General features: G+C 37.0%; 4 protein-coding genes across 4 annotated transcripts; 2 read left to right on the top strand and 2 right to left on the bottom strand.

The window, feature by feature from the left end:
- The first annotated feature begins 19,470 nt into the window (after positions 1-19,470).
- LOC143601567 (1,4-alpha-glucan-branching enzyme 2-2, chloroplastic/amyloplastic-like) lies at positions 19,471-29,893 on the top strand. The gene is made up of 21 exons (XM_077078951.1): positions 19,471-19,819; positions 20,508-20,662; positions 20,812-21,032; positions 21,624-21,722; positions 21,835-21,877; positions 22,355-22,414; positions 22,744-22,824; positions 22,997-23,197; positions 23,507-23,628; positions 23,779-23,898; positions 24,311-24,440; positions 24,516-24,630; positions 25,095-25,219; positions 25,892-25,995; positions 26,580-26,724; positions 27,400-27,547; positions 27,635-27,735; positions 27,900-27,977; positions 28,386-28,541; positions 29,305-29,379; positions 29,461-29,893. Exons 1-21 carry the CDS (start codon positions 19,720-19,722, stop codon positions 29,587-29,589), a joined length of 2,508 nt encoding a protein of 835 aa, XP_076935066.1. The 5' UTR covers positions 19,471-19,719; the 3' UTR covers positions 29,590-29,893.
- A 243-nt stretch (positions 29,894-30,136) lies between these two features.
- Positions 30,137-31,932, bottom strand: LOC143601565 (protein CHUP1, chloroplastic-like). The gene is made up of 2 exons (XM_077078949.1): positions 31,221-31,932; positions 30,137-30,629 (listed from the first exon to the last, which is right to left on the bottom strand). Exons 1-2 carry the CDS (start codon positions 31,917-31,919, stop codon positions 30,162-30,164), a joined length of 1,167 nt encoding a protein of 388 aa, XP_076935064.1. The 5' UTR covers positions 31,920-31,932; the 3' UTR covers positions 30,137-30,161.
- A 5,866-nt stretch (positions 31,933-37,798) lies between these two features.
- Positions 37,799-42,303, top strand: LOC143601566 (coatomer subunit delta-like). The gene is made up of 11 exons (XM_077078950.1): positions 37,799-37,868; positions 37,995-38,034; positions 38,557-38,780; positions 39,163-39,405; positions 39,478-39,664; positions 40,482-40,783; positions 40,875-41,067; positions 41,145-41,298; positions 41,388-41,450; positions 41,523-41,619; positions 42,032-42,303. Exons 1-11 carry the CDS (start codon positions 37,866-37,868, stop codon positions 42,119-42,121), a joined length of 1,596 nt encoding a protein of 531 aa, XP_076935065.1. The 5' UTR covers positions 37,799-37,865; the 3' UTR covers positions 42,122-42,303.
- A 6,818-nt stretch (positions 42,304-49,121) lies between these two features.
- LOC143601568 (putative homeobox-leucine zipper protein ATHB-51) lies at positions 49,122-50,311 on the bottom strand. The gene is made up of 3 exons (XM_077078952.1): positions 50,215-50,311; positions 49,737-50,077; positions 49,122-49,483 (listed from the first exon to the last, which is right to left on the bottom strand). The coding sequence occupies exons 1-3, from the start codon at positions 50,303-50,305 to the stop codon at positions 49,268-49,270; spliced, it is 648 nt and encodes a 215-aa protein (XP_076935067.1). The 5' UTR covers positions 50,306-50,311; the 3' UTR covers positions 49,122-49,267.
- Positions 50,312-72,089: the final 21,778 nt, after the last annotated feature.

Here is a 72,089-nt window from a genome sequence, read left to right as displayed (position 1 = left end):
AATGGATCAACCATAACTTGTCGAGCATTTCTCAAACTCACATCGTTCAACTACTACTCTCAAGTGATGGACCCAACATCAACTACTGGGTTTCGGTTTGCATCTCATCAACTTTGTTATACAATGTGATAATGCATGCTTGGGATAGTCCATCTGACAACAGCTTTGCTGACTTTTTCACTAAAGCTATCGATCAATTTCTCAAAATTTTACGATATTTAATTATCCGACTCCCTCTAAACAGGAGCTCCCTCTAAACGAGAGAATATTTTTTTTCTGACATTTTTGCCTTCATTGATATGACTTATATTGGAGTTGGCAACCGCTTCATGAGTGTGTAGCCACTATGTTGGTACATGTATGTCAGTAGTTCATAGTCTAGCATTTGTAATCGAGTCTGTAATGTAATTATGTTTTGTTTATGTTTGTTTTGTAATGCGCGAAGTTGTCAACAAGTTCGCTATGGCGAACTTGTTGAATCAGCGAAGTTATTGACAACTTCGCCTGTGGCGAAGTTGTCGTGTTTATATACTGTTTCAGACGAAACAGTTTGGGTTGTTCGTTTAGGGTTTTCGTTTCAGTTTTCAGTAACCGAGTTACGTGTCATAGTCTGTAACGGTGACCTCGGGTCACGTGTTTGTTATCAATACTATTGATCGCCTAGTGGAATCCAATCGACTACAAGCTGCCCTCCTGGTAGAACATGGACGAATAATAGATGCCTTCAAGGATTACTTGGCATCTCAGGGGGAAAAGACGTGTAGGGGCGATGAGTTGAGAACGAAAAGACGAGAAGATCATGACGATGATCCCAATGCACCTTCAGGTGCAGGTGATGAGCTGCCAAGAACCTCTCAGGATCTTGGAGCCTCCACAACTGAGGGGGAGTCTACAAATGCAGATGGTGATGATGTTGTAGTTGTGGATGACGACGCTGATGTTGAAGACGTTATTGATGCGTTGAAGGAGTTGGATGAGGAGGAGGACGATGAGTTGATGGATGATGATGACGTGTTGCCTATGGATGAGATTGAGAGGATTGGAGAACAGATTAATGTGGAAGATGTATTAGAAGAAGGTGAGATTGTAGATGAGTCAGTGGAACATGAGATTCCAGCTGTTGAGAGATCAGAATTGGGGGATGAGAGTGTGATAGAAGATACAGTATGGGAGGAGCAGCCGAACTGGAAAGAAGGCTGTGCTCAGTGGTTTGTTAAAACCAAGAAGCCTGCAGTGCCAACGATGTTCAGAAAGACTTATAATATAAAGGGCTATGCAGAGTCAAAGAAAGGAATCATATGCTGGTTGTACGACAAAGAGCTGAAACTATTTGTGATCAAACGGTACGACGGCATTCAGTACTTTAAGAGATTGTTGAGATCTCTGAATTCCTTACCAGAATGTGAGGTGAGAGATTTAGCGAGATTGGGGCTGATCAATAGAAGTAATGATGATATGGCAAGAATCATTGGGAAGATCGTCTGGAAAGAAGCCATTAAAGACAAAAAGTTTGAACTCCTAAAGCCTCAAAAAGGAAAGTTGATAGAAGACAAAGATCGTGGAATGAGGGCTGACGGCAAACCTTGGATGGTAATGAAGTATAAACCAGTCCGTCATTTGAAAGAAGTACCGATGAAAGTTATGCCCAAGAACGTCCTAAAAGATTTAAAATGGTGGTACGTGGATTGTGAGACAGCTGAGGCGGTAATGGAAGATGAGGATGAACAAGAAGTACTTCGGGTGTACGACCCGATGCATCTTGTTAATCTATCGAAGGATGATTTGAAAGTGCTCAACGAGAAGAAGATCTTCTACATTCCTGCTTGGAAGGATCAAGCTAGGAAATATCAAAGGGTAGTGTCGGTATGTGTGAGAGAAGGGGCGCACGCGTAGAGGTAAAGATTACAAGACTCAAGATTTGAAGATCAAGATATGAAGCTACTGCCAAGGGGAGTCTGTTGGTACATGTATGTCAGTAGTTCATAGTCTAGCATTTGTAATCGAGTCTGTAATGTAATTATGTTTTGTTTATGTTTGTTTTGTAATGCGCGAAGTTGTCAACAAGTTCGCTATGGCGAACTTGTTGAATCAGCGAAGTTATTGACAACTTCGCCTGTGGCGAAGTTGTCGTGTTTATATACTGTTTCAGACGAAACAGTTTGGGTTGTTCGTTTAGGGTTTTCGTTTCAGTTTTCAGTAACCGAGTTACGTGTCATAGTCTGTAACGGTGACCTCGGGTCACGTGTTTGTTATCAATATAACGTGGTTGGTTTATTGCTTGTGTGTTCGATCTCTACATACTCTACACTCGTATCTACCTACGCAGGGATTCCGCACCTGCGTTGTTAGAGACATCCCGTGTACGATCCGTCCAGGAACCTACAATTGGTATCAGAGCCAATCGGCTCGATTGTGAGGTTCGGGATTTCACGCGGGTGTAGAAAACGTCTCGTTTGACCTATTCGCGGGACGTGTTTTTGTTGGGATTGAGTTTTGCTAGTGCTTGACAGTCATTTTCAAGCCTTTGCATTGATCGGGAGCTGCTGGATTGACGAAAACAGATCTGAACAAACTTCCCTGTTCATCGGGCGAAGTTACCGTTCATCGGGCGAAGTTACCATTCTTCAGGCGAAGTTGCCGTCGCTGGGATTAGGGTTTTTGGCGAAGATATAAGGATTAGCGAAGTTAACTACAACTTCGCTCACTTCATAAGTTCGCCTTAGCGAAGTTATCCGCAACTTCGCTTCAAACCCAAGTTCGCTCAACTCATAAGTTCGCCAGAGCTAAGCGAAGTTATTCTTAACTTCGCCCAAATCAAGCGAATTTAAGATCTCAGCGAAGTTCTCTTTCAGCGAAGTTAACCTTCAAGCGAAGTTATTCTTAACTTCGCCAACTGAGCTGTTTTAATATTTTTTTTGTTTTTTCCAGGTTTTTCAGGTTTTTGCAAGGATGTCGTCGATCAACATCTCCGATTTGGTCAAGATGGAAGTAGAAGCGGGGTCTGCCACTAAGGCCCCGAGGCTTATGAAAGGAACTGACTTCGTGGCATGGAAGGATAGATTCATCCAATACATCAAATACCAGGATGCCAAAATGTGGGTGTGCATCCAGGATGGATATATCCCTCCTACTATGCAATACGAAGGCCGTGACGTAGTTAAGAAGTACAGCAAAATGGAGGACGAAGAAAAGAAAATGTACGAGGCCGAAAGCAAGGCACATGCTGCGATAACAATGGCACTTCCTCAAGAAGTTCTCCATACGTTCCGAAAATACACTTCTGCAAGAGAGCTTTGGGATGCTCTTGAAAATAGATTCGAGGGGAATGTGGGTATCCGTGCATCGAAGGTAAAACTTTTGAAGACCCAGTTCTCCGTCTTCAAATTTTTGAAGAACGAATCGCTGGATGATATTATCACCAGATACTATCATCTAATGACAGAGCTTAGCAATTATTCGATTGCTTACCGAGAAGAAGAGATCGTTGAAAAACTTCTCGATGCTCTTCCACCGAAGTGGGAAATGTACACCGTTCTTATGAGGGAAGACAAAGACTTTCCTAATTATGATCTTGAAACGGCAGTGAACAAGCTCAGAACTTATGAGCTTAATATGGTTCGAAAAGAAACACCTACAGATCAGATACAAGACCCTGGTATGTATGGTGCAAAGGTCAACTCAGGCTCAAGTTCAAGGCCTGAATCTGCTGCTTATTACTCTAAAGGGGAGTCAGGCTCTGACTCGTCTCATGAAGGAAAAGTTTCTGTAAACACGAATGGTGATGTATGTTTCGTTGCTGGAGGATCTAGTACTTCAAAGCCTCAGGCATCCACAAGTAGTTTTTCTGCAAATGCATCTAGCAATAGTTATTCCAAGATGCCTATGAGTGTAAAATCTGCTGAAGAGCAGTTTGCAGTCTATGCATCATTTATTGCTTCCTATGAAAACTACATCCAGGGGAAGATTGTGGACCCTGCTGTTCTGGATGAGGATTATGACCAGATCGATGCTGATGATCTGGAGGAGATGGATTTGCAATGGCAAATGGCCATGATAGTGAGGAGAGTCAAGCGTTTCATGAATAAGACGGGGAGAAAGTTTGTTGGTGGTCGGCCCGGGTTCGACAAGTCCAAAGTAAGGTGCTATAATTGTCAACAGTACGGGCACTTTGCCAAGGAATGCAGAAATGAGAGGGTTGAACGAGGACAAGGTCGACCTACACAACACTCAGGAGTTAACAGAGAGATAAATGCCATGTTGACCAGAGAGGCAGGAGAGTACAACTGGAATCAACGCTCAAGTGGTTCTGGTGAGCAAGCAAACATGGCTGAGTCTGAAGCTGAAGAATGTGAGAAGGTTGAAGAAATTGAGAAAGCAAATGAAGAAGAAACCGCTTTCATGGCAAATGACAAAGATAATCGCTCCGAGGTAAGTCCTAAAACTATTTGTACTAGTTGTGAGAATTTGTCTGAGCAACTTAAAACAATAACTGATCAGTATGTCCATTTAGATGCTGACTTCAAAACTATTAAAGAAGATCACCATTTTACGAAAGCAAGAGAAACGAGTTATAAAATTAAAATAAAAGCATGTGAAAAAGACGTTCAAAGCTTAAAAATTAAACTTGCTGAGAAAATTGAAATAATTGATCTTAGTTATGAAGTTTTGGAGGAAAAAACTAAAGTGATTGCTGATCGGGATAAACAGATTGCTGACCACCAGGTAAAGGTGGTGGAACTGAACCGCAAACTTGAGCAGTTCAGGAATTCCTCGGCCATCCTTGATCACCTCGTGAGTGATCCAGGTACCTCTGCAAAGAGGGGAGGAATCGGATATAATGAAGTTCCACCACCCTTTAACCACAACTATACTTATAATCCAAGTGTTCAGAAATCTGTTGATTTCGAGGTTTCTCAGACAACTCCTAACAAGATTACAAGTGTTGAATCAAGTGTTAACTGTGGCGAAACAAGTTCGCCTGTTTCTAGTGTGAATATTTCTGTTTCAAGTCCAGTCTCATCAGATTCGGATAAGTTGTCCGAATCTGGTCAGACAAAAGAAAAGGTAGGTTTACCCACCGATGGAGATAAAAATGAAGTTTCTAAAAAGAGTTCTCCACTCAATCCGTACGTCCCACCTTATGTGAGACGAACGGCTGGTAACGCTGCCTCTACATCCAAACCAACATTTGACAAGAAAATGGAGAGTCGATGTTGCTTTAGATGTAACAAGTTAGGACATCTAGTTGCAGATTGCCCTTTGAAACCGAGATTTAGAGATGTAAAGACAAATAAAAATGAGAATAAGCGTCATTTTGTTCCTGCTAAAAATGAAAACTTTAAAAAATGCCAAAATATAACGAATTCAAGTTTTCATAAAGACCAACCTCATTTTTACAACCAAACCTCAAGATATAACACTTTCAATTCTCAAAGGTTTGGAAGGCATTACACCCAATCTGCAAGGAGATACCCTAACAGGACTTACAGAAATTATCGAGTCTCTAACTTGAGAAAGCCAGGGTACGGGACGTATCGATCCAAGACCAATTGGTCTTGGGTCCCAAGATTCTAACTCTTTGTTTTATTGTGCAGGAACAGTTGAACAGGGCTGCAAACAATCTTTGGATTGTAGATAGCGGCTGTTCCAGGCACATGACAGGCAACAAACACTTGTTGCAAGACTTAAAACCTGTTCAGGGAGCTAGAGTTAGTTTTGCTGGTGAAAGCGGAGGAAGGATTACCGGTAGAGGAACTGTGTCGAATGGGAGAATGACACTTGAAAACGTAAATTTTGTGGAGGAATTAAAGCACAATCTGCTGAGTGTGTCGCAGATCTGTGATAAAGAATACACTGTCCATTTCACTAAGAATGAAGCGATTGTATTGAAGCCTGGTTTTCATATACCAGAAGAATGGATAGTAATGAAAGCTCCACGTGAAACGAATACATACGTGATGGATATGAGGTCTACTGAAATGGCCACCGGAGAATCCTGTTTAATGACAAAGGCAAGCGAATCTGAATCAGAATTATGGCACAGGAGAATGGGACATATTCATCTTCGTAAGATGAACTTCATTGTCAAAAATGGGCTTGTGATGGGCGTTCCCTTAAAGAGTTTTAACTTTGAAGATAAATGCATAGCGTGCAAGAAGGGAAAACAACACAAGAAAAGCCATCTCACCAAGACGATCAACTCAATTGCTGGTACTCTAGAACTACTTCATATGGATCTCTTTGGTCCGGTGAATGTACAAAGTCTAGGTGGTACTTCTTACTGCTTGGTGATAACTGATGACTACTCACGATACTCGTGGGTATATTTTCTGAAAACGAAAGACGAGACGACTCAGATGGTGAAGAATCTAATTACAAAAGTCGAGAAAGTCATGAGTAAATCAGTTAAATTCATCAGAAGCGACAATGGGACAGAGTTCAAGAACTTTGAGATGGAAATCTTTTGTCTTCAGAAGGGTATTGAGCATCAATACAGCGCTCCGTATACTCCACAACAGAACGGAGTAGCTGAAAGGAAGAACCGAACGTTGATTGAAGGAGCCAGAACTATGCTGGCAGACTCAAAGCTTCCTGTGATGTTCTGGGCTGAAGCAGTTGCTACAGCCTGCTATGTTCTGAATCGGGTGTTAACCGTTAAGAGACTTGGAAAAACTTGTTACGAGCTTATGCACGGAAGGAAGCCCAACTTGTGCGGTCTTGAACCTTTTGGGTCTCCTTGTTCGATTTTGAAGACTAACTCGAAATTTGGTGAAGTAGCCGATGAGGGAATCCTAGTCGGTTATGTTGTTGGGACTCCCAACAGACGGGTCTTCAATACGACAACTTGCAAGGTGGAGGTGGTTTGTAACACTGACATTACTAGTTACCAACCGCCAAAACCAAGCAATGGACCTGCTGAGCTGTTTGACTATGTTAAACTTTTTAAGTCGTTTAACGTACCTACTTTGGAAATTTCTGAAGAAGACGAAAGAGCAGTGACGAAGATGATTTTTGATGAGGAAGAGGAGGTAGTGCAACATCAGATGACAGAAAAATCTCAGCCTTCCACATCAAATCCTATCGATACTCCTGCGGCCTCAACTGAAGATGAGTTTATTAATCCTTTTCACTCTCAGCCTGAAACTACCATAGATGAGATCTCTTCAAACTTGGAAGACAATTTGCATGTCGGTGCTGTTCCGACCACGAGAATTCACAAAGATCACCCATTGGAGAATGTTATAGGTGATGTGTCCTCTGGTGTACAAACCAGAAGTAGCTTGAATGAGCACACCTGTGTTTATACAAGCATAAAAGAAACGGGTATAATGAATGAATGTTTGTACTCCTGCTTTATAAGCCAAATTGAACCAAAGAATTATCAAATGGCTTTAAAGGACAGCTCGTGGGTCGAAGCCATGCAAGAAGAATTGGCTCAGTTCGAGAAAATGGAAGTTTGGACCTTGGTTGAAAAACCAAGAAATGTGCATGCTATAGGCACGAAATGGGTGTTCAAGTGTAAGAGGGATGAAAAGGGGATTATCGTAAGAAATAAGGCGAGGCTGGTTGTTAAAGGTTTTAATCAACAAGAGGGTATTGACTACAATGAGGTTTTCGCTCCTGTTGCCCGGTTAGAAGCGATTCGATTGTTTTTGGCGTTTGCTGCATCTAAAAAGATGAAGGTGTTTCAGTTGGATGTGAAGAGCGCGTTTCTTAACGGGAAAGTTGATGAGGTTGTGTTTGTTGAGCAACCTCCGGGTTTTCCTGACCCAGACTTTCCGGATCACGTATACAGGTTGAGCAAGGCGTTATATGGGTTACATCAGGCACCTCGTGCCTGGTATTCAACGTTATCGGACTACTTGCTGGAAAATGGTTTTGAAAGGGGATTGATTGACAGTACGCTGTTTGTGAAGAGAGAAGGATGTGACTTCTTACTGGTTCAAGTCTACGTGGATGATATCATTTTTGCTGCATCAAGAGTATCCATGTGTCAGGATTTTGAGGCTGTCATGAAGAAACGATTCGAGATGAGTGCTATGGGTGAACTAACCTTCTTTCTAGGATTGCAGGTTGATCAGAAGAAGGATGGGATGTTCATTCATCAAACAAAGTATGTTCATGATGTGCTGAAGAGATTCAAGATGGAGGACAGTTCTCCATATGACACCCCAATCTGCGTCAATCACAAGTTGGGCGCTGAATCAGATGGTGACGCAGATGTGGACCCTACTCTGTATCGGGCGATAATAGGTTCATTAATGTATTTAATTGCTTCTAGGCCCGATATAATGTTTTCTGTTTGTCTTTGTGCTCGTTTTCAGGCAAACCCAAAGGAATCTCACATGAAAGGTGTGAAGAGGATTTTGCGGTATCTTAAGGGCAAGCCGAAACTAGGGTTGTGGTACCCAAAGGGAGGAGACGTTGAACTGGTGGCGTATACAGATTCTGATTATGGTGGCTGTAATCAGAGTCGGAAGTCAACAACAGGAGGCTGTCAGTTTCTTGGAGGAAGATTAGTTTCCTGGCAGTGCAAGAAACAGACATCAGTTGCAATTTCAACATGCGAAGCTGAATACATGGCAGCATCCAACTGCTGCTCTCAGGTTTTGTGGATTCAGCAACAATTGCGCGACTATGGTCTGAATTTCTTACTTACTCCTATTTTAATTGATAACACTGCCGCCATCTCAGTAATTAACAATCCCGTGAAGCACAGTAAAACTAAGCATATTGACATTCGTCATCACTTCATACGGGATTGTGCTGAGAAGAAACTGATCAAGATCGAAAAAGTTGATACACTTGAAAATTTTGCTGACTTGTTTACAAAAGCGTTTGATAAATCCAGATTTCAAAACCTAATTGAGCTAAACGGGATGATCAATCCCGAGTAACCATGTCTTTGATTTAAAAAAAAAAAAAAAAAAAAAAAAAAAAAAAAAAACATGGGTCATTTCTGCTTAAAATTAGTCGATTACCTCAGTTTGATGGACATATCCTAGGATATGTTTTGGTCCTCGTTTCAACGTAGAGAATGAGGATAGCCATTAACTGGAAGACTGAAAGTAACCGGGGCAGCTATGACGTGTGTTCTTTCAGTTGCTGAAAATTAGTCGGTCATACTTAGTAAGAAGGACACATACCAGTATGTGGTCGGTCCAGTTGATCCATTGGATCTTCAGGATAGCCGTTTACCTGACGACTTTGACGTGATTGGGGCGATTGAATTTAAAGTTTTTTTTTAAGGGAAATGAAATTAATTTTCAAGTCTGTTACTTCGTATGAAGTTCTATGCTGTGTTTAACAGAAAATTGATCCAACCTTGGAAAATGATATATATACTGATCGTGTGTGCTTAACTAGTGAAGTTATTAGGCTTAAAAGGCTTTAGAACAGTCATTGTATGTCGTGGTAATTTTTATGGTGCGTAAAAGTGTATGTGATACTAACTTAAACTACTCGAATTTACGTGGAAACTCCTTAAGAGTTTTGAATGTCTTCACACATATCTTTCCGAATGATAAGCAGAAAAGCGACTACCCAGTCATACACGAGCCCGTGAGTGATCTGATTCCCGTGAAGAAAGCATTTCAAGACACTACAGTGATCCAGATTCGGGACTTGCAGTAGTTTAATACTCCGAAGTCAATAAGAATGATTGCTTATTAAAAAAAAAAAAAAAAAAAAAAAATGTGTGTATATCTTTAGTACTTATGAGACATAGTAACAATCAAGACTTCTCATGTCTGGAGTAAGAAAAGAACGGGAAGCAGTCAACGAGTATATACAAGTTAATCAGACATTATGGGTCGAAGTCAATTCGGGGTGACTTGGGTATAGCCAAATACGCTTTGAGAATAGATAGAAGACATCATTATCTCTGAGATGTTGCCATCTTAAACTTTTGAGCTTAACTGAACCTTAATCCGTATCACAGAAACGATGAAAACCATTTACGTTATTTACATGCTTACAACCTGTGTCTCTATGTCATAATACAGCCAAACACGGATCTAAGTGACAGTCACATCGTTAGTATGATTCCTGTTAGGATCTTTTCTAAAACGTAGTGGTCCCTGACTAGACTGAAATTTGATCCCTTATTTCGTTAAAATTTTTCTAAGATTTTTTTTGTTTTGTTTTTTGTAGTTATATCATTTTATTGTTGGTTACTAGATCTTGATCATATTTGTTTAACTCTTTTTGGTAATTTCTAAGGTTAAATTCAGGATTATTCAAACTTAAAGGGCTGATTTTGAAAATTACGGGCGAAGTTGTTGAATTCGGCGAAGTTGTGCTTAACTTCGCCTTGGCGAAGTTAAGCGTAACTTCGCCTGAACCAACTCTGCCCTATATAAGGGATTGTAAACAGTTACTGTATCACTTTTTTCGAATTACCGGCGAACTTGTTCTCAAAACCAATACATCCGGATCTTGTTATTCACTTTCGATTTCGATCTTGTGTTCCTTGTTTCTACTATACTAGTGGTATGTGTAGTCAATAACATCCTATCTTTCTCGTTATAGTTTTACCCGGTTCGAGACCTCGGGTCGTCGAACCTTAGAAACCAAGTTTTCCGACCTCACGTTACGTGTTCATGGACGACCTTTTCGTCCTAACACCATTGAAATATGTTGGACTTCATTGTTAGATCGTTAAATCGGTCCGAAACATCGGATAAACCTTGTTTGAATCTGAACAGTCGCCGTTTCAGATTCAGGCGAAGTTAAGGTTTACGCGAAGTTATTCTCAACTTCGCCAGTAGCTTAAGTTCGCCTTCAGCGAAGTTATCCACAACTTCGCTTAAGCTTAATTTCGCCTATGGCGAAGTTATCCATAACTTCGCCTTGAACACAACTTCGCCTATTTCAAATTTTTTATAAGTTTATAGACGAACTTACAGATGAAGCGAAGTTGTTCCCAACTTCGCCTCAACTTTAAATTCGCCTGTACATCACAACTTCGCATATGGTTCACAGCGAACTTGTGAGATGATTATATGGTCTCTAACTTGATTTGTTTTGTGCAGACATGGCTGCTGTTGGAGGTACTGGAGGTGATGATGGTGATGAGCAACGACAATTCTTCCCAGCCCATAACCAATACATCACTTTGGATCCAGACGCACGAGGCGTTGAAGACTATAGGGAGATTATCACATTTCTCCAACGATCACGAGTTTTTCACGCGATCACTAATACACTACCCATATCTCTGCCCAACATTCAAGATTTCTGGCAGACGGTGTATTATGATTGCAGACCTGAGCCTCCAGTGATGCGAGCAACTGTCAATGGTCAAGACATACAGTTTTCCTCGGAAGACATACGGTTGGCTCTGCAGTTCGGTGATGAAACGAGAGACGACCCAACGGAATTCGTAGCTCCTTTCCGTGACGGAGCTTACTTAAGGATGGGTTATTCGGGTCCGCTGGGGGACTCGCAGAGGAGGAAAGGCTTTCTGCTGGATCAATGGCGCTTTTTGATGCATGTGTTGATAGTATGCATGTCCGGCAGAAAGGCAGGAACAGATGGGATGGGTGCGACGATGCAATCGGCTATGATTGCGCTGACTTACAACCGCAGATATTCGTTTAGTCAGCTAATCTTTTACGAGATTGATCGTCAGAGACGGGCGACGGCGCGCGAGCGTTTTATTATGTATCCTCGGTTCCTACAAATGATTATCAATCATGTCGCTCCGTCTGTACCGCAAAGACGCCCTATCAGATACGTTGAGTGCGTAACAAAACGTATCTTTGCTCAGTGCAGAACGTCGAGCACTCGAAGCAACCCTGAGCGGCGTCCCAGGCATACTCCACTTTTCGGGTATCTCATTAACCCGGAGTATGTTCCTGCAGGAGGGGACGAGTTCAGGGATCCGCAACCACATCAGGCGGCAGCACCTCATGCTGTATCAGCTGCGCCTGTTGTATCTTCTGCTGCTGTGCCAGCTACTATATCTCAGGCTGTGTCCAATGCTGAAAACGTTGATCTAGATGCTGCTTTTAGTGGACATGGTTTGTTTGATATGGATGTCTCGGGTCCTCAGTTTATGGATGTTACCAGAGCAGCTACTTCGGTAGCTGACTCTGATCTAGACGAGACGTTTGCTGAGGCAAGAAGACTTATGGTGTCTCGTGAACGGACTACGGGAAAGAGGCCGAGAACTGTGGGGGAGGATGAGGATGAAGTGGATGAAGAGGAGGCAGTACAGATTGTGCTAAGACGCTCAAGAAGAGAACAGAGAGGGATAGGTTCGGGAGCTGGAGAATCTTCAAGACTAGTACGTTTTGCTCCACCTGCCTTATCTGGTATGTCTCTTATTCCTACTACTGCACAGGTTTCAGCGATCGAGACGTCGGCACCAACAATTGTGTCCCTACCACCTCAACCGCTTAATCCACCGGTGGTAGTTGCACGGTTTGTGGAGTCGACAATCACCTCTACTGCAGGGTTACCAAGTGTACCACCTGCGGTCACTTCTGCTGATGTTCCACCAACTCCATTGCCTACTTCAGATACCGAGAGGATTCTTTCGCTAGAGCGGATTGTTGCTGAACAGTCAAATACTATTGATCGCCTAGTGGAATCCAATCGACTACAAGCTGCCCTCCTGGTAGAACATAGACGAATAATAGATGCCTTCAAGGATTACTTGGCATCTCAGGGGGAGAAGACGTGTAGGGGCGATGAGTTGAGAACGAAAAGACGAGAAGATCATGACGATGATCCCAATGCACCTTCAGGTGCAGGTGATGAGCTGCCAAGAACCTCTCAGGCTCTTGGAGCCTCCACAACTGAGGGGGAGTCTACAAATGCAGATGGTGATGATGTTGTAGTTGTGGATGACGACGCTGATGTTGAAGACGTTATTGATGCGTTGAAGGAGTTGGATGAGGAGGAGGACGATGAGTTGATGGATGATGATGACGTGTTGCCTATGGATGAGATTGAGAGGATTGGAGAACAGATTAATGTGGAAGATGTATTAGAAGAAGGTGAGATTGTAGATGAGTCAGTGGAACATGAGATTCCAGCTGTTGAGAGATCAGAATTGGGGGATGAGAGTGTGATAGAAGATACAGTATGGGAGGAGCAGCCGAACTGGAAAGAAGGCTGTGCTCAGTGGTTTGTTAAAACCAAGAAGCCTGCAGTGCCAACGATGTTCAGAAAGACTTATAATATAAAGGGCTATGCAGAGTCAAAGAAAGGAATCATATGCTGGTTGTACGACAAAGAGCTGAAACTATTTGTGATCAAACGGTACGACGGCATTCAGTACTTTAAGAGATTGTTGAGATCTCTGAATTCCTTACCAGAATGTGAGGTGAGAGATTTAGCGAGATTGGGGCTGATCAATAGAAGTAATGATGATATGGCAAGAATCATTGGGAAGATCGTCTGGAAAGAAGCCATTAAAGATAAAAAGTTTGAACTCCTAAAGCCTCAAAAAGGAAAGTTGATAGAAGACAAAGATCGTGGAATGAGGGCTGACGGCAAACCTTGGATGGTAATGAAGTATAAACCAGTCCGTCATTTGAAAGAAGTACCGATGAAAGTTATGCCCAAGAACGTCCTAAAAGATTTAAAATGGTGGTACGTGGATTGTGAGACAGCTGAGGCGGTAATGGAAGATGAGGATGAACAAGAAGTACTTCGGGTGTACGACCCGATGCATCTTGTTAATCTATCGAAGGATGATTTGAAAGTGCTCAACGAGAAGAAGATCTTCTACATTCCTGCTTGGAAGGATCAAGCTAGGAAATATCAAAGGGTAGTGTCGGTATGTGTGAGAGAAGGGGCGCACGCGTAGAGGTAAAGATTACAAGACTCAAGATTTGAAGATCAAGATATGAAGCTACTGCCAAGGGGGAGTCTGTTGGTACATGTATGTCAGTAGTTCATAGTCTAGCATTTGTAATCGAGTCTGTAATGTAATTATGTTTTGTTTATGTTTGTTTTGTAATGCGCGAAGTTGTCAACAAGTTCGCTATGGCGAACTTGTTGAATCAGCGAAGTTATTGACAACTTCGCCTGTGGCGAAGTTGTCGTGTTTATATACTGTTTCAGACGAAACAGTTTGGGTTGTTCGTTTAGGGTTTTCGTTTCAGTTTTCAGTAACCGAGTTACGTGTCATAGTCTGTAACGGTGACCTCGGGTCACGTGTTTGTTATCAATATAACGTGGTTGGTTTATTGCTTGTGTGTTCGATCTCTACATACTCTACACTCGTATCTACCTACGCAGGGATTCCGCACCTGCGTTGTTAGAGACATCCCGTGTACGATCCGTCCAGGAACCTACACACTAGCATAGGCAGAGATTTAAGTTTATATCACTATGATACTTACTCATTTGTCAAGCCTATCTACACATCAAGCAATGATCTTGTTGGCCTTTGATATACTCTTTTCATGTGCTAGGATCATTAGAGATAATTTCTTATCATTTTCCAAAGGTCGAATCAGTTTCTCAAAATTTTATGATATTTAATTATTAGACTCCCTCTAAACAGGAGCTCCCTCTAAACGAGAGAATATATTTTTTTGAAACTTTTTCTGTTTTTCTTCAAGACGATATAAAATCATTTTGACGTGTCAAATGACTCATTTTAGTTTTTTTTAAGTAACTAAAAATCTTTTTGGTGAGTTATACTTAACTCATTTTCTCCCTCTAAAATTGTAACATATTTAAAAAGTATTTACAAGTTTATATACAAAAAGATCCACTTGTATGTCCTCTTTAGATGGATCTAACAACTTTACTCGGATCAATCTGTGTTGTTACTTAGCGGAAATCACTAACAATACTCGGATCTCGAATCTTAGTTTGTTTATACAAAAGAAAGAAAGATAGAAAGTGGAGGTGTTTGGTGGAGAGAGAGAGTTTCTCCTTATTTCCAAAGGAGTGTTTATTTCAAAGAGAGTTTGGAGGAGTTGAGAGTTGTTGGAGAAATGAGGTAAAGTGACCTTTTATATGGTCCCCATTTCTCCAAGTTTACGTAACATATATACAAAATAAACGTACTGAGGTACGTATTACATCGACTATTAGCAAATAGAAAAACATACATAATCCTAATACTAATATAGAATATTATCCCTACATTAATGAACGAACACGGACATGCCCTTGTTCGTGTTCGTTCAATTTGTTTACATGCTTTCATTATTCACATTAATGAATACATCAGTCTTAATCTCTAGGCTCTACCACTTTTATTTGTGTTCGTGAACCGTTCGTGATCACATTAATTTCCTTAATGAACGAACACGAACATAAAATCTCGTTCGGTAAGTATTCGTGAATCATTCATGAACACATTATTTCCTTAACGAACGAACACGAACAAACGAACGAACAAGAACAAGGCCTTGTTCGTGTTCGTTCGGTTCGTTTACTACCCTACCTAGGGTACATCTGAGACACTAAACCTGATCAACTGTGAGTCACCAACCTCACTTTGCATTTCGTTATACACACGTTGAATCTTATTAACTGTTACACGAACTCTAGCCTCCAAACCGATCGAGGCTATTCTCGATCATAATCGGGTATACGTGAATTCGGTTTCAACCATGTCGAAAATCCTGAAACCGAAAACCCAATTCAGTTTTCAATGGTTTTGGTTCAGTTTGTATTTAAAAATTAAAACCAAAGTATCTTATCTATATTATATATAAAGGAAGAGTGATGGGCAATGAAGTAATTTCATAATTCCATGGCAAGGACTAAAATGACAATTCATAATTGGGTAGGAAAAGTAATTTGGCAATATCTCGATTCATCTTTAAAGCGTTCGATACAAGTTGATTAAGCTTCACATTTTGTAAAATTACTCTTCCATCCTTAGAAGATACAAAATGTTTATGATCTTTTAGCTAATCATAATTATAATTTAATAACTACATTAAGTACATATAATAATGCACAATTAGTTATTAAATACATTATTATATTAAGTTCATATGATAATGCTTTTTTAATGATAATAATTATTAATATAGATGGTAAAAATACTCAAATATATCTATGTAATTTATATTATTTATATCTATAGTTCCGACATTTCATAACAGGGAAATAAAAGTAATTTTTCAACGTATCCATCAATTCTTAAAGCGTTTAGTACAACATTCTGAAGCTTTACTTTTTGTGAGATTACTCTTCAATCCTTTAGAAAACAAAAGGTTGTCAACTACATTCTTTATAATGTTATTATTATATAATAATTATGGTTTAAATATGTTATTATTATGGGACTATCCACATTCTTAACTCTCATGTTTCAATATGCTTGTATTAACTCTATTAGCCTATATAGTGGTTTCTTGTGCTTGTATTAGATATGCATACACACCAATAAATAACAACCTCTATTTTCTCTACTTATCAAGCTCTCTATACACTATTTCTCTTGGTTCAAAGGATGTAATAAGGAAATGTTGAGGCGATTTGGGCTAAGGAAGAAGATGTTATATAATGTCTGAACATTGTGAAAGCTCGGACTAAACTAAGCACACTTTCGGTAATAAATACAAGATGTATGAAAAGCTTCAGTTAGCTTAATGGACCACGTAAACAAGCCATAAATGGTTTTTGGTTTTATTTCTTCAGTGTCGTTTTCTTTGTAAATGCAGACGTTGTTGACTTTAATTTCTTGTGAAAAATGGACTATTATGTCTTGGTTGTAATCAGCCAAGCCGTGTGTGTGTGTTGTATGTGAAAAAATAGTTTTTAACATTAATTAATGTTTATGACTAGATACTCTTGGTAGCAAGGAAGATGGTTTATATGTTTATTGATGAAAAACCAAAGAAAAAAAGTAAGGCAAACTTGTCAAGTTGTATACTAGGTTCCATTAATTGATCGTTCATTATTTGCGGTTTCAGTATTAACACATAATGTAGTGGATCATCAATTGTATTAGCTTTCGGTCATCCCTAATCCCACCTCATAAATTGGTCAACTTAGACTTCTTCCACACACATTACCTGTTAAATATTTGGTGATAGCACATTTACCCACCGATGACTCAAAATGAGGTTGACCCATCTGACTTATGTGACCCGATAAGATGCCAATCCGTGACCCGTAAACAAACCGATTACATTTATCCCAACATTATAACATTAAGAAATTTGGAAAACAAGTTATTTGACACTTTTTGTCAAAAAATAAAATAAAAAATAACCAAATAATGCTTCAACTAATGTTTTGCAATTTGGTTTGTCAAAAAGTCAATAAACCTGGACTTTGTCACTACCAAAAGAAACACCATTTTTTTCTGTTACACTTACAGTAAATTTGTTTCTCCTTTAAACAGATCATTGTAGGTCAATCATATGTACATAGATGTAATGCAACTATTCAATTTGGTTCAAAAGATGAACCGTTTTTCCCGACCCCCATAAACGGCTTGCATAAATTCTTCCAAAAAATTGTGGGAAATATTCTAGATACCAATAATGTTACATAAATGTCACTATTAATGGAGCAGATGATTTCAATTTTTAGTTTTATTTTTTTAGTTTAAGTAATTTAAAAAAAATTATATTACAAATATGTGACACGAATACTTTGGCATAAATGTATAATAATCAATTACTTATTAATTAACAAAATGATCTAGGCCAACGTTACAGTTTTGGACCAACTTTCTTTTTTGTGGCCTAATATTTTTTGAATCGAAAAACCAATCTCGAATGGTTTTCAAAAATTCAAAAACTGAAGTATCAATTTTTTGTTCGATTTTAGCAAAAAAAACGAATAATACTGAATCATGCACACCCTTAATTCTTGGTATATAGTTTGTATAGTCTTAACTAATCAATTCATAATATGCATATGTTATAGGTATTTGAAACATTTGAGCTTTGAAGTTAAATACGTGCGAAAAATGCTGCACAAAATGTAGATGACAAGGTAACATGCTCAAAGCTTATAATATCAATCATCAAAACAAATGAACAATGTTGCACAAAATGCTATGAATATGCAATATGTTTTAGGTAGACTTGCTTCACTTTTAACTTCTAATAATATGACTATAAGTTATTCGCATGCAGATTATTAAACGAGCTAACGAGCAACCACAAGATTCACCTTTAAACGAGCTAACGAACAGCCACTAGTTTATGATCATATGGATCAAACAAAGGATATGATACAAAAGGTGCCATATTTTTAGTATTTAAAAAAATGGATAATAGGATAACACATAATTCACACTTATTTTCCATTTGCTCTTAATGGAGGGTTTACGATTTTTAATTCTCAACTTCGGATGTATTTAAATTCATGCCTTAAAGTCATAATTAAATAACTCATCATTTTATACCCGAATTCCAAACTCATGTTTTAGAGCTTTCGATCGGAATTATGATACGGGTTAATTGTTGTAAAACTTATTTAGAAAGGGTCCTTCAAAACGACGAAACAATGCTTCAATTCAGGAGTTTAAACTTCCAATTAACGAAAATCAAGTCGTCTGGATAACCTTTTCGAGATCAGTTTTACATCAATCGACTCGTATCCTTCTTCCGATCAAAATCCCTAAAACATTACTTTAAAATTCGGGAAAACGTATAACGTCGTTAAATCATTTTTAACAGAGGACCACTGTGGGCCAACTTTTTAAAAATTGGGACCGCCAGTAGTGATAAAATGAATAACGATTATTATCGGTCAATACCAGTCAAGTCAATAGGGATTATTAAAATCCAATAAACCTAAAATAAACCATGAAAAGTTTGAATGGTATATAACATTGATGAAGAGAGCACAAATTAAAACAATGAAACTTTGGTGAGGCTAATGTAAACATCTAGAAAATTTTGTGACAAAAATAAATAAATAAATAAAGCAAATGTTACCTTGGTTCTAGAACTCAAGTACCAGGTAATTTATAACACCATTGATCCAATATATATGTATATGCCAGTATACATGTGCACAATAAAATCACGTATGCCCACCACTTTACCCTTTTTACAATTCGTTGACGGCAACTTAGTGGTCTTAATTTGATTATTTCTTTATCGGACGATTAAATTTCAACTCTAACTACTCACCAATTAAAACACATTTAATCCTTATGTTGATTAAAATTCACAAAACCGATACAAACCTACTTTATTAACAAATATTTCACAAAACACGATGTATCCGATGCTTATGGATATGTTAATATTTTAGTGTGCAACACCGCCCAAAAAAAATCCACCAAATCATATGCACAAGTGGCAGCTCGCTCGCACTGGTAACTCATTACACACAACACCAAACACTACAAACCAATACGAGAAGATAACTTACGTGAACCCGTAGCAACGCGCGGACACTTTTGCTAGTATTCAAAAAAATCCAAGAAATGATAGAAGAATATCCTATGAAATATTTGATTAAACCGTGTCCCTCCTTTAAAATAATAACAAACTTTATAAGTAAAGGCACAAGTCTTTTTGTGATAATGGCCTCTCATTTCTGATCTTGTAGATGGTCAAATAGTCAATCAATCACTCACACTTCTCCATGTGAAGAAGTTAACTAATAAACCCAAATCTCCATGCATTCACGGCCGAAGGACATCCACTGTCACATGCTCATCATATTTCTCGCTTCCTAAAACTCTGATCACATTATTCATAGATCTGAGAAATTGAACATCCACTGTTATTCATTATTATTAATAATATAAAGAAAGAAAGAAATATGGTTTATACACTTCGATTGCATCCTCTTCCATCACTTCCTCACCGTGCTTCTGGTTCTACTAATCTCTCTGTTTTCTTCAATAAATGTTCCATTACCAGTAAGTTTATATCATTTAAGCTAACACCCATCATTCCAATTTCAATTATTTTTATGTGTTTTGCTGACTTGGGTGTTAAATGTTTGATTTTTGTTGGTGGGTTTGGTTTGTTTTTGCTCATGTGAGGTGGGTATTTAGAGCTTTGTGTGATACACCATAGACATACTATACGGCCCATATGATATGGCGAAAAGTGATCAACTGGGCGGTTTTGATACGCTTAGGTGAGAAAAGGTCATACGGGTCGTATGATGGCCGAATCATATGATCCGTATGCTTTTCTTGGCTGACAAAAATATAACCGACTAACGAATACGTCCTATATGACATCATACGACATACGACCTTAATGATAGTGCAAAAAAGGTCATACGGGTCGTATGAGGGCCAAATCATGTGGCCCTCTATGATAGGGCCAAAAATGTCATATAGCATGTAAGATGTGACAGGCAAGCTGGTGTACACTTTCGAAGGCGGTGTATTGATAGCAGGACTGCATTTGATGAATTATTCTTCATATGAAACATTAAGAGAAAAGTGAAATATTTTTGTTATTTGTTTGAGGCCTTTAATGGATCAATGGAATAAAGCTACTTATTCTCTTTCCCTTTTTATGGTGTTTTTATTTTTAGTTTCGTTATTGATGTCACTAAAACATTATTAATCTAAATTTGGTCCTTCTTTGTAGGGAAGTTTTTAGGTGGAAGGTTAGCATATGAACCCATATCCCCTTCGTTTATAGTTGCTGCAACAGGAAAAGCGGTTATTTCTGACAGTCAAAGAGACGGCTCTTCTTCAACTGATCAACTGGAAGCTGTTGATGCAGATACCGAAGATCCTAAAGTATGCTTATCATTTGCATTTGCATTTTGTCTTTAGCCATTAACTTATAGATTTTGTAACTATTTTGAATATGTTAGAAATATTCCTTTTAAATATTATTGTTATTTCTAGAAATAATTAATTTGATGGTTGGTGATATTTTGGTTCAGATATCAGAAAGTGAAGACGATGAGACAAGTGAAATGACTTCTGCGGTTTTGGTAGAGGATATTGCTGTTACAGAGGAAGAGGCTTTACCTGACCTTGTTATTAGCAAAGAAAGTGAGGCCGTCCGACAAATATTAATTCCTCCTCCTGGAGCCGGAGCTGGACAGAGAATATATGAGATCGACCCACTTTTGGGAAATCATCGTCAGCATCTTGAGTATCGGTTAGATATGTTTTTCTACTTTAGAATAACAGAAGGGTGCCAACGCTTGTAATTCTTTGATATGAATCCAGATAGAGGTGTAAACGAGCTAAGCGGAGCCAAGCCTGAGTTCGTCTAGGCTCTAGTTCGGCTTGTATATTATTTTTTAATAAATTTATATGCTTTTGTAATTATTTTTTATATATATATATATACGAGCCGATCTCGAGTTTCTCATGAGCGGCTTGGCTCGTTTACACCCCTAGATCCGGACTGTCTGGCTGAGTGGCTGACTGACCTGAAACACTTTTTGTCCATGCCTTTTAATCTCTCTGTAAATAAAGTGTGTCAACTATGATACCAAAAAATGAATGAATTGGTTTAGGCTGTTATATCGTCAGTGCATTAAAAAAAACACGTTGGATGGCTTTCGACGGTTTCTCTAAACCCTTTATTTTTGTTTAATTGTCTGACCCATTATTTATAACTAACTGGTTTGAAAATGACGCCACTAGTTGTATGAGTAATGGATCTCATGAAGAATCAGTTTCTTAAATTTCCTAAACTTATGTTAATTATTATTCCTAATCTACTTATTCTAACTAACTTCAGATATTCACATTACAAGAAGATGCGTGAGTCAATTGACAAGTATGAAGGTGGTTTAGAGGCCTTTTCTCGGGGTTATGAGAAGTTTGGTTTCACTCGCAGGTATCTCAAAATTATTATTATTTTTTTTTTAAATTTCTTCAGTTGATGATAGCATGTTATTATTTGGTAGTGAGTCTATTGTATTTATATTCATTGTACTCTTTTTTGTCAGTGAGACAGGTATAACCTACAGGGAATGGGCACCTGGAGCTAAGGTTTGTTGCATTGTTACAATAATATTGAATGAAGTGATCTAGTAGTTAGTATGCATTGCAAATACACTTTGGGTGACTTTGACCCGGTTGACCCATTTTCTTTTTACCTATTTTTTTATTGTGCACATTTGAACTGTTATAAACTAAACATTCAAATCAATCCACTCATTAATATAATGGTTGAATTTTCACCTCTAATCCTATATATACTTTTGTTACTAGAATCATTTTCTAATCAGGATATTATATAAACACGGGCCATTCATTTTCCAATCAGGATATCATTCGATCTTAACATTTTTTTTATTTATATGATATGGAGAAATACAACTTTTAAGTTTCTTAAAATCCTATTCATATCATAAATATAAAAGTGTGTAAATTTTTAGATATATGTTTATAACGACACCTTTCTTTGACCACCTAATCATCTATGTCTTCTTTTCTTGAATATAATAATAAAATTTTGAATTCTAGTCAGCTTCGCTTATTGGAGATTTTAACAACTGGAATCCAAATGCTGATGTTATGACCCAGGTATGTTTTATTACCAAGCTGAATGTCTAATCATTGTAGCTACATATGATTTTTTTTTTGTTTAAATTGATTACAATCTAGTGAATAGGGATTTGACTTTTGAAGGTCAAACTAGGTGTTCTTAACTTTAATATTGAAAAAGTTGAACATTTTTAGTTGAAAAATATAATATGGCTAATATCAAATACGCTTTGAAATATTTTGGACATCAAAATGTCAAATTTTGTTTTGAGAAGTACAAAGTTTGAATCTGTAAAATTGAAAGTTGACTTTAGTAATGGTCAAAGGGATTATAATTTGTAACTTAGTGTCTTTTCTAATATGAACAGAATGAATTTGGTGTCTGGGAGATCTTTTTGCCAAACAATGCTGATAATTCTCCACCTATTCCTCATGGTTCTAGAGTGAAGGTACAACTTCCTTAATATTCTCTATGACTGTAAGTTGTAACTATTTATGCCATATTGAATCTTCCTGATATACTTAGTTGTAAAAAGGAAGATGGGACCCACAAAACGTAGAGTTATATTTCTATTTTTTGTATGAATGGTTATGACACCGTGTATGTATGTTACATTGTAGATTCGCATGGATACTCCATCTGGATTGAAAGACTCGATTCCCGCTTGGATAAAGTTTTCTGTACAAGCTCCTGGTGAGATTCCTTATAATGGAATCTACTATGATCCACCCAAAGAGGAAAAATATGTGTTTCAACATCCTCGGCCAAAGAAACCGAAATCTCTTAGGATTTATGAAGCACATGTAGGAATGAGTAGCACGGTGCGTATATCTGCTCTTTCTCTCTCTACACACACATGTGTGTGTGTGTGTCATGGACTCATGGTATAGATTTTTAAGTTCATGTGCCCTTACAAGAAAAAGTTTAAATAATGTATTAATTATATAGTATAATTGAATTACTCTAGGGTTGAGAAACAAAAGTAGTTTGTTAATAGTATGTATAGGCATAAATCGTTGGGTTTTTAAAAAGTTGAATAAAAAAATAATTTTGTAAAATTGTGGTTGTATTAATTTTTTTGAGAAGTTGTAATCATAAATTGTGATTTTTTCTAATGTGGTCATGTATAGGAACCAATGATCAACACTTATGCCAAGTTCAGAGACGAAGTTCTCCCCCGCATCAAAAAGCTAGGTTACAATGCAGTCCAGATCATGGCCATTCAAGAGCACTCATATTATGCTAGCTTTGGGTAATTTTTGAATAATCATTTGTCATCGTGTCCCTTTTATCATTAAATGCTGTGTCACTTCTCGTTATGAATCATTGTTGCATTCTTTTTTGCAACTGTTGTTGCTATCTTCTTTTAAACAAAGTTTGTGTACTTTGTGTTATGCCTCAGGTACCATGTGACAAATTTCTTTGCACCTAGCAGTCGGTGTGGGACTCCTGATGATCTTAAATCTATGATAGATAAAGCCCATGAATTGGGATTGGTTGTTCTCATGGATATTGTACACAGGTAACCGTTACTTAATTGCCAAGTAGCTATTGGTGTGTACCTCAGTACAATAACAGTTTTTATGTTTTATTTTTGCACATCACAAATTTTAATGCATGCTTTGGTTTCCATGTCGATCCGTCTGTGATTGTACAACTTTATGTTATGATATTTTCATTTGAGATAAGGTAATTAATGTAAAAAAAGAAATGGCTCATTTAAGAGGTTGTTAACATTTAAATTCTGCATACACAGTGATCCCATTTGTACCTTTCGACCCATTCCATTTTGACCTCGTTCTGTAAGTTTACCTGTTGACCATTTAGAGCTAAAACATAACCAAGATCAACCAATTTCTAGGCAAATCGGTTAAAATTGCCTCCTCTAGTTGATACGTATTGTATTTATCTTCCATGTAATGGATTGAATGCAGTCATTCATCAAACAACACTTTAGATGGTCTAAATATGTTTGATGGGACGGATAGTCATTACTTCCACTCTGGAGAACGAGGTTATCATTGGATGTGGGATTCTCGTCTTTTCAACTATGGACATTGGGAGGTACCAAAATTTTCAAAACTCAATTCAACTCAAATAATGTGATGGTTAGAACTTAATGTATTAGTGTTGTTTCAGGTGCTAAGATATCTTCTTTCAAATGCAAGATGGTGGTTGGATGAATATAAGTTTGATGGATTTAGATTTGACGGTGTGACTTCAATGATGTACACACATCATGGTTTACAGGCAAGTTACTTGTATTGTATCTAATTATCAAGAGTTAATTACACGGATGGCGCCAGTGGTTTGGCCATATTGCAACTTTAGTCCCCACCTTTCTAAATTACACTTATAGACCCCCATTGTTCACTTAAACATAACATTACTGGTCTTTGTAGTGGATGCCTGTTAATTTTTACACCTAGAGGACAATTGCATTGATGGTCCCTGTGGTTTGGCCATATTGCACTTTTAGTCCTCACCTTTCTAAAGTCACACCTATAGTCCCTACTGTTCACTCAAAACGTAATAGTGATGATCCTTGGAGTGGATGTCTGTTAACTTTTACACCTAGAGGCTGCAAGATCCTGTTTTTGCTAATTGTTTTGATTTAACCCATTTAAGATAAAGCACAACCCAACCTTCATACTAAAGATATACATGTAATGTGATTTTTGAGCTAGTGTCTAATAACCATGTTTTTTGTTTAGGTAGCATTCACCGGAAACTACAACGAGTATTTCGGGTTGGCAACCGACGTTGATGCTGTGGTTTATTTAATGCTGGTTAATGACCTTATTCACGGGCTCTTTCCGGAAGCCATCTCTATTGGTGAAGATGTATTGTCTTGTTTCTCCTCCAATTAAATGATTTTACTTTTGAAACATAGTAAACCTATGTACAATGCATACATATTTTTTGACCGACACATTAGCATACATGAGGTGGCAAAAAGGACGTGTCTGTAAGGTTAGGTAACATGTCAAAACAAGTTAGGCAGGGTTGACCTGAAATATATCACGTCCAAAGTTTTCAAATCTTTGTAAATTTTGTTTAAATAATCTTTCTTTTTACCATTTAAATAATCTGATTTAAATAATGTAAGCATTAAAAATGCACTTTGGGAGACTTTCTACCCGTTAGATTCTTTTGAGCTATTTCTGTTAGCTAATATTTTTATTCTATCGGTTTTGAAATCTTGGAGATAAACTTATAAAACTAACCCTCATTCATAACTAAATATGTCAAATTTGCCCCTCTACTTTATATACATAGTGTAAATTTGAAAGTGGCTGTTGAGATATTTTCTATAAACCATGTATGCAAAGTTGACTTCAAGCGACGGTCAAACATTCTCCAAACAACCATATCAAGGCCTCATTTGGCCATTAAAGTGATTTTTTTTCATTGTCATTAAAGTGAATGTTTATTTTTTCATTGTCATTAAAATGAATGTTATTTTTTTCTACTCATATTTCTAGTGCTAATTTCACATTTTTCACGGTGTGCAGGTGAGTGGAATGCCAACATTCTGCATTCCTGTACAGGACGGTGGTGTCGGGTTTGACTACCGTTTGCATATGGCAATTGCTGATAAGTGGATTGAGCTTCTCAAGTATGCAAACTCCAACTTTCTATATATTTTATTATTAATGAAGTGGGCTCTTATTTATACATGCTGATATGGGTCGGTCAAAAAAGATGTTTTCTGTACACCATAAAAACTTTTGGTTCGGATTCACCATAAATGCTTTATGTTCATATTTTAAGAACTTTGTATATATAATCGTTGTATCAAATCTGTTTGCGTGTTTTTTAACTTTCCAACAAAGATCAGTTAATAATTAAAGTTTTGGTTTACTTTTGACCCTTGGAACCTGTTTGACCGGTTGTCCATTTTTTCTTAACCTTTATCCACTTGACCCATTGAAGATAAAAATAAATAAACCGATTCGACCCATTTAAAAGTAAATTTGTGGAATTAATGCAACTGTTGATATTCTTTTTGCAAACTTTACATATGCATACCGCAAATGAAACAACATAGATGTATAAAATAGTAAACTGGAGACTGTTATCTAGGATAATGTTATTGAGAATGTGGAAATATACTGATGGTTTCCAAACCTTGGGTTAGAACAGTCATTTGTGTATAAAAAATTGCATGTTGAAGGTTATGTTACTGTTTGTTTGGGTTAGGCTGAGGGACGAAGATTGGTTAATGGGTGATATCGTGCACACGCTTACGAATCGAAGATGGTCTGAGAAGTGTGTTTCTTATGCTGAAAGCCATGATCAAGCTTTGGTTGGTGATAAAACTATTGCATTTTGGCTAATGGACAAGGTTAGAACTATTATTTTTTGCAGGATTGTTACCTTGTTTATGTATAAATATTCAAAAAACTTGGTAATTCTGACTAGGAAAACTGTACAGTGCTCTGATGTAGTGCTGTACTAGCCGAGCCTGAGCTTGTCCTGGCTGGAGTTCGGCTTGTTTAACTTACAAGAGCTCAAGCTTGGCTCATTTATTTTTTGTTGATTAATTTATATACATTTAACATTTATAATTTTACACACACACACTGACACACATATAAATTAGTTACAATATATTTATATAGCATAATAATATTTAGTTAATTTTCTAATAACTTTATGTACGATAAAAATTTTTATAAAATATATATTTAATATATCGAATAACCTATAGGTTCGTTTAGGCTTGTGAGCCAGCTCGAGCTTGATAAATGAAGCTCGGGCTTGGGCTCATTTATCAAACAAGCTTAATTTTAGGTTTGACCTCGTTTAAGGTCGGCTCAATTCGAGTTTTTAGCGAGCCAGTCCCGAGGTGCTCACAAGCAGCTTGAGTCGTTTACACCCCTAAAACTTATGTGGCGGACTGGCTTAATTACAAATTTGTGAATTATGCAACTTTGATGCTTTAGTGCATTGCTATAAATTCATAAATATCTATAATTAGTTTCATTTTGGAATAACAGCTGTTTGTGTACTTACACAGGATATGTATGAGTTTATGGCATTGGATAGACCATCGACTCCGCGTATAGACCGCGGTATAGCATTGCATAAAATGATACGACTTATTACAATGGGATTAGGTGGAGAAGGATATTTGAATTTCATGGGCAATGAGTTTGGACATCCTGGTATAGCATATAATTTGTAGTTTCATAAAACTTTTGTGTTTTATGCGGCCTTATAACAATATATGCGTTTCTTTCCCTTTTGGTCAGAGTGGATAGATTTTCCAAGAGCCGATCAACGTCTCCCTGATGGGAGATTTATACCCGGGAATGGCAATAGCTTCGATAAGTGTAGGCGTAGGTTTGATCTGGTAAGTTCTTTTTTGTATTCATAACATTAATTTGCAGGAAAATGATTTTGTTATCAAACATGTGATTGTTTCAATATTGTTCATATAGATTGATGCAGGAAAATGATATTTTGATAAATTACCATTATAACCTTCACTTAAATAATCATTATTCGTATGCACAGGGAGATGCAGATTATTTAAGGTATCGTGGATTACAAGAATTTGATCGGGCGATGCATCATTTGGAGGAATCGCATAATGTATGTGAATTTTTGTGCAAGTTTTCATCTTTGTTTTGCAATGTGGATTATAGTGGGTAGCAATTTTGGCCCGTTTGCTTATAAATGGAATTTGGGTTCTACTTTATATCAAATGGGTCAATAAAAAATGGGTCAATTGGGTTTAAAGTCACTATTAAAATTATATTTCAAAATCATTTTATTCAAGGATGTCGATTATTCTTGTAACTATATTGTTTTGTAAACATCTAATAATTTTCTGATTATTTATGATATTTATTTAAACCAATGCAAAAAAGTGCTAGCAGGTCAACCCAACCTGAACCGGCTCGTTTTGATACATTTTAGAAAATAACCCGTACGAGTCTCCCTGCCCATATTGGCAGCTCTAGTGGACTATAATGTAAACTAGATCAACTGTGTGTGCAGTTTATGACATCAAGGCATCAATATATATCGCGGAAACACGAAGAAGAGAGAGTAATAATATTTGAAAGAGAGGACTTGGTTTTCGTTTTCAATTTCCATTGGTATAACAGTTATTCAGACTACCGTGTCAGTTGTTTACTCCCTGGAATGTATAAGGTACGTTTTGTTGCACATTCAGTACAAAAACTAAGAGTCACAGAAACTACACAAGCACTTGTAAACAGTGCATGTCAAATGTAGTTGGAGAGCTGCCTTAATCCTTATGTTATGTAGTTAAAGTTATAGGTACAAGTGTTTATGCAGTTCTCGCAGTTTTGTACTTAAAATTGGTTTTGTAATGAACGGCTGTTGGGACGCGTTCAATACATAACCAATTTTAAGTGGAGAACTGCGACGCTTAACACTTGTATGTGGTGCTGACCAGATATGGTTTGAGAGAGAAAGAGAGGCTGTTATGCTATCATATAACCGCTTAAAATATGTATATTACAAAACACTAAATTTTTGTGAGAATAAAAAGAATAAACTTAAATCATTAGTTTTTTTTTTCTTTAGCAGTTCATATAATTTTTTAGTACTTTTACTTCGTACATACAAATGTCAATGCTATGTACAGAAAAAAACCATTAAACTAATTTGTTAATGTGTGTTTTTTCGTTATTAAACGTTTATCGACAGTCTACACATGTGTAGGTTTTATAATTGGATGGATTTTTTTTACACTTTTTAATATTAGAAGAGATGAATAAACATTTTATTTCAACCATCTTTTTAAATTAAAAAAAAATTAATGATTTATATTGTTCTTGTTCTTGTAAATAAACTGTGTTCTGCCTAGAACATTCACCTATATATATTAGTGTGTGTGGCTAAGTATTAACTATTTGAACTTGACAAAACCTAACATTAAATCTTTCAGATTGCTCTAGACTCCGATGATCCATTATTTGGAGGCTTTGGTAGACTCGATCATGAGGCTGAATATTTCACCTTTGTAAGTGATTTCATTTATATTTCAACTAAGCAAAAGAAAATAACACATTTTCTTGCCCTTAATTCCCTAAACATTTTGCAGGAAGGAAATCATGATAACAGGCCTCGATCGTTCATGGTGTACGCACCTGCAAGAACCGCAGTGGTTTACAAGCTCGTAAAGGATAGCACACCCGCCACTGTTGTCACGCCCGTCACTGTTGTCAAGTAAGTCTACTTAGACCCGTTATGCAGAAGTGCCATGGTTGTCTATGGAGAAAGTGGCAAACGAGCATGAAAGAGATGAGTGAGAGAGTGACGTGTTGATTCAGTCGTACTGACTAGGCTCGGGTTGAAGGAGTTTTGATATAATTAAGTCGTTATTAGTTTTAATAAAGTATGGTAACTGCGGTGTTCGGCTAGTTATTAGTTAAGATCTTTGTTGCAGTGTGCAGGTTTGTGAAACAAATGTTTTTACACAGATTGTAGTTTATACATTAAGTAAACTTTATAGTAAATACATAAATGTTTTTTTCTTTTAAATTATGTTTTATTTATATTAGTTAAGGTGTTTGTGCTTATTTAAATATTTTCCTATAAAATTATAATGTCAAAACAAAGGCTTGTAAAGAAAATGTTTTTCAACATTGTAAACTTTGTAATTAACTTTTAAAGTCTTTACTTTTACTTCAACGCTATTGGGCCAGCCCAAAGAGATGTGTTAGTTATTAGAACAACGTCAACATGTGGTATTGTGGTACATCATACATATTAATATTATTGCTATAGATTTTGACTTGCCATTTAAACACTCGAACATGATTTCCTTCCAGCCTCATGTCGCTCTTCAGTCTCGTCAACGACCGACTGGCTTCCAAAACACTTGGTCTCATGACGCTTCTCGTTTCCCTCGACCCATTTCTTGAACTTCCTAACCAACCATCTCCGTTTCTTGTGTTGTTGACTGGGTCCAAAAAATGGCTCATCATGGGGTGCCACGTTCTCATTGTCCGATTCATGAGCTTTGCACTCTTCTAGTGCTACATTTTGCCTTAACTCCAGTCCTGGCTCGTGATTATTGTTAACTATTTCTTCATGATGTTCTGTTTGTTGCTCGAGCTCCTTCCTCCTTGCAAGCTCATGCCGTAGGCATGCATGACACCAACGCAAATATATCAGCTCTTTTAGTTCGTTTGCACGGTCCTTTTTTATGTTTTCTAGCTCGTTTACTACTCGGTTGTAGTTCTCCAAGAGTATCTGTTCTGCTTCTGCCTAAAAAACCAAGACAAAATTGTGTGATTCAAGGTTTGTTTTATGTGCATCATACCTAGGTAAAAGAATATATATAAGAAAATAGGTTAAAGAATATATCTAAAACATACTGTCCAAATCAGTCATCAGTTAAGGATTTTCAAATCGTAACAAATGATTTGAGTTACAGTTTTTGGGTATGTAAATTTTATATTTTACTTGAGCCTTTAATGTTTTTAAGTTGTACTATACATGATTGGCCTTTGCTTAACCATAGGGACATGGTCTTTTAAGTTTCAAATTTTGGAGAATTATCACCTCTTTTTTTCATTATATTATATAAGTAGCTTTTTATTATTAATATCCCGTTAGGTCAAACCGTGAAACAAACCAAAGCCAAACCCTTATAATGGTTTCGCTTGGTTTAGTTTTCGTTTTCAAAGCTTTGATTTGGTTTACAACGGTCAAAAACCATTGCTCACAGTTGCTCGTGGTTTACCATAAAAACAATTACAACAGAACCGTAAACACCCCTTATTTCAGATCATTATTGAAAATAATCGATTTTGATTCGTGACCTAACCCACCCGTGTTTCCAACTCTACAATTTACCTTCGATACGACTTCATTTTCCGTTGTCTCTAGCTTGTTCAAAGCCTCGTTCTTCTCGTTCTCCAACCGATCGATCTCTGCTCTCATTACCTCAACTTCTCGCTCGAACCCCTCGATCACAACATCTTTTTGTTTCAACTCGGATTCATTACTCAACATTTCTTCTTCTTGTGCTTCAATCTTTAACTTCTGTTTCACAATCAACCTCAAACTTTCTTTATTTTTCCTCAAAACATTCTTCTCCCTTCTTTTAACAACTTTGTTCTCCGACCGCAAAGATTTAAGTTCTTCCAAAGCGTGTAAATACTCGACCACCATCTCATCAAACTTCTTGTTCTGATCCTCCATAGTTGACACCTCCCTTTCCAAGAACTCGGCTCGTTCTTTCTCCATATGCAAACCGTTTTGAACCTCTATTAGCGTGTGTTCTTGATCCTTCAACTCAATAAATTTAAAAAACCGAACCTCTATCTCCCTTTCAAGCTCTTGAAGCTCTTCAATCTTACACTTAAGGGTGAAAATATGTTCTTTAAGATGATCAACATTTTCGCTGTTGGTTTCTTGAATTTGATCATGCAAAGATGAAATCTTTTTTCCTTTAAATCTTGAAAACAAAGAACAAGTAACCGAAAATGCTAGAGGGATTCCAGCCATGATCAATATTGACTTGATCAACTCTTGTGATCTTGTGATCTCCATAAGTTAGTCGAACTTGTTCCGTTTCGGGTGTGTCTTGAAGAATGGTTGGAGATGATGAAGAAAATGATAAAAACGTTTAGTTGATTTGCAGGTTTGTGATGCATATTCCTTGCTTTTATGTTATGCTTTAAGCTATCTATGTTATTATTGACATGTAGCTTCTTGGTTGCTTTTGGGGCACACTTAGTGGCCACAAATGAAACTTTATTGCATTCTTCTTTGTGATCAATATTGTTTTCGAATCTGGTACCTTTTTGTATTCAATGTATAAAGTGGAATTCGGCAATTTCACACACGAGTGATATTTGATTTTTTTAACACATATATTTTTTTTGTTTAACTTTCCTTTTTAAAAGGAAAATATTCATCCATTTAAAAAATAAAACATAATATTTTGCTGAATTAATTATGGTGAACACGTTTAATGGACTTATAATGTTATTTCGAATATTAAGATTTTTTTCTTTTTTTGCTGAATCGTAACACCTTTGATTTTTATCATTATAAAGTCGAATTATAAAAAACACCACACCTTTTATGGAAACCTTTCTCTTCCCTTCTTTTGGATGAATAATTCTATAATGGGCAAGTCTTCCATGTAATCTTTTTCTTGAAGATTTAACTTGTATAAAAATAAATCAAGACAAAATCAAATGGAAATGTATAGTAATGTGGGTTGGATAAACACAAAAGCAACCAACCTAACTCATGCTAGTTCTCACAAGAAGTGATAATTAATGTCAAACCATGTGATGTTTAACATGTTAAGAAGTGAAAAACTCAACAAACAAAGTGAAAAAGGTGGACAAAGATATCTCAAAACAATCAAAACATAAATTGCAAAGTGTTAGGGATCGACCGGATGTCCATGGTCGATGGAACAAACCGAGGGGATCATTCGTGGTCTTTCCAGGTCCCAACACACGTGACTTGCGTTTTGCCCTGTAAAAGGATTTGTTGTGAACATTTCTCTTCACCCCTTTTGTTTACATATCTAAAGAATAACTCTCTTAGTTCTAACATCTTTTAAGCATTAGTTGAAGAAGAGATCAAGATCAAAGAAGAGCAAGAAGAAGAAGACATCTTACGACAACATTCATTTAATCTTGTATTATTAAGAGGACATCAGAGTTGATCTAATGATTTGTTAGTGAGTTGTTCATCATATGGTGATGATTTTAGACGGGAACATTATCTTGATATCGTGTTATTTTTTGATAAGGGTTAGGAACACTATATTCATATGGTGTTGTTTAGTTGTTGAGAGTTTGAGCACTCTCTTGAAGACAAAACTTGCATAGTTGTGAATGTTGAAGACTTATAAAGACATAGTATCTTGGCATAGTGTGTGAAGAATGTGATCAATGCATTCGCTTTATTAGAAACTTTATATTGGGGATTTCTACCATTTAGAGAAATGACTAGTGGAGAAAGTCTTGATTGAAGAATCGGTCAATGGGCGTACAGTGGATTAATTAGCATCCACTTCTCTATAAATTGTTTTTGTTATCTATATCCATTTAACTATTTACTTGTTGCTTATCTTGAGTAATTAAAAAGTTTAACAAATAAATTGCATATTTAATTAAGCTAAAATTAAGAAAACCTATTCACCATGTCTCCCTCTAGTTTTCTACAATTTTGAATCCATAAACGAACCCAATGCTATATATAAGGTTTGAATATATAAAACTAGACCATGTAAATGTCTAAGGTATCGTTTAGTATGTAGTAATCACAGGGGTAATGAAATGATTCATTGTTTGAGAATGAAAAAAGTGGTGTTTGGTTGCTTAATAGAATGAAATCATCCATTACATATGGAATTCCATTCCATCAAAACAATTCATTCCCACCCCTTCTTTTTTTTTTCATTTCATTCCTCCTTCACACCACTTTCTCAACAATAACACCACCTAACAACAACCACTACCATAGCCACCACCACCACCTGACTGCCACTGCCGCCGTCGTCGTCTCCACCATCACTTTCGCCACCGCTGCCACCACCACTACCTTACCGCCAGCGCTACCACCGTCGTCGCCACCATCGTCACCGTAACCTCCACAACCATTGTCATCGTAACCACTGCCACCATTGTCATTGTCGCCGCCTGACCATCACCGCCGCCACTGCCTGATCACCACCACCTGACCTCCACCACCATCGCCGCCACCCTACCATCGTCGTGACTACCGATGCTACCATCGCTTGACCACCACCGTCTCCACACCCACCGCCCTTGACGCGTGACCGCCACTACCACCACCATCGCTACCACCATTTTGTCGCCGGAGCAACTATCACCACCACCGTCGTCATTTCAGTTTTTTTTTTTGGTAAAAAAGTTTACTGTCAGATAAGAGTGTTTTTATCATTTCTATAATTTATTGGATAACATACAACATTAATTAATAATTTATTTTATTCTCATTGGTTAACCAAACATGACAAATGAATGGTACTGATCAATTTCATTCCCCCTTCATTCCATTCATTCTCTCATTCTATTCTCCCTTCGTTTCATTACCTTTAACCAAATATAATGTGTCAGACTAAGGAACATATGGTGTAACTGTAAGTCAAGATTCATAAATGGTGATACCAAATAAAACTCTTTCAAGATTTAAATACCATGTGTATATGGTTTAACTTTATAAAACTGAGATGTTTTCAATTTAGAAAGTTTTGAACAATGTTAATAACAAATGAAAAAGGTGTTTTATCTCTGTTAATGAAAATATGTTTTATTGGATCAGCTTTTAAGTTGTTTTCTATTATGAAAATAAATATTTTCCGGTGCAAATAAATTTAAGAGCTACAAATTGTTGGTCATTCAACTAGGGCCCAAAACTAGGCTGTGACAACCCCCCGCCCCCTAATGCGCCACAAGTTTTTCTCTACCGTCATATTCAGTCTTCTTCTTAACATTCTTTGTTGTAATTAGTAAAGTTGCATAAATGTTTTAGGATTTTTATTTTTAAATAAGAAAGTTTGTTTTAAGTCATGCAAGCTAACACGAAGTGTGATTTGTTGAAGGTTAGATCCTTCCCATGCTAGATGTAGAAGACCTTTACTCATGAGCTAGGCAGTAACAACGTGAAAATTTCGAGTCCAAAGTATCAACTTTTCAAAGTCTAGGGACTAAAATTACCAAAATTCAAACTTGAGGGTTAAAAATGAAAATTCTGTTTTCCTGACCCATCGCGCTAGGCGATGAGTCAGAAGAGACTCCCATCGCGTACCGCGATGGGGTGTCTGACAATGTGTGACACGTGTGCCACGTGGCACACGGTGACACTATGTGCTGCCACGTGTCACCACGTGACAACACTGCCGCCACGTGAAGCGGCGCCTGCCACGTGTCAACACGTGGCAGGTCTACGCTGTGCGTCAGCAGACCTATATCGCGGTACGCGATAGGTTTGCTCAGGGACCCATCGCGTACCGCGATGGGGACCAAAATTTTGTCTATAAATAGCAAGGTGCGGGTTTCATTCTTGGCATCCCACAACTCAGCTCTCTTACTTCTCTCTAGCTTCTCACTAAAACCCGACAATCATATTAACGATTTATCTCGATAAACGTGTCCCGATCCTTCGTTTGTGAACCTACGTTTCCTCAAAGTGTGTGTGCCACCCTCCACCCACATACCAAGACGGTGTTTGTTGAAATGGCGATGAATCTCGATAAGTGTGTCATCGAGTGTTGAAGATTTGGCGTTATCGTTTGACGACCAAAGAGATCAAGCGGTGTTGGAGTGTTGCTCAAGTCCCTAGAGCTTCGATACGCCACTAAGGTTAGGCGTAATAATGAACTCAGTATAATTCAATATTATATTCAAGGCTTAAGCCTTAAGTCGAGGTTATACTCGATACCTCGATAAAAGAAAAGAAAACATAACAAAGAAATGAATAAAAGTATGAATATTGAATATTGTGATTACATATATATATGTGTAAGTATATATGTATATATACTCTTTGTTATGAAAATATTATTTAATGAATAAAGAGTATTCTTAAATAATAAAATAAAATGATTACGTTTCTTAGAGAAGAAGAAACGTCGGGTTTTTATTATAAACTAAAGGTTTATAATTTACTTTTAAACTAAAGGTTTTTAAGTAAAAGAAAATGAACTAAAGGTTCATCGAGGATTGAGATAAGACTAAAGGCCTTAAGCCGGATCGTGTATCCGACTAACAAATATTTATACTCGTACTATAGGTGCGAGATAAAGAAAGGGAAATACCACTGGACGGTGAGTGAAGCCGATCCTAAAGAGACAAGGTGAATACGCTCCAAACTTTTAAACTTGTTTTCAAATGAGTCAAACTTGTTATATGAAATTGTTTACAAGGAATTATGTGTTCCTAAAACCGTTATAGATAAGAGTATGAACCTAGCCCTCAGGCTGTGGTATACATATGTCTGGATCCTTACATAGGTGTATGAGCATGATCGCACCACCCTTGGTCGTAGGATGCTCTCCTGCAGGGAGTACGACCGTTGTGTATATTTACGTGTACTTAATTAAGTCGAACGCTGCGGTGTTTGCTGAGGTGACCTAGAGTAGAGGCTCGATTTATAATGTGTTATTTGACTTTGTTATTTCTAAGCCACGTTGGGCCGAGGCAGACGTAGTCTCGAGGGGTAATAAAGTAAAAGAAGTTATTTTTGCGTCAGCGTGTTCACCAGCATTCGTTGCTGAAGTATTTTCTTACATTTTGCAGGTGAACAAGATTAGCACTTGGAATGTCGAAGTGTTATTAATATATCCGATGGCTCGGATTTCTTTTGTAACTTAATATATAAACATGGTGGTTTGTAATTATAAAGACATAAATATTTTGTAACAACTTAAACGGGTGTTTTATAATCCCGTCTTTTGAATGTATATACAAATATTACACTTTTGATCCTTAAAGTTTATTAAGTCTTCCGCAAACAAACGCAACTCTGATTTATTTACAATTACGATACCAACTTACGGGTCACGCTCCTAGGCCTAAGATGGGAGTGTGACATAGGCATTAAATGATATTTTGAATAATGCTCCAATACTTGACCAAATAGTTAGTATTATTCTTCTTGTTCTTCAATACATAACCAAATAGTTAGTATTTAGATATGAGACTCCTAATCATAATCGTTGTAACTCAAGAAATGTCCTTTACCCTAGCACCACCTATATATACAACAATTGAGCTAAATGCTAACGAACTCTGAGCATAGTGACATCTTCTATTGGTAGGTTGTTGAGGATGAAAATGAAACATGATTACTCCATCCAATCCATGTGGTTAAGTTTTTTTTTTTTCGGAACAACCAACTGACACCGAGTACTCCGTACACGGCTTCTATTGGCTAAAGATAGCCCGAGCTGGCCACGACTCTGGATGGACGGAGCCCCTAGCGGTTCACCTATTGAGGGATTCCCCGGATAAAACCCGACCTCCACGCCCGTCAAATGACACGACAGTGATGAGCCGGTAAAACAGGGTGAGATCAGGACTCGAACCCTAATTTCTGATATCTCCCATATAGATTAATAATAGTAAGGTTTGAACCCCATACCTATTATTACTAATAAAGTGAGTGCGCCACATCCAATTTACATCCATCTGGTCAAGTTAAGTTAACTTAACTTAATTGGTGAAAGTTAAAACTAAAGGTTACGAGTTAAGATTTCAGCCTTTATTATAACTGAACACATACAGGCAACATTCACCGGATCTCCGTTCACTTGTTTCCTTCGCCTGAGAAATCAATCAATTGGCTCGGTGCGTTTAACTAATTACAATCCCACTCAATCTTACTATACTACTACATTACATTACATTCATCTGATTAAATTATTCTGTTTCATTTTCTTCTCTAGGTTTACTCACACATTCGCATTTGTTTGGATCCAGTAGCTGTTGAATCCGAATACTCGTCATAATGGTAATCAGTCTCATTACATGCTTCAATTTCGTAATCCTTAACTTTGAATCTGATATTACATTGCAATTTTCCCATTCATTATGATCTATTGATTTCTAATTCGTTTTTTTTTTTAATTTTATTTAGGTTGTTCTAGCAGCTTCTATTACCAGTAAATCTGGAAAAGGTCATATCTCATTCTGTTGTTTATGTTTTGGATCCTTCAATTAAACCAGATGTGATTCAATTCTGTTTTTGTATTTTTTGTTTTAGAATATGTACTGCCAAGCAAAGCATTTCACAAGCATACTGCACAACTCTAGTTATGCAGTAGGTTGACTTGTTAGTATTTGTTTGATTTGATAACTGATTACATGTTGTCCAAATCAGAAAATGTACAATCATCTTGTCTTGGTTGATTACTGTTATTTATGGCAATTGATACACATGCCTCATGGTTTCTTCAGGATCTGGTTAGTATGATGTGCATGCTAAAACAGATGAAGTATTCACAGTGTTTAAGATCTATAGTAACCAATACTTTGGTTAACCTTTTTGTAGTTTATTTAGTAAGCCTTTTTTAAGATCTATATTAAGAAAATTATAATGTGTGATAGAGTGCCTTGAAACTCACTCTAGCAGAAGGCTTGAGTTCACTCAGTTACCAATTCAAGTTTTGTTAACTAACCTTTATGTAATCCTTGTGCAGCACTTGTTTCAAGGCAGTTTGTTGAAATGTCCCGAATAAGAATTGAGGGGCTTCTGGCAGCTTTTCCTAAGTTGATTGGAAATGGGAAGCAACATACCTATGTTGAGACAGAAAACGTGCGCTATGTGTACCAACCAATGGAGGGTGTGTATCTGCTGCTTGTGACTAATAAGCAAAGCAATATCCTTGACGATCTTGATACCCTGAGGCTTCTTTCTAAAGTCGTATCCTTTTAACATAAAACTGGTCATCTTCTTGTTTATATACTAAGATCTTACTTTTTGTATGGTGTTTATTCAAGATAAATCTGGTAGTGTTCAAGATTGATTTTTACTTTTTCCACATTATGCTATTACTTTTGGGAAATTTGTAATTTTCTCTCATCACTTTTGTCTCATTTTTTCACAAAGAGTACACATAGTATTTTGAAACTTGTATGATTCACAAAGAGTCCAACATAAAGTGGACTTGATGTATTGCTTCTAAATGATGTATCTACACAATGTTGATAAACATATTTGAAGCTCCACTCATTCTTTTTGTACACTTTCAAGTTGCTCCATTATTGATGAAAACAAAACTATTGATTTCCTTAACTATACATAGGTCCCTGAGTATTCTGCTTCTTTAGATGAAGAAGGCATTTGCAAGAATGCATTTGAGCTGATTTTTGCATTTGATGAAGTGATTTCTCTTGGGCATAAGGAGAATGTGACTGTTGCACAAGTTAGGCAATACTGTGAGATGGAGAGTCATGAGGAAAGATTGCACAAATTGGTATTGCAAAGCAAGATCAATGAAACCAATAATGTTATGAAGCGTAAAGCTAACGAGATTGATAAAAGCAAGGTAAAGTTATTAAATTTGCTTTGCCCTTTTTGTTAAATTTCTGTTGCAACAAGTTTGTGTGAATTTATGCAGATTGAGAAGGGTAGATTGGAAAAAGGCGGTTATTCTGCTCTTCAATCAATGGGTTCAATGGGTTCAATTGGAAGAATGGATAACTCTTTTGGCAATGATACGGGCATATCAAGTGGCAATACCTTTGGAAGTGGTTCTGGATTTGGAATAACCTCTGATGTGGACTCTTTCTCAACGAAGACTAAAGGTCAGTTGACCACTTGACTTGTCACGGATTTCTCATTTATACTTGAAAATTGTTTAAGACTGAGATAGTGCTGTAAACGAGCTGATCCGAGCCGAACCAAATCAGGATGGGCTCGGTCTTGGACTCTGGGCTCGCTTATCTTACTGAGCTGCAATGTTGACCTTCGGCTCGGCTTGTCAAAAGCTTGAGCCCGTTCGTGGTTTGTTTATTTTTGAAATTTTGTATTTTAATACATGTATTGGTAAATATATAAGCTAAAAGTTATATTTCTGACATACACATAAAGGCAAAATTTATAAACTACCGAATTCATAATTTACATATATAGATTAAAGTTTGGATTATAATTTATATATATTAAAAGTTGGGCTTTACTTTTAAACAAACCAGACGGAAATTTTTAATGTTAACAGAATTTTCAGTATATTTTTTTTCACTAAAAAATGCTATACGGCTTTTACAAAGAAATATAGGGGAGTGTTCAAATCAGAACCAAGAAATATGTTGAGAACTGCTAGTCCACCCACTATATTGTTAATTCATTAATGCAACGTACACGTGCTTTATGCGGCTCTTGCAGTCCTCAACATAAAACTTGTTCTAAAATAATGCATCCATACACACATGCGAATTTAATTTAAACAAGCGAGCCAAGAGCCGAGCTGACCTTGGCTCGGGCTCTGCTCGTTTACAGAACAAGTTGAGCCCTCGACTCGTTTACAAACAAGCCGATTTCGATCGAGTTTTTTTTGGACGAATTTTTTGAACAACCGTAGACTAAAAGATGGTATTTAATCAATCACTAGTGGTGTTTCAGGTCGTCCAACTGCTGCAGTTACTGCTCCAACTAAAGGCATGGGTATGAAATTAGGCAAATCACAAAGGGCAAACCAGTTCTTGGAATCACTGAAAGCTGAAGGTGAAGTCATTGTTGAGGATGTAAGACCAACCAGAGGTGCTGCTGCTACTGCTCCACCACCTACTGACCCCATAACTTTAACTGTTGAAGAGAAGCTTAATGTGGCCCTAAAAAGAGACGGTGGTCTCTCAAACTTTGATGTGCAAGGAACTTTGTCTCTTCAAATACTTAACCAAGATGACGGTTTTATCCAAGTTCAGGTTCTCATTCTGCAGATTATTATAGTTTTATGGTGTTAGGTTATTGTGGGCTTTGTAAAGATAAGTTTGTTTGTTATGATGTGATGTACAGATTGAGAGTGCTGGTAATCCAGAGATCAAATTCAAGACGCATCCTAACATCAACAAAGAGTTGTTCGCAAGTGAAAATATTCTGGGATCTAAAGACGCTAACAGGCCATTTCCAGCCGGCCAGTCTGGTGACGGTCTTGGTCTCCTCAAGTGGGGAATGCAAAGTAAAGATGAGTCAGCTGTGCCATTGACAAGTAAGTTTCTGTTATTATATATGTGCTTTTATTTGTTTCTATATGCTTTATTCTGAGTTGAATTCTCTGTCTTTCAGTTAACTGCTGGCCTTCTGTTTCTGGAAATGAAACTTATGTTAGCATGGAGTATGAGGCTTCATCAATGTTTGATTTACAAAATGTGGTTATTTCGGTCCCTCTTCCAGCTCTTAGAGAGGCGCCAAATGTAAGGCAGATTGATGGAGAATGGAGGTGAGTTCTTAGCTTATATATTGTAAAACAGCATTATTATATTTGTGGGTGTTTAAAAATTTGTTTTGTTTTTTAATTTTCAAATGCAGGTTTGATGCTAGAAATTCGATATTGGAGTGGTCTATACTTCTCATCGATAACTCCAACCGCAGGCAAGTGCACATCAATTAAAACTTCGTTTTTGAAAAGCATGACTTTGCTAAAAGTATAATGATATTGTGTAGTGGCTCGATGGAGTTTGTTGTTCCTCCAACCGTTACCTCGGTGTTCTTCCCGATTTCTGTGCGGTTTTCAGCAACAAGTACTTTCAGTGACATGAAGGTATGCATTTGTAATTCATCTACTACATGACACGGTTTGAATCATGTTACAAATTTTGTACCATGTAAACAAAGGGTATGCTTAGGGATTTTTTAAAGATGCACTTTTAAAAGTGATAAATAATAGGATTACGAACTTACCAACTGTAATAAAATACAAATTATGAATAACTACTGATTGTGTTGAGTATATGTCAAATTCAGATATTTTTTTATAAATAAATAAATAAAGATATTTTTTGTTCATTTTTCTTTGGATATTTTTCAGCCAATCAGTTATCATTTTGTAACCAAATATGTTTAAGAATACTATATTATCCAAATAATAATCTAAGTTTCTTCATAATTAAATGATTTCAAAGGTGGCTTTTGACCTGTTCGTCTCATGGTAACCGAAATATAAATATTTGCAGGTTGCAAGCATTGTCCCGCTAAAGGGTGGAGCTCCTCCCAAGTTTTCTCAGAGGACTCAACTGGTAACTGAGAGTTACCAAGTCGTTTGATCCCTGTTTTTGCCATTCAAAGTGATTCTTACAGTCCTCGGCTTCTGAGTTTTATCTACATAGATACATTATTTGTTTCTTTTTAATCGTCATATGATAATATGTTTTTGAATTATAATCGAATGATTACAGATTTGGATTTTGTCAATTCTTTTTCATAATGGATATTCTTGCTTTGAATTCATGTATGATGTCCAATGGACGAGAGCATCATCTTATGTAGCATATGTACGGGTGTAAACGAGCTAAACATGAGCATGGCTCACTTACTTTAAGGGCTCTGCTCGTTTAGAGCTATTTCTGAAGGAAGAGTTTGGCTTGTTTACATTCATAATATATGCACAATCTCATTGGGTTATCGAAACTATGCATTTTAAGCATAAGGTTTTCTTTTCTAATTTTTATAATAGAAAAAGGTCTAAAAAGGGATGATGCAAGTTCAATATAAACTATATTTGAGTAATCCAATCCAATTACACCTAGAGATGTTCAACGAAACCGGTTCCTGGAACCGAACCGGTGGACCCGAACCGGACCCGAACCGGTTCCTACCCGTTTTTTGTAGGAACCGGACCCTATCTGATTCAACCCGATGATCCGTGACCGGTTCTTGCATTTCTGAGTGGGGGCGGGTAGGAACCGGAACCGAACCGGGACCGGTTCTGGAACCGAACCATCCGGAACCGGTTCCTAACCGGTTCTAGCCGTTGGATCGAATATAGCCGTTGGAAATCGTTTTTTTGGCCGTTTTTTGACCGTTGGGGTCAAAAATAGCCGTCTTTTGGCTCCCCCAAGCACCTCACTGTATTTGGTGTCATGGGTTCATCATAACACTCAAAACGCAAACCCGAACGCAAAAAAATACAAAAAAACGCTATTACAACGTTTTGAGTTCTCTAATCTCTTGTTTTCTCTTCTTCTATATTCATATTTGTTGTAATGGCTGCCTCACAATCATCGGTTGGTCAAGGTTCCAACGCCGAACCAAGTTTCGTTCGTATTGTACATCATAATCGTAATCAAGAGATTTGGTGCAATTGGGATTTGGTTGAATTGAGTGACCATTCATTGAAGGCTCGGTGCAAGTTTTGTGGGATTTATTTAAACCCACTTTCGAATTCAAATTTGAAGAAACACATCGAAAAACCGTATTGCAAGGCGTTGAAAAAGAACGTCGATTTGCAACAAACGCAAATGGATAGTGAAGGCGGAATATTTACATACCAAATTGATCGAGTTCAAGATCGTATGGCGAAGTTTGTGATTCAAGAAGCTTTGCCGTTTAGCCACTTCGACAACCCTCGCTTAACCGCCATGATTCGAGATACGCTTCAACCACAATACACTCACGTAAGTCGTCATACTCTTAAACGTTATTGTTTAAAATTGTGGAAGAAGGCCAAAGAGGTATTAATTGCATATTTTGAAAATATAAATACGGGAATAAACTTAACTAGTGATGTTTGGTCGGCTCCACATGGTCTACCCGAATCTTATCTTTGTGTCACCGCTCATTGGGTAAACCCGTCATCGTGGGAAATGATGAAACGCACCATTGCTTTCGAACTCTTTGAGTATCCACATACGGGAGATAATTTGTTTGAAATTTTAGATTATGTTATAAAAACTTATAAACTAGAAAATAAAATATTTTCAATGGCATTTGATAACGCGTCGAATAATACATCGGCGGTTGATAAATTAAAATTAAAATATACGCCGATTTGCAATGGTGTATTTTTTCACTCAAGGTGTGTTGCACATATCATTAATTTAATTGTGCAAGACGGACTTGCTTCGGATGAGGTTACATCGGTTATAAACGATTTTAGACTAATGATACATGAAGTTTTTAAGAAAAGTAAAAAAAGACAAATGGAATATAGAAAATTTTGTAAAGATACGGGAAGAAAAGCTTTGGGAGCTAATTGGGATGTACCTCATCGATGGAATTCCACTTGCATAATGTTTCAAAGTGCTTTGAAACAAAGAGAAACTTTACAAATGTTTCATTCTAGTCTTGCCGAGAATGATTTGGCAATCCCCTTTTCAAATGAGAAATGGGAAATTATTAATGACTTATCGACTTTTCTTGAAGTTTTTAAAACATAACTACGAAACTATCGGGAACGTATTATCCGACAAGTCCCTTGGTTCTTTCGGAGTTATTTTTAATCGTTAACAATCTTAAAGAATTTGAAAATAAAAGTCCAATGTTTTCAAACATCATATTACCAATGAAGTTTAAATTAAAAAATACTTTCTTGAATTGCCACCGGTTTTTACTTGCGCCGCCACTTTAAACCCAATGTTAAATGTTACGAGGGTTGAATGTGTGATAGACGAAATTTTTTCAGCCTTAGATATGCATGAAGTTGACCAAAACTTTTCAACAGAGGCAAAAAATGATTTTAACTTGAATTTTAAATTTATGTATGACTTTTATTTAAATAAATATGGGTCAAACATACACATGCCTATGCCGGGGGGGGGGGGGGTCTTCATCAAGTTCAAGTGCTACTAGAGTACGAGATCCCATGATTAGCCTTATGAACACCGTTCGCAACGTAACGGCTAAAAAACAAAGGGGTAACACCCCTTCAAGCGAACTAGGAAGGTATAGTGCAAATGATTACTCTACCGGTTTATCCGAAGAGGAATATGACACTTTTGATGTTTTGGCTTGGTGGAAGGTAAAGGAAACCGAGTTTCCGATTCTTGCCACCATGGCCCGTGATTTACTAACCGTCCAAGCTTCTACGGTAGCTTCGGAATCCGCTTTTTCTCTTAGTGACAGGGTAATATCGGTGAGAAGAACAAGACTAAATTCGGAGTCGGTGGAGATGTGCATTTGCTTAAAGGATCACTTGGACTCAATCGATCGTATTCAACACGTAACCACTCTCGAAGATGAAACACCACTTGATGTTCGAGTGCACGACGAACAAGAAGGCATTTCTACAAGTAATTCCGAGGAAGAAGTCGCCGCCCAATAATTACGACGAACAAGAAGGCTTTTCTAGAAATAATATGTCACAACTTTATATTTATAAGTTTAATGTTTTGTTAGTTTGTTTTTGAAGATTTTAAAACATGTAACCTTTTTTTTTGAACTTCTTAAAGTAAATAAAATGAATTTTATTTTAATTGTTTTGTTTATTTTTCATGCTATACAAATACGAATCGTAGTTTAGAATCCAAATCGCAAACGAAAAACGAAAAAAAAAACTAAATGCACTTGTATTGCAAATCCAATGAACAAGTTTACATTGTACAATGGTTACATATTTAACTGATGATGTTCCAACTGATGAAACTCTGCAACTGATGTGTCACTGATTCATATTTTGCATCAGTGACAACAAACTCTGCAACTGATGAATGTTCCCAATTTCTCATCAGTGGCAACCTTCAGTAGTTGTCATCAGTGGCAGCTTTCCCACTGATTCAACTGATGACTCTTCCCACTGATGAGTATTCCTCATCAGTGGCAGCTTTCCCACTGATGAGTATTCCTCATCAGTGGCAGTCTTCAGTAGTTGTGATCAGTGGTAACCTTCAGTAGTTGTCATCAGTGGCAACCTTCAGTAGTTATCATCAGTGGCAACCTTCAGTAGTTGTCAACTTGTCATCAGTGGCAACCTTCAGTATTTGTCTTCAGTGGCAACCTTCAGTAGTTGTCTTCAGTGGCAAACATCTTCAGTAGTTGTCTTTTCTTCATCAGTTAATTGTTTATTTTTATCTTAATTGTTTTTTTTATTTTTCATGTTATACAAATACGAATCGTAGTTTAGAATCCAAATCGCAAACGAAAAACGAAAAAAAAAAAAAAATTTTTTTACACTGTAACCGGTTGGAACCGGTTACGGTACAGGAACCGGGTTAGGAACCGGTAAGAACCGGTTAGATAGGTTAGGGGTCCGAGAGTGGGAGAACCGGTTCGGTTCCCTAACCGGTTCGAGCCTGGAACCGGTTTAAAAGGGGGTTTTGAATATAGGAACCGGTTAGGAACCGGTTCCGGTTCCTAGTCCCAAACCGTTTTGAACATACCTAATTACACCCATAATATATGTACACTCTCATTTGGCTATCGAAACTTGAAAATATACATTTCAATCATTTTTAACATTTAGTTTTGTGCATAAATTTAGGAAAAATAATGGTTTGACTGTTTGTTACATAAAATAGCTCTTAAGTAACAAACAAAACAATTTTTTTGGTAGTGATGAGCAACAAAAGTTAATAACATTTTAATTAATATTTACTTTTTAACCTTGTTTTGTAGTATTTTTCTCCTAGACTTTGGGGTTCTACTTGTTAGAATATTTTTTTCATGTATTTATTCTAATGTTTAGTTTATAGTAGATTTTTAAAAACATTTTTGTGACAATTTGTTTTCTCTGTGTTAACATGTGATTGGTCGTATTTTATATATTCTGTTGTCGAAAGTCATACAAGATGAGTTTTATTATATGTAGGCCCAGTTTTTCTCCGAGTAGGCATGTCTAATTAAGGCATGAGGTTTAGGATTACAACTTACAAGCATCTATCAATGATCCATAACTCTTGCTCATTTGAACACATACAAAGAGAGGAAATATGATAGTGATCCAAACTCATTAGACGTCTTTAGCAAAATGGTATATTGCGTATCAATCTCACCTTATGAGAAGACGATACTACTTTTCATGTGCTCTATCTCGAATTGGGTGGTTCGATTTTTTCTGTTAGTGACTAAAGCATTGTCAACATATCAAGATGTCATAAGATGACTGCATGGTATCGCATCTAGTTGCATGTATTTATGACACCTAGCAAAAATTGGCAAGGTCTTCACCCAAGTTTTGTGATCCTTTACTAATGGTTGATTCTTAAGATATTATATATAGAGGGTTCAGTCTTTTTACCCAGCCTTAAACGGCTTTTGTCAACTTTATCATATCCGGAGCAGTGATGATTATATCGGTGGCCACACTTTGCATTACATTACACTTTATCACCATTAATGCAAATTGACAACACATTAACCCCGGCCACCATTGTATATATATTTATAGCACACTCTGCTTTAATTTTAATAATTTTTATGAACATGTTATCAATGTTTTTTTACCTTCTCACCTTTTGATATATTAAAAGCATATGGAAATTGTTTTCATCTTATGAATTCCACGATCAGTGTTAAGACGTATATTATAACATTAGTACGTACCATACAATGCTTGTTTGTAATAAGGATTTTCCTATAGAGAGATGCTAATTCATGCAACATTCTAGTCACATTATATATATATATATATATATATATATATATATATATATATATATATATATATATATATATATATATATATATATATATATATATGCTACCAAGGCCGCATTATTTTGTTTGCATCATATCTAATTAGTTAATTATAAGGAGAAACCAAGTTTAGGGGTTATCAGTTTAACAGTGGGCAAGAATGTATAGATCGACTTTAGTTAACAATTAATGTGTTCAATATGAAATGCTAATGCATTTTTTTAAAAGAAAGAAAAACATTATGTACGTAATATAGATGTTATATAATGTAAGCACATATAATGACTAAACGATATTTAATTGTAAATCCATATCCATCTATTAATTCCCATCTCTAATTTTCAAATTCAATTAATTATACACAAAAAATTGTCATTTATGTAGTAAGGGAGAGGCTTGTGTTTCATATGGCATATGTTCGAATATTCATGCTACCGTCATTTGATTTCAACGACATCAGGTAATGATGGGAGACTAGGCGAGTATCTGGTGTTCATTAGTTGGTTTCTTGAACATAATCTCATCACACTGTCATGCCTTTGGACGAGTGTTCACAGGCAGGGGCGGAACTACAAGGGGGTCAGACCCTCCGGCCACCCAAGTAGTACTTACACGAGATATCATCCATTTACTAGATTTGTGTATTTTAACCCCTGATATTGCTAGTTTAGAGTAGTTAAATCATCTAATTGTTAAAGTAACTAAAGAAAAGTGAAAAAAAATTGAGTTCACCGGAAATTTTGAAGAAGACGAAGTGCAGGGAGGGAGTTATTTGGAGAAGACAAGGGTATTAACCGCATTATGGTAGTTATCTCTAGGTTAATATAGATTTATATTTTTTTTTTACTATTCAAATCCAACCAATAAAAGTAAGTCCATGACTCAATAGTGTACTAGTACTGCATACAAAAGTTTAAAGGAACTTTTCCCAATTTCCACTTAACTTATTTTTCTTTTCTTGAATGACTTCAAATATTTAACAATGAAAATTTTATGTATGAGTTGATTTTATTTGCTTTTAATTTGTTAGTTTTTTTTAATATATCTTTTTAATTAGTTAAAATAATATCTTAGTTTGCTATCTGAATCGACCACAATCGTATATGTTTATGTTGACCCTCCGGTAAAATGTTTCTGGTCACGGGCGTTGACCTTAGGTGAGTGTTTTCCCCGACTGAAAGGCGAGTGTATCCCGATGTGATGAATTTAACCGTCTATAGCTAATTTGGAGGTTTCGTCGACACATAAAATATGCATGTAAAGAGACTGTAGCTACAAGCATGGAAATATGATCATATGTTGGGGTTAATTTACTTTAAACTACATATGAAGAAACATGTTTTTAAATTGTTGCCGAACCGACAAAAGTATAGTCCCTTGCTTTATGCAGATAAATATGTTGGAAGGCATTGATTGCTCAGCTAGTTAACTCATTGCGCTTTTCTTTCTCTCTCTCTTTTTTTTTATAGTTTCCTGTTAATTCGAGTATATTTGGTGTTCATAATCATATGCAATATTATTCCTTTTACCACTATACATCCTAAATTAGAATAGTTTGCTTTACAAAATTTGCTAACCATATGCTGCAAATCACCTTTTGATTTTTTTCTTTCGTTTGGTTCTCGATCATTTCATATTACAACAATTTACTTCAAGATTCTATGATTATTTAACGATGTTCGATTAGTGTACACATAACTTAAATCAGGCATAAATTCTGGCCAACACATTGAGTCTGATTTCATATGATAAACTCTAAACTACATTACTAACATTCTTTAAGAAACTGGTCTAACATCTAAACCTAAAAAATAAGCTAGTAAACTAACAATAGTTTCATTTCATGGATTAGAAGGAAGACCAGTCCAGTTGGAATAAGATGAAGTGTGCATTGCAGCCCCATCATAGTTAACCATATAGTTGCAGTGGTTGTGAATGGCAGTCATCGGTGTGCTCTCAACAGTCTCTTCGCCCGACATGTCTGTGTACCCGGTTGTGGATACTTCTGCTGGTTTGTTGGTGACATGTTCTTTTAGTATGGCTCTCAATGCTAGTACCTTCATCAATTAAAGTGTTAATGAACTTAAGTAATTAGAGATAAAAGATCAATGAATCAACAAATGCACTACATTAATATTATAAAGTATATATTTGTTAGGGTTTATTGTAACATAACTACTACTGTTTAAAGATGATTACAACGAAAACCTAATCAAATAATATCCTTTTTAAATATCGGATTTATATAATAATAAACCCTAGCTAATACATTCTCTTTAATAAATAATATATACATAAATATATACATACCTCCTCTTGAAGTTTTTGCTTCTCTCTAAAGACAACTTCAAACTCTTGTTTAAGTGCATCGTACAATCGCTCGAGCTGCTTCCCCTTCCAACGAGCGCGACGGTTCTGGAACCAAACCGCAACTTGTCTTGGCTGCAGCCCAAGTTCCTGTGCAAGCTTCATCTTTCTGTCAGGGTCCAGTTTGATCTCCTCCTGGAAACTGTTTTCCAATGCCTCTAGCTGCTCACTTGTCAATCTTTTCTTCTTGTCCTGATTTTTGTTATCATAATCATACTGGTTCACCTCCATCATTGGTAAAGACCATTGTTGCATCATCTGATTCTTCATCTCTGCAGCCGCTCCTGTTATCATACAATGTAGATATCAAAATGTTACACATGACTATATATTTTCCAAATATGTTCAAACTTTATAGTATACAAACCATGCACAAAAGAAAGTAATATGATCAATAAGAGTTAATTAGAAGAATAATTACCATATGGGTCAGTGTTATAGTTATAGAGAAAGGGAAAAGGAGTTTGTGAGGGCCTTGGAATAAAGTTTAAGTTGCAACTACTCCACTCCATATGTGTATGCAAACTTACAAGTTATGGTGTAATTAGTGTGTAACATATATACACATATATAGGGAAGACATATACCAAGTAGGATATTGTTTGGATGTGAGCATAAGTTAAAAAGGGTAATAAAGAGAAGAAGAAGAAGAAGTTAGGGGATGTGGAAGGTCACTATCTGGTCCCCAATGGGTTTGATGCATCATAGACTGACAATATGCCTTGACTTTTATGGAACCTCTGACTCCAGCTATCAGTACCTTTTATGTATCTGTCTCCTAATCATGGAACCTTGGGATACTCACTGGGATATCAACGTCGGAAGAGACGAGAACACACAGAGATGGCTTCTTAATGTGCTAACATGTAATGAGTACTCACTCACATCTCTACCTTCCAAAATTTATATTCGCACCCATATATTAATTTCTCTTCTTTACTTACATTACTACATGTTCACTAGCTTCTGTTTTTGTCTTGCATATGGGGTATATCCCAACACCCTTTGTAAATACAGAGAGAGGTAGATTCAAATACGTAATTAATTTTTCATACAAACCGTACAATGTTTTCATTAATGTAGCTTATGTATATTAATATGTAACATATATTAGAGCCCTCGTTGTGGGCGGCTTTAAAGCTCCCACATCACGCTAGGGCTTTAAAGTGGGGGCTTCAACATGTTGCCTGGCGTGAAAGAGGATTTTCCATTGATGGTGGGGGCTTTAAACCACAAAACAATGGTAAAGGGGTAGGGTTTTATAACCTGGTCTTTAAAGCCCTCCACAACTAGTAGTTTTATGATCAACAAATGATCATAATTACACGGTCGTATAATATCACTCGCATCTATGCACGAAAAAAGTATCATTACTAGACTACACCACATGTTTTATATAATTATCAAGTAAAACAAAGCTTCTTCATAGATTTTAGATGGTAAAAGGAGTTTATCTCATAATGAGCATGATGATAAACATTAAGATGAATGATGATAACAAATACATGATTAAACTTGGAACAATCAAACCAAATGTAGATGAATCTTCCTTCTTAATGATGGTGATGATGGTTGATGGTGTGACCTCCAAGCCTTCAAACTCTTCACTAAATCTTCTATGTGAGTGTTAGTGTGTGTTTTTATAAGAGAAAAGCGGATAGAATTCTTTTCAAGGCACACCAAATGAGTGCAATATGAGCCACTATTTATAGGCAATCTGGAGTGTGAGGCACGACCCCATGCTGACGTAGGCACACCCCCGTGTTTTATAGTGACATGTGCTGAATTCATTTTGTCTTTTCTGGTAGACATCCACGGCCCCGTGGTTGAGAGGCACGACCCCGTTCTTTTGTTTCCAGATTTTGTATTTTCTTGTAGGTTTTTGTCTTTTCTGATGTTCAGAAGCATGGAGGCGTGTTTCTTGAGGCATGGGGGCGTGTTTCTTTGTTTTTCTTGTGTTTTCTTATGTTTTTCTTCGTCTTTTCATTTGTTTCTTCGTTTGGGGTTTGGTTTCACCTGAAATTACATTTTATTATGATAAGTAGCCTTTATTGCTATGTTATTTGATAGAAATTGCAGTTTTTAGAGATTATTTGATGCCGAAAAGATGTATATTTTTATGTACAACAAACATCCACACACTTGAACATTGTTTGTCCTCAAGCAATCTTCTTATAAATATTCTCTAAAAACAGCAAGCTTAGATTATAACCATCCCTTAAGTGAGCTCCAAGAAGATGGAAACAAAATAACTAATCTTAATTTGTATTAGTGATAGATAAAAAGGAACTTTTGTTTTTATGAGCTTCTGTTTATGCAAAACGTCACGTTCTCACAATGTTCACTCACACTCGGTTTTATATCTGATCATACCTGTGATGTATGTATGTGAACACTCTTAGTCATAATGCAACCTATGATAAATAAGCTTGTAACAAGTTCAAATCTCCACCTTTGTGAAGGGTTGCATAGATCAGAAGGTAATACGGGTTGGTTTTGTGTGAGTTTGGAATTTTTGGTATTTGTAGTGGATAAGGGCTCTTGATTGAGGATGGTGAATACAACTTCTCTTGTCATCGGGGGTTATGAGATGTCTTCGATTTTTAGCTTTTCATCCTGAGATAAAATATATATATATATATATATATATATATATATATATATATATATTAAAAAACCTAATGACTCTTTTAAGGTCAGATCGTCAAGACCAGTTTTATCGAGGATGTGGATTAGTTCTTCCTCAATCCTGTTCTGAACATAACTTCCAATTCTAATGGATCGTTCGGCTTTGAGCCTAATAGCCCCCATCTTCATTAGTTCGGTATATTCATGCTGAGACTGAGTTTGACTTTTTCTACATCTTCCTTCGTGGGACCAGTTTCCGCAACCTAAGCATCGTTCGTATCTTCTTGCTCTTCTCTTCATTGCGTTTTTGGAAATTCCACAAAATGGTGGCCTTTGTTCGTCTTGGCGCCACTTTTTCCTCACCTCATTGCTAAAGAGAAAGATTCTCTCCCTAAGTTCTGGAGGCAGTCTAGGTTTTGTGAAGTGTATGCAGCAAAGGAAATTGAAATCGAAAGAATGCATTTCCAGTTCTTTAGGGTCTGCCGGTAAAAGACCAGTGTTGTATTTTACCGGTGAGATGGATAAAGTGATAAGGTTTTTGGGTTTTGTAATTTGGCAAATGGTTCGATGGAATTGTGACAACATTACCTTCTTCCTTATACAACGCTTCGTGCGGTGTTGAAATGAATAAGTGCGACAAGTTCTAAATCATAAGAAACTTATGACTCACTCAAAGCTTCCGAAAAATATTTATATGGCATGAGGTTTTTCTCATAGTAACGGAGAAATTGGGTATTAACGCCATATTTTGCATATTTTTATTCTCAATATTACAAAACTTCTTTTTACTTTTTCACTTTCCTTTAGTAATGATCGGTTATTTGCGAAAAATTTTTCTTGGATTTCTCTTTAGGTTTTAAAATAATCTTTGTTTGCTGCAAAAATATTTGTTGATTTAGAGAATTTTTTATAAGTATTTAAACAAACAATTGGTCAAGTAATTCCCCTCCCAACACTTGAATCTCACATTGTCCTAAATGTGAAAAGATTCATAAAAAGATAAAAAATCTAATTGAGTATTATGGGTTAAAATGGAGAGTTACTTCCCTATGGGTTAACGAAATTTCGACAAAGCGTCCCCTGTTTATCGTCCGTTTTCCTGTTTTTGTACATGTATAATATAAAACTGCAAACAACCACAAACAACTAAGCATAAGCTGTTGAAATTTGGGTATGAAATCATCCATCCCTTGCCCTATCGGGCTAAATTAGTTCCTACCATAATGTCTTTAGCACCCATGGCCATAAAAGTATCCAAACCAACAAATAAACAAACAAAAAAGTACGACAGAAAGTAAATTATTTTAAACATACATAATAATGTCATAAATTACTACCAACCCATGCCCATGCCCGACCTACCAGTGCCGCCAGTCATCATTTCCCCGTGGATGGTTTATGAATCCTTGTTTGTGCGCATTCAGCTTCTATCTGTGCTTCCATTTTATCCTTTCGTCCGTCCTCCATTACCATCTCCAACTGGCTTTCTGGATCCCAAATGTGGCCTCGGCTATCGACGAACCTCCAAATCTCTGGCCTTAAACTAAAAACTTGTGCTATCTTCATTTTGCTACAAAGACTGAGGTTGAGAGGCATGGGTTTCGGGCTTTATGTTCCTTCCCTGTCCACACGATAAGCTTCGTAAAGCTTGTACATCCATGCACGATAAGCTTCGAAGATTGGGGTATTCGGGCTCTCAACAGTTGCATTTGTTCTGAAAAGTTGACAGAAAAGATAAGTAATATTGCAAGCAGTTCTATTTCTTATGCAGTAAAGTGCCCACAAATCCTGTAAATTCACCACTCCTTTATTTTTTGTACGTGCTGTTGCTGTCTGGCTTAATAGTCGGTGAATATATCTCATGAGTGGATCTCATAAGGCGGTGCTTCTCGAACTGTTTGCGTGGTTCGTTTCATCCTCGAAGCCTAGCAGTTTCCATGCTCGTACTCGTGTATTCCCAACCTCTATAATTTAATTACTGTCTTCATCCTCAAATGCTATCTCTGCTCTGGTCCAGATTTCTTGGTCCGTTTCTTCCTTCGTATAAATTCCCAAATCGATTCCCAGTTGGGTGACAGAAGTTGTGTGCCATTCCCCCCACATCTAAACTCAATGGCGTCCTCATCCCACATATCCGGTTTCTTGGTCTTAATTTGGAAACAAGCTAAAAACTCTTTTGTTAGCTCCGTTACCGCCTCTCCCCTTTGATCCAGAACCCGTCTCCATGGTCCTCTCACAATGTTCTCGTAACGGTACCATTGGTTGACGTGTCTCAGAGTGTGTTCGCATGCATAGAAGTTGGCTTCTGGATGTCTTCGGTTAAGATAAGTTAATCTTGCCTGGGCCCTTCTGTTTCTTGCATCACGTCCGGTGAATACTAGAAATGCATGAATATCATCTCCATACTCGGCCATCTGCAATTTACACCCAAATTAGTCTAATTTTATTAAAAATTTTCAATTTGCTGGAACAGAGAACAAAGCACGGCGGTGTGCTTCCAAAAGCACGGTACCGTGCTGTTTCTACTGCTTAGTTTCTTTTGATTTTAACTTTTGGTTGACCACGATTCGTGTTGTTTTGGGCACGGCTCGTGTTTTTAATACTAATTTCTACCCTACTCAGACTCGAACCCTCATTTCCAACCGGTTATAACAATTGGGTTTTATTAGTTTGTTGGATATTTATGTCAAGATCCAAAACCCGAATTGTTTCTTTCAATTAAATCGTAACAATCAAACTTCAATAATCCATTCATCCTATACTAGTAGAATAACCCATATTAATTTCGGGTTTAGATCTGATTTGGTCATTTCGAGAGATTTTAGGGTTAAACTAGACCTAGAATGATGAATTTTAACAAAACAATTGTTAAATTAACATACCTTTAGTTCGAGATTGAAGAATCGATGAAGGAATTAGTAAAATTAGGGTTGGTCGGCGGTTTATTGTCCGGAAACGAAGTGGTTGTTAGGGTTAATGTTTGGGAAAAGTTATTTTATGTTTTAAAATCGTAACTGTTCTGGGTTAAAAAGCACGGCCCCGTGCTTTTGGAAGCACGGTACCGTGCTGCATGGTGCAGACAGTATTTCTTTTGATTTTTGTTTATTTGTCGAGCTGGTTCGTTTTTAGTTGATTTTATTTGCGGGTTAGTTTAAGATAGTAATTAAAAGTCCTAAATTTCATTAAACATAAAACATAAAAGCACGGTTAAACATAATAGAAATGAAAGGTACAACAACAATCCTAGATTCTAAAACACAACACTAGCGGTAGCAACTTCAACGCGAAACAAAGTCGGGACTTCAACGACCACCATTTCCGAACAAGTCTTGGATCTGTGGTGGTGCTCGTTTGGCTTCCAAGAGCTCGTCAAGCATTTTTTAGAGCTTAGCGATTTCTCAGTTGAGAAAGTTGAGCTTGGAAGCCACATCTTTGTGGTGGCCATCCACAACATGGAAGTTTAAGAACCTAAGCAGGTCAACTTTGTTAATTAATTCGACTACGCGAGCTTCGGTTTGAATGTTGCTTTCAACTTGATCTCTTATGATGCATTGGAGCCTCATGACCTCCCCCTCAAGGTATGAGGAGGATTCATGTTGCTTGCCTTTCCTCACTGGCCTCCATTCAACCTTCTTGCCTTCCATTTCAGTAATGTTGTTTTTTTTTGGTGTGAATGGAATAGTGAGTTTATGCAAGCATTATATAGAGACTGTAAAGTTGAACACGACATCGTGCTTCCAAAAACACGGCCCCGTGCTTCTAGGGGAATAAATGTTTCTGAGTCAGAGAATTGTACAAAGTCAGCGCATATCATGCTAAAGATTCTGGGGTGACCACGGCCTCGTGCTTAGGGAAGCACGACCCATGCTTTTTGTCACGGGTAATTTTCTTAGCAGGATGCGAGAGTTGGAATTCTTAGAATGACGTTTAGTATGATAATTTAGGAATTTGGTCATCTAAAAATTACTTTTCAGTAAAATTAAAAGGTCCTAAGACAAATACGGGATAAGCCCGGTTTTCCTAAAAATAAGAAAATATCCGGGTTAAGCCCGAAATCCTAACACATTGTGCGTAACACACCGGTTTACATATAAAAGCAGAAAATTAAGTTTCCTAGATTTCCCCGAAAGGCTCTCCTCCTCCGAATGGTCCTGGTGATGGAAAGTACCTGAAACCGAGAACTTGAAACTGGAGTTGTTCATTGATGTCTCGGAGTTCCATTTTCATATTTTCCACTGATTCGGTGAGTTGAACGAGACGCATCTCAGCAAGGAGATTCATTTCGGTGAGTTCTTTGACAAGTTCTTGAAGTTTCAAGAGAAGATCGGTTTTGGAAACATGGCGGGCATCGTTTCTCAGGTGTCGGGAAACGGGGATTGCTTCACTCATCTCAGTTGGCATGTTGAATTTTCAGAGACTATTGGTTTGGTTTTGGTTGGTGCAAGGAATGCAATGACACAAGGTGCCTTTTATAGCCAACCAGCAACCTAAGCACGGCCCCATGCTTTTGGAAGCACGGCCCATGTTTTTGTTCTCACAATTCTATTACAAACCAGTCTGACTGAGATTTTTGGAGCGAAGATTCCGGTCCGCTATTCTTGGCACGGGACCGTGCTTTTGGAAGCACGCCCCCGTGTTTTTAGCTTTTTAGTTTTATTAAAATTCTTTTTTTTAACAAGGCCTTGTTTTTTGAAGGTCTTGGCCAGACCTTTGTTTATTTGATTTCTTATTCGGTGAGTTGGAGGGTTAATACCTCCAAAATTTCTTCAATTGGTCCATCGATATATGGATTTAATCGATGTTCATTTACTTTGAACTTTTGGCCATTTTCATTTGAGATCTCAATTGTCCCATAGTCAAAACTGATTCAACTACGTATGGACCTGTCCATCGAGATTTCAATTTTCCTGGAAAAAGACATAAATGAGCGTTGTATAACAGTACACTGTCGCCAGTTTGAAATTTTTTGTTTCGTTTCAAATGGGTGTCGTGCAGGCGTTTAGTCTTTTCCTTGTAAGACCAGGAATTTTCATAGGCAAATGTTCTTAGTTCCTCGAGCTCACGAATTTGATCTTCCTGGTTTTCGCCGGCTGACTTTAGATCAAAGTTTACTGCTCTGAGAGCCCAGTAGGCTTTGTGTTTTAATTCTACTGGTAGATGACATGCGGGCGGACTTTAGATCAAAGTTTACTACTCTGAGAGCCCAGTAGGCTTTGTGTTTTAATTCTACTGGTAGATGACATGCTTTCCCGTAAACGAGTTTGAAGGGTGTTGTTCCTATGGGGCTTTTATAAGCCGTCCTAAGGGCCCACAAGGCGTCATCTAACTTTTCCACCCAATTCTTGCGATTCATTCCTATAGTACTTTCTAAAATCCTTTTAATTCCTCTATTTGAGACCTCCCCACTAGTTTGAGGGTGATATGGTGTTTCCAGTCGGTGGTGAACCCCATATCGTGCTAAGACTTTGTTCATCAGAGCGTTATAAAAGTGGGTACCTCTGTCGCTGATTAGGGCCTTTGGAGTGCCAATCGTGAAAATAACCTTTTCATAAATCGTACTACTACTCGAGCATCGTTAGTGGGAAGGGCTTGTGCCTAAACCCATTTAGATACGTAATCGACTGCTACAAGGATGTATTTATTTCCAAATGAGTTAGGAAATGGGCCCATGAAATCTATTCCCCATACATCAAAGATTTAACAAATTTGAATGCCCATTTTAGCCATCTCATTTTTGGATGAGATGTTCTCGAATCATTGACAAGCATCGCATGCTTGGATCAAAGTATGTGTATCTTTATATATGGTGGGCCAGAAAAATCCCGCATCAAACACTTTCCTGACCGTAGTGGCAGTACTGTGGTGCCCACCAGTAGGTCATTCATGGCAGTGTTTGAGAATATCTAAGGCTTCCTTTCCTGCTACGCACCTACGAATAACTTGATCAGCGCCTATCCTAAACAAGTATGGATCTTCCCATAAGTAAAACTTAAGGTCGGAGAAGAATTTCTTCCGCTATTGATGAGTAAGTCCTTTTGTTAGGATTCTACAAGCTAGGTAATTTGCGAAGTCGGCATACCAAGGACTTTCATCTCTCTCTTCTATGACGGCATGAATGCGCATGAGAATTTCATTTGGGAAATTATCGTTGATAATTTCTTTGTGAAGCTCTTCTGGACCTGGGCATTCTAAGCGTGAAAGGTGGTATGCGGCGACATTCTCTGCTCCCCTTTTGTCTTTAACTTCTATGTCGAATTCTTGGAGTAGTAGGATCCATCGGATAAGTCGGGGTTTGGCATCTTGTTTGTTGAAGAGGTAACATATTGCGGTATGGTCGGTGTAGACTATTGTTTTGGAAAGAACTAGGTAGGATCTAAATTTTTCAAAAGCAAAAACTACTGCTAATAACTCTTTTTCTGTTGTGGTGTAATTTTCTTGTGCATCGTTCAGAGTTTTACTGGCATAGTAAATTGGGTGAAAGTGTTTTTCTTTGCGTTGTCCGAGTACAGCTCCAACTGCAAAGTCACTTGCATCGCACATGATTTAGAATGGAAGGGTCCAATCGGGTGTAGTCATGATTGGTGCGTTGACAAGTTTGTCTTTTAATATGTTGAATGATTCAACACATTCATCAGAGAAGACGAATGGTACGTCTTTTTCCAGAAGTTTGGTCACAGGTCTGGCAATTTTGGAAAAATCCTTTATGAAACGTCGGTAGAATCCTGCGTGACCTAGAAAACTTCTAATGACTTTTACTGATGTTGGGTGTGGAAGTTTAGAGATAGTATTTTGGCTCTATCAACCTCTAATCCGTCTTGGGATATCTTGTGACCGAGAACAATGCCTTCTCTGACCATAAGTTGAGTACTAAATTTACTTCTTCACATCTGGTTAACATTTTGTCTAGGTTTTTCAAACAATGATCGAAGGAATCTCCAAAGACTGAGAAGTCGTCCATGAAAACTTCCATAGAGTTTTCGATCATTTCATGAAAGATGGCCACCATACAACGTTGGAATTTGGCTGGAGCATTACATAATCCAAATGGCATTCTTCGGTAGACGAAGGTTCCGTATGGACATGCAAAGGTGGTTTTCTCCTGATCTTCAGGAGAAATGGGAATTTGGAAATATCCGGAAAATCCGTCAAGAAAACAGTAGAATATTTTTCCAGATAATCGCTCAAGCATTTGATCGATGAAAGGAAGTGGAAAATGATATTTTCTTGTGGCGTCATTAAGTTTCCGGTAGTCAATGCAAACTCGCCAGCCTGTGATGGTTCTCATTGGTATTAGCTCATCCTTTTCGTTCATTACGACCGTCATTCCCCCCTTCTTGGGTACTACTTGAACGGGACTAACCCAAGGTGAATATGAGATTGGGTAGATTAATCCAGCATCAATTACTTTGATTACTTCCGTCTTCACCACATCTTGCATGTTGGGATTGAGACGTCTTTGATGTTGGACCACGGGTTTGTATTCTTCCTCAATGAGAATTTTGTGAGTACAAAAGGAGGGACTGATACCCTTGATATCCATGATCTTCCATGCGATGGCCTTCTTATGGTTCTTGAGAACCTTAAGAAGTTCTTCTTTCTCTTCTTTAGAAAGGTGAGAAGAAATAATTACTGAGAGTTGAGAGTCTTTTTCTAGAAAGGCGTATTCGAGATGTTTCGGTAGTTCTTTTAACTCTAAGGCTGGTGGTTCTTTGTCACACCCTCAAAATCTACTAACGGAGTTTTACCGTCAGAGGGTGTGAACTAACAGGATCGGAATCATTAGTTATAATCAAACCATAAAAACGTTTAAATGAAAATAAGTGCGGAAGCGTAAAACCATAGAAACAATGTTACGTCACGCAGGACGATTTAAAACCAATGATAACAGTTAAAAGTAAGTTTGCATAGTTAAAAGTTTATCAAGCAATGCATGTTCCTAAACCGCGCGCCCGCCTCGGCTACCTGAGAATAACATACTAATAGTGTCAACACAAGGTTGGTGAGTTCACAAGTTTAAATAAAAATAAAGCGTTCAGCGTTTGCGTTCAGCGTTTGCGTTCAGCGTTACAGCGTTTTGCGTTACAGCGTTTTGCGTTACAGCGTTTTGCGTTACCAGATAGTGTTATGTCAATTATATATCGATAGGTAGCTAGTCTATACAACAAGTATTACTAAGTGTTTGACACCGAAGCTGACTCGTTTATTAAGTGCCTTGTCACCAGGTCCTCCAGACCATGGTACGTGTTAGCCAAAATTACACCCGCTCGACCTCCAGTCGAGTTTAGCGTTGGGTGGGGTTTGTCAAACCCAGTAGTACTACTCAACAGTGACTCGCTATTCAAAATATTAACCGGTTCGATGTGTAGGACTTCAAATGTTTCGTTTGCCACTTAGCCTTTACAAGTGATATATAATTTATAACAAAATCTTAAATGCGTTGTGAAGTATGTTATCTCCCCAAAGTGAAAAGCGTTTGAAAATAGTTTAAAGAGGGGAAAGTGAAACTCACTGTTTGCGAAGAATTTCCCAAATTAAATCACCAAGATGCGCGTCACCGAAAAACTCTCTCTAGCGTTCTAAAACAATAAAGAGATTTTTCTAAGTGTCGGAATATTATCGAGTCTCTAGACCCGGCACATAATACCTATGCACATAACATGTTTCGTGTTTCATTTGTGAATCGTGTGTGACTTTAACAAGTGTTTTTGTGACACATTACATGTGTAAGCAATCATATACGCGTCATGTATTCATAAAGTACATCACTATCAATTATTCCCCTTAAGGGCATTTTGGTCAACAAATAACAATTAACTAGCCATTATTCCCCATGAGGGCAATTTGGTCAAATCATGGCAATCAATTAGCAATTATTCTCCGCAAGGGTATTTTGGTCAAAACACAACAGTTATATAGCAAGTATCATGTTTCATGCATTTTTACACAACTCAGCAGCTAATTTCACCGAGACAGAAATCCTACTAGAAAGATTGTACTATTTCACCGATCATAGCATCTCAATTAATTTACCAAAAATCATCACAGAAGCACATATGTCTTAGGTTTCCAGAACATATTTAATTATATTTTTATTAAAAATCATCACCGATCATAGCATCTCAATTAGTTTTCTCACAATCTTCAAATCATTACAGCAAACTCATAACAGTCAAATTCATGCGCAACAGAATGTTATTTGCAATTCCCGTTAAACGAAAAATCCAATAAATGCAAGACCACTTGGGTTAAGTTCCTAACTCAATAAGTCAACTTCCAGAAGTGGAACCAACCCAATTGGTCTCGTAGTTCATGAGATATAACATTTACAACACAACCTAACAGCAGGTCTAACAGCTCAGCTTTGCACAATGTTTTTGTAAAATCATAAAAGTTAACCTTTAGTTGTCCAAAAATTACAAATTTATACTCTATAGAAACTATACTCAACCTAGTTTACTGTAGTACCAATAACCTCAACCAATTTTCATCTTTACACTTCGTTATAGTCATTTAAACATCAATAACACATTCTGTCCAGAAACTGTTTGTATCCAAACTCAACATATTAACAATCTATGAACTATCATGCATTCATATAACCCTCTAGACTCCATAAACACCATCCATGCACATAAATTACACATTACTTACAAGATTAGGGTTTTTATTTGAACTCAAATCAAAGACCCAACAATCAACATGTTACAATATCAATTCTACTTATCAAATCATTACTCAATCAACAACAATCATATTGATTACATGTATACATGAAATCGGCTGCTAGGGTTTGTTATTAACCCAACAAACATCAAAATCAAGTAGTAAAGATGTATAGGATGATCAATTATACCTTCCTAGCACCTAGTTCTTCAATCACAAGCTTGATTTCTTGATGTATGTGTGTGTTAAAGTCGACGGCAGCCAAGGGTTTGGGGTGGGAGAGTTCCGATCGGGGTTGGGATAATAATAATAATAGTTAGGGTTTACTTGTTAATGATCTATTTATAAACACAACAAGTTACACTCAAGTCCCTCTACTTTCAATTGTTGTTTTTCTAACTTAACTAACTAGTTTACATCTTGAGTTAATGTTCATAACCATGTTATCACGTAACACATAAGTCTAACACATAATTATCACATAATTACTGTTTTGACGTTTTTCGTGTATTCATCAATCGTTTGTGTCAACTCGTTTGCGTTTCGGTGCAAATCCCGAAAGACTACACATGTAGTAAGTGTTAAGCGTCATTTAAACCCTAGTTTAAATGTAATGAAGTGTGCGTTATAGATTTAGTGATCTTAAGTTTGAATTGACGGAGTTGAGTTAACGGAGTTAACCTGAAATTGACGATTGTCACATTCTTCGATTGATGGTTTTGATTTTTCATTACATTCGGTGATTTCACATACTACTTCTGATGCTTCCTGATTATCGTTGAAATTTTCGTTCTCTAACATGGGTATGTTGAGTGTTTTGTCTAAGACTTGTGTTTCTAGTGGTGTATTAATAGAGGAATCTCGCATATAGCAACTTACGATGGAATCTATGATGTCAGCACAGTATAATGTGTCATCGTGCTTTTGCGGATATTGCATATATTTTCCTATGTCAAAAGTGATTGTCTCTTCATTGACCCTGAGAGTGAGATTGCCGGTGCAAACATCAATAATAGCCTTTGCGGTGGCTAAAATGGGTCTTCCTAAAATCAGAGGTATACTTTTGTCTTCCTCCATGTCTAGAATCACAAAATCTACTGGGAAAACAAATTTATCAATTTTGATAAGAATGTTTTCAACAATGCCCCGAGATATTTAACAGATCAGTCAGCTAATTGAATGCTCACGCGGGTGGGCTTTGGTTCTCCTATCCCTAGTTTTGCAAAAACGCATAAGACATTTAATTAATACTAGCTCCTAGGCCAGCCAGGGCATTGCTAACAGACAAATTTGCTATAAGACAAGGGATAGTAAAACTCCCTGGATCGGTCATTTTTGTTGGCAGCTTGCTTTGGAGGGCTGCTGAACATTCTTCACTTAGGGTGACATGTGAGAGTTGCTCCAACTTCCTTTTGTTTGTCAGCACTTCTTTGAGAAACTTGGCATATTTTGGCATTTGAGCGATGGCTTCGACAAAAGGGATGTTGATATGGAGTTGTTTGAAGAGTTCCAAAAACTTCCCGTATTGAGCTTCCAATCGTTCCTGCTTCAGCCTTCCTGGGTATGGAATAGGGGGAACATAAGTTCGGATTGGCTCCTTGGGATGTACGGTGCCCGTTAGGGTCAGTATTTCCCGTGTTTCATCAGGAGACTCCTTTTCCATAACTGGTTCCGAAGTTGGTGAGACAACAGTGGTTGTACCGCTTCTGAGTGTAACAGCGTTGGCTGTTGCATTCGGGTTGGTGATTGTATTGCTTGGAAGAGTGCCAAGTGGTCTTTCAGATAATTGTTGGGCAATTTGTCCGATTTGAGTTTCTAGATTCTGCAGTGATGCTTGTTGACTTTTAAGATTGGCTTCATGTTTTAATAATACTCCGCTGATATCAACTGCTCTTGAGTCGGTCTTCTTTTCTGCTTCATTTGTTTTGGTCATGAGTTGGATTAGCATTTCTTCGATCTTCGAGTAGCTTGGGTTTTGATGGCTACTAGAACTTTGATCTTGAAAGTGAGGTTTTGGTTGGAAGGGTTGATTAATTGGTTTTTTCTCGAATTCGGGTAGAGGTTGAGTGTTACCTCCGTCTTTCCAGCTAAAATTCGGGTGGTTTCTCCATCCTGGATTGTAGTTGTTGCTGAAAGCGTTGTTTTGTCGAGCGATGAACTCGACTTCTTCCATGGCCATGATGACTTGTTTACAGTAACTCATCTTATGATTTCCTCCACAAGTGTCACAGGTGAGTCTGGTTTTTGATAGCTCGGCTTGAAGTTGTTCGAACTTTTTAGAAACGGCTTCAAGCTGTGCTGTGACAAGAGTGTTGGAATCGACGTGGTGTATTCCTTTATGGGTAGGTGTAGATCTTGGTGGATTGTAAGCGGAACTCTTCTTTGCGGCCTTCTCCAGGACTTCAAATGTTGCGTTAGGTGATTTGGATCCCAGGTCTCCACCAGCGATTTGGTCGATGGCCTGCTTGTTTTGACTAGATTGTGCGTCAAAGAAAGTTTGTACTTGTAACCATACGCTCAATCCATGATGTGGGCATCTTCTTAGAAGACTTTTGTATCTTTCCCATGCTGCGTGTAACGACTCATCATCATCGGTCCGGAATCCGGTAATGCTGGCTCGTTATTTGGCAGTTTTTTCAGCCGGAAAATATTTGAGGAGAAACTGTTCAACTATCTGGTCCCAAGCGGTGATGGAACCAGAGGAAATAGATTCTATACATTCCAGGGCTTGACCCCTTAGAGAGAAAGGAAAGAGTTTGAGCTTGATTTGATCGTCTGAACAGTTCCGCAGATTCGTAGGAATCGAGATATGTGAGAAAGATGGTCTTCATCGAGGAGTCCATGAAATTGAACTGAATTTTCCACTATATGAATGGTGCTTGATTTGATTTCGAAATTTTCGGTGATTTCGGGTGGAGCCACTCCATTGCCGTAGACTTCGAGAGTTGGCTTGGCATACTGGCTCATGTTCGGCTCATTGTTCTGGGCCGCCATCATTTCTTCTGTTTGATTTTCTCCTGATGTGGTGGCGTCTACTGGTTCGTCTTTGATTGCTTCGGCGGTTTCTGCTGTTCGTTTACGTGCTCGTCGACGAAAGAGTCGTTCCGGTTCAGAAATTGGAGAAACAAGCTCAGACTCAAAAGTAGAGGACATACATGGGACTAAATCAAAATGAAAACTAAAGTAAAAGTTAGCTAAGATTAGTCTAAGTTAAACTATAAGTTAGGCTAAGCTATGTTAAACTAAACTAAGATCTAAATTAATTAAGCTAGAGTAAAGTAAGGTAAAGGTAAAAAGTAGGCTAGCCGTAAAATTATATATTTTCGTATTTAGAAAAAAAATAAAGATAAAACAAAATAGAAGTTAAAAATTTGAACAATTATAGACAATGATTAAATTAAAACTTGGATCGTTCTTAGAAACGTACCGTGTCCCCGGCAACGGCGCCAAAAACTTGATGCGTGCTGTGTAGCTTGTATAAAAATATGATAGATCGGATATTTAGCTTTTGCACAAGATCGTGTTTTAAATTTATAAAAGTGATTTCTACAAAGACAAAACAAACACAAAATAGGCAAGTGTACCTATCGTATATGTAGAATAGTATTGGTATGAACCAAGTATCGATCTGTGGACACAAATGTTTCTAATGATAAATCGTTGTTTTACTTTAATCGGAGGTTTTAATCATTTTGGGGTTAAATTTTGAACTTTTAATAAATTATAAATACTTATATATAATATATAGGTGACCAAGACAAGAGATTCTAAACGAGTTGTTCAATTAAGTGAAGGTTACCATCTAAGATCAAGAATCCACTCCATTTTAGCATTGATAATTAATATTTAAACATGTGGTAAACTTGCCATAGCAATATATGCTAGATAGCTCCTTAAACCTTAAGTGAGCATCTTTGGCACTAAGGTGGTAACGTGTGCATTTTAAAGTCCACCCTTTCCTAATGTCACGCCTCTTCAATGATGTCAATTTAAGTTGGCAAGTATTTCGTAAAGTAGAAAGATTAGGATTGACTCCGATTTCTCAAATACCAATTCTAACAACTTCGGGTGGTTGTAGTTAACTCACACAACCTCCCCTCGGTTGATTTATGTAGGTTATAATTACATATTCAATTAACATATGATTTCTTTAACTAGCATGATATCCTAAGCAAAGCCATTTTCGGATTACCAAGACTTAGAGAAATACATCATAACTTATATCTCATCATTTCTAAGTACAATATAAGGATCCATGTTTCTTTAATGTAACAAAGTATTTCTATCTTTCAAGAACATGAATCGATCATGAACGATTGCCAATGGAATTGACAACCACCAACTTTCAATTAGTGATTTAAGATGGTGAAACATTTCTCACCAAAAGATAATTGTAATATAACCATGCATTTTACTAGACTACACCACATGTTTTATATAATTATCAAGTAAAACAAAGCTTCTTCATAGATTTTAGATGGTAAAAGGAGTTTAGCTCATAATGAGCATGATGATAAACATTAAGATGAATGATGATAACAAATACATGATTAAACTTGGAACAATCTAACCAAATGTAGATGAATCTTCCTTCTTAATGATGGTGATGATGGTTGATGGTGATGACCTCGAAGCCTTCAAACTCTTTACTAAATCTTCTATGTGAGTGTTAGTGTGTGTTTTTATAAGAGAAAACCGGATAGAATTCTTTTCAAGGCACACCAAATGAGTGCAACATGAGCCACTATTTATAGGCAATCCGAAGTGTGAGGCACGGCCCCATGCTGACGTAGGTACGCCCCCGTGTTTTATAGTGACATGTGCTGAATTCATTTTGTCTTTTCTGGTAGACATCCACAGCCCCGTGGTTGAGAGGCACGACCCCGTTCTTTTGTTTCCAGATTTTGTCTTTTCTTGTAGGTTTTTGTCTTTTCTGGTGTCCAGAAGCATGGAGGCGTGTTTCTTGAGGCATGGGGGCGTGTTTCTTTGTTTTTCTTGTGTTTTCTTCGTCTTTTCGCTTGTTTCTTCGTTTGGGGCTTGGTTTCACCTAAAATTACAATTTATTATGATAAGTAGCCTTTATTTCTATGTTATTTGATAGAAATTACAGTTTTTAGAGATTATTTGATGCCGAAAAGATGTACATTTTTATGTACATAAGTGCAAACAAACTTAATTGTGATATTATCAACTGTAATTGTTTAATCCAAATTTGGTTAGAGACGGTTTGTTTATTATGCTAATACGTATCTTATTGATCTTGATTACCTAATTAACCACGTCGGTGAGGTCGTTTAGGCATGAAAAATAATATGCATGCATCAATTCCAACATTAGAACGAAGATTAAGATTCAAGAAACTAAACGAGCATGGGTTACGGGCTTGGGAATTGGGTTACGGTTTTGGGAAATAGGTTGAATATCATAATTATCAGATGTTGCTAATAGGTCCTTGAACTATAGAAGTTGATACACAAGGAGGTTAAAATATTGTGGAGGGTTATAAATGATATATAGTCAAAGTTATTATGGTTAATTAAACAAATATAATAGCCAATAATAATAAGATATTAATTACTCGATAAACTCGAGATTTTATTGATTAAAATTACTCGAAACAAAACTAGGTCGGGTATTAGATACTTATGAAATAAACGAAAAACCCAAGTTGTTACAAACCTGGACCCGAACACGAACTCAAACCCAAATAAGCTTATTAGGTGGAGTTAAATAGGGTTAATGGTATTAATTTGGTTACTATAGATTGTAATTAAATGAAAATTTTCTTGTAATAAAGTAATTATGAAGGTGAACACACTATAGGCAATAATTCTAAGCATTAAAGACATGATTTGCTTCTCTCTCAAATATATCTTTTAAATAGGCTTGTTGGACATATACATACATGCATTTAACCATACACCCACATACATCCATCCATCCATCCATCAACAAACAAAATAATACTAACATACTATACCCAAAGAAAACAATTAGTAATTCACGTGCATTACTATACACAGACAACCATAAACACCTAGACATATACATCCATCAATTCATCAATCGTTCCATTGATACATCCATCAGTCTATCCATCCATCATTAATCTTTCCATCTATTGATTAATCCATTCATCACCATCCATCCATCAACCATCTATGAATCCATCCATCCATCTTTCCATCAATCTGTCCCTCATTGATCCATCCATCGATTCGTCAACCATTGATTCATCCCTTAATCGACCATCCACCCATCCATCTGTTGATTCGTTCATCGATCCACCCATCTATACATATTATAAGAAAAAGAAAATAATTAGTAAGCACATGCATAAAAAATAAATGAAAAGTGAAAAAAAAGTAGTTTTAAAATTATATATTTTTATTTATCAATCTAACAAAAAATAAATAAAATTAACTTAACCTTTAGTAAGGGCATTTCGTCCTAACATAGTGATTTGTTTATGTTGATTTTAATTCTTTTTTTATGTACTTATTAAACAATAATAAAAAATAAAAAAATAATAATTAAAGTAAGAGCGACGACAAGTCGTCGAAACAGGTGATTTGTATATTTTTTTAGCTTTTTTTCTTTTAATTAATTTATCAACCTATAAAATAAAAATAAAAATAATAGTTAAAGCTATAGCGGTGACAAGTCGTTGAAAAAGGGTTTCAAGTTGGCGGTCAAATGTTGCAAATCCTTCCAAAAGTTTGGCCCACCCTATATCGACGATATGTCGTCGATATAGGGTATAAAATGTAGAAAAGTTTGAACAATCGTATATCGACGAAAAGTCGTCGATAAAAGGTTAGTTATAGCGACGACTGTTGTCCTTGATATCTCGATATAGCCTTGGTCGCTATAAGGCTACTTTCTTGTAGTGCCAGCGCAAAGCGTCAATGCAACCTTCAGTGTATATAATTATGCAACCATATATGTGTATGTATATATATATATATATATAACAATGGTTCAACTTAAACAAGGGTTTATTGTTAATAAATAAAAAGGTGAGTATCAAATATGAAGAATGTGTATTTTTAGAATATACTCATTTCAATTTGAGTATTCTTTTAGTATTTTGTCACTAATTGTGTTGGTTGTTGCCCTTTTAGACCATCTACTATGGGTGTCTTTGGGGGGTGGGGAGGCATTTGGGGGCAACATTGGGGAGGAATACGGATGTGGGGCGCTTGGGGGTGGAAGAAGGGCGATGTGGGGAATGGAGGTGGGCCTGCATCTCTCTCTATCTCTCTATCACATCTTACTTTCGATGATAATAATAAAAGAAATTTCGTTTATTTAATAATGTATTGTTTTTCATTTTAGATAAATAAACTATTAGAGGATGGGATTGGACATTTAAAAGATGGAATAAGGGATGGTGATGGGCCTTAGGTCCATGGGCTTAAGGGTATATAAACCCCTTAAACCATCATAAAACCCTCATACTTATCTCTAAGCCTCCATATACTCTCAAAAACACACATAAACACCCTCCTTTATCTCGGACCAAGATCTGAAGGAAAAGACCTGAGATTGTTGATGTTAGAGCATCATGACGAGCAAGACATGCATCAAGAGTAGATCGTGTTCGTGAAACTGATTCATTTGAGGTACGTTTTATAACGAAAACTTATGCACAACTCGTTCAGTATTCGTAGATCTATACAAATGGTAAAGACAAATTAAACGTGACGATTCTCGTTGAAATTCGTTAACGTCTGATAGGTTAATTGTTAGCTTAAAGAACCAGTTATACATATCGAACTCACGCACCATTAAAACGTGATGTTTAAGTGTTTGGTTGATTGGGGTTTGTAGGCGTTGGGTATACTCGTCAAATGATACCAAAGCTTTGTTGTTTCATCGCGATTTGAAGGTTAATTGCAAATCTGGTGCCTGTTGACTGATTTTGTTCATATTGATTTTGACTTTGACAACTGGAATCAAAGATTGGATAATTCCAGTTATCCATTCGTTATGATAAACGAATGGCTGATCATTTGTTAAGCAGTCATAGCGAATAAGGTACATCTGTATGTTCTGGTAACGAATGAGCCTCTAATTCGTCCTATAAGCGTCACAAATGATCTTACACATTCGTTATCAATTCATTCGTCATGATGAGACAATGAATCAACCCATTCGTTATAGATATACTCGTGTGCTCCTGTAACGAATAAGACTTTCATTCTTCTAAAAGAAATCATGAATGACCTAATTCATTCTTTACTCATCCATTCGTCTCAGATCAAACCATTCGTTACAACGAACGGAACCATACGTCATAACGAATGAGATAGCGAATAGAATATTCATTTAAGAATTCTAATGAAATTTGTGTTGAGGACTGTTAATGAAAATAAATTTTTCCAAGCTGACCTGACAGCTCAAACCCCAGCTAGGGGCTCTGCCCCTTGGACCCTTCTAGGGGCTGCTACCCCTAGACCCCGCTGCCGGGGGCGCTTCCCTCGGACCTTCGTTCGTTGAGGGTTATATAATACTAGAAATACGATAAGGGCAGTGATAGTTAATTGATACATGTAATTGTTATACAGTTAGCCGCACCTAGTTAAAGAGAGGAGGTACCATTAACTCGGAAAGGAACCGAGCTCAGGTGAGTTTCTAGCCCTATTTTCTTGTTATGTTTTCGGTGCTGTGTGCATACTCGATGTGATTATTTAATGCGCTTACCTTAAGTGGTAAGTGTATGATATGTGATTGTTTTATAAATGATGTATGAATGATTTTTAAATAGAAAAGATTAAGAGTATGTATGAAAGTATATATATATATATATATATAAAGACTGGTATGTATTGTTATATGGTACGAGGGTGGCATACCCTAATAATATATGTGAGGTTATAGGGCGAAAGGCTCTTTAAAACGTATAAGTACGTATGTAAAGCAAGATAAAATTTGAAAGTAAGAAAGAAAGAAAGTATATACTTATGTATGTACGAAATAAAGATAAGCAGGTTAAGTAAGTAATATGTATCTACAGATACGTATGAGTAATTATGTGAATGTATTGTATGTTACATGTTTTAACTAGAACTCACTCAACGTAGCTAACTTTTAGTATGCACACAGGTTAATAGACTGAAGCGCTAGCTTGAGGGAGACACATGGCAGGATCTGCATAAGCTGGCATCTGCAGAATGATTTTGTCATGATGTTAAATAAGATGTTTTATGTTATGTTTTTTAAAGACAAGTTTAAATGTTTGTAACGAATGATTGAAGTTTTATTTATTTCGTGAAAGTTCTAATTAACTCTGATATTTAGAACTGTGTTTATGATTAATTCCAACGCCAAAGTAGGGCACCGGGACCGGGTCTTACACACACACACACACACACTCTCTCCCTCTCTTTCACACACACACACACACACACACACACACACACACACACACACACATATATATATAACGGGGCAATAAAGGCAAAAAATTACAATGGGGCGTTATGGAGAGGGCATTAAAGCCTCGTTTCCTACGAGGCGATGATGTGGAAGGCTATGTTATCCATCCATACAGAACAACCTTATGATGTTTCTTTATAACATGATTAAATTTGGTAAAATGTCATGTTAGATCGGGTTGGATAACGGCTTTGGGTAAAATGATAGTGTGATTACATATTGACGACCTTGTTTACTTAATTATTATTGTTTACCACGTATTGTTCACCGTATTTTCCATTATTCTAATTTGTTTTAATGATATTTATAAATGTGCCATTTTGTGTTTTTCTTTTTAATTTTTTTCTTTTCTTTTTTTGACATATATGAATTGTCATCAACGAATGTAGAGGTAGGATCCCATTAATCAAATATATATATTTATGCATGTGGAAAGTGTAGGACCCTGTTTTGTATAATAGTCTTTTGTATTTGTTTGATCTATTCACGATATATGTTGTTAGCTTGTTGGTTTTGTTTAGTGTATGGTTGGGCCCAATGCCATGTATTTACAGCCCATTGGAC

Source organism: Bidens hawaiensis, unplaced genomic scaffold (genome assembly GCF_021521415.1).
Source record: "Bidens hawaiensis isolate Kalapana, Puna unplaced genomic scaffold, B.hawaiensis_p1.1 tig00056750_1, whole genome shotgun sequence".
NCBI lineage: Eukaryota > Viridiplantae > Streptophyta > Magnoliopsida > Asterales > Asteraceae > Bidens > Bidens hawaiensis.
Note: the sequence above shows the minus strand (reverse complement) of the source record. Positions and strands in the feature narration are given on the sequence as shown.

Bases quoted from the DNA above. Each gene is read 5' to 3' on its own strand.
- LOC143601567 (XM_077078951.1), top strand. From the start codon at position 19,720: ATGGTTTATACACTTCGATTGCATCCTCTTCCATCACTTCCTCACCGT. The intron at 22,825-22,996 runs GTACAACTTCCT...GTTACATTGTAG, and splicing joins CTCATGGTTCTAGAGTGAAG to ATTCGCATGGATACTCCATC. The intron at 23,629-23,778 runs GTAATTTTTGAA...GTTATGCCTCAG, and splicing joins TCATATTATGCTAGCTTTGG to GTACCATGTGACAAATTTCT.
- LOC143601565 (XM_077078949.1), bottom strand. From the start codon at position 31,919: ATGGAGATCACAAGATCACAAGAGTTGATCAAGTCAATATTGATCATG. The intron at 30,630-31,220 runs GTAAATTGTAGA...TTGGTTTTTTAG, and splicing joins AAAATGAAGTCGTATCGAAG to GCAGAAGCAGAACAGATACT.
- LOC143601566 (XM_077078950.1), top strand. The intron at 39,406-39,477 runs GTAAAGTTATTA...GAATTTATGCAG, and splicing joins ACGAGATTGATAAAAGCAAG to ATTGAGAAGGGTAGATTGGA. The intron at 41,068-41,144 runs GTAAGTTTCTGT...TCTGTCTTTCAG, and splicing joins GTCAGCTGTGCCATTGACAA to TTAACTGCTGGCCTTCTGTT.
- LOC143601568 (XM_077078952.1), bottom strand. From the start codon at position 50,305: ATGGAGTGGAGTAGTTGCAACTTAAACTTTATTCCAAGGCCCTCACAA. The intron at 50,078-50,214 runs GTAATTATTCTT...GTATGATAACAG, and splicing joins CTATAACACTGACCCATATG to GAGCGGCTGCAGAGATGAAG. The intron at 49,484-49,736 runs GTATGTATATAT...TAATTGATGAAG, and splicing joins AGCAAAAACTTCAAGAGGAG to GTACTAGCATTGAGAGCCAT.